General features: G+C 35.7%; 2 protein-coding genes across 2 annotated transcripts; both read right to left on the bottom strand.

Moving 5' to 3' along the window:
- Positions 1 to 41,606: 41,606 nt before the first annotated feature.
- Positions 41,607 to 50,067, bottom strand: LOC135587642 (sulfate transporter 4.1, chloroplastic-like). The gene is made up of 17 exons (XM_065079270.1): positions 49,766 to 50,067; positions 48,048 to 48,096; positions 47,742 to 47,943; positions 47,331 to 47,499; positions 47,172 to 47,237; positions 46,982 to 47,089; positions 46,781 to 46,888; positions 46,646 to 46,711; positions 46,070 to 46,130; positions 45,829 to 45,956; positions 45,092 to 45,133; positions 44,773 to 44,889; positions 43,869 to 43,920; positions 43,205 to 43,343; positions 43,025 to 43,113; positions 42,191 to 42,267; positions 41,607 to 42,112 (listed from the first exon to the last, which is right to left on the bottom strand). The coding sequence occupies exons 1-17, from the start codon at positions 50,051 to 50,053 to the stop codon at positions 41,840 to 41,842; spliced, it is 2,034 nt and encodes a 677-aa protein (XP_064935342.1). The 5' UTR covers positions 50,054 to 50,067; the 3' UTR covers positions 41,607 to 41,839.
- An 815-nt stretch (positions 50,068 to 50,882) lies between these two features.
- On the bottom strand, positions 50,883 to 52,929 carry LOC135589026 (pentatricopeptide repeat-containing protein At4g21065-like). Its single transcript, XM_065081347.1, has one exon. The coding sequence runs from the start codon at positions 52,741 to 52,743 to the stop codon at positions 50,908 to 50,910; it is 1,836 nt and encodes a 611-aa protein (XP_064937419.1). The 5' UTR covers positions 52,744 to 52,929; the 3' UTR covers positions 50,883 to 50,907.
- Positions 52,930 to 72,089: the final 19,160 nt, after the last annotated feature.

Genomic DNA, 72,089 nt, shown 5'->3' with positions numbered 1-72,089 from the left:
TTAAAACATCAAGCATGGTTTCATAAGACATTTTCAATCAAAATCAAAAAGCAATACGGAAATCAACATAATGCATATTATTGCTTCTTAAACATAAGATTAATCTTACTAGGTGTACAAGCATCATTTTGTTGTATTTTCATAAAGTATGCAATTGTCATGATCATATTTTTTTTTTTCAAAATAGGTAGAAAAAGAAGCATGATCCTTTTAACATTTTCATTATATCATTAAACATGCAATTTTAAAAAAAAATTATATAATTTTTCTAAATTAAATTAAAAATAACTCAGAAAAACATAAAGTAATTTCAAAGTCAACTAAGGGGATTTTGATTATCTCGTCATCGAAAGCTGTTAAGGTGTAGTTTGCCACATCGCCTTTGTTGGTTTGTTCTTCATCTTCAGATGAACTCGTTTTGTCCTAAGTCACTGTAAGTGCTCTCTTCTTTTTTGACAACTTTTTTTTTAGTTCATTTTTATTTTTTAATTCTTATTTAATAAACTTTTTAAGCTTCATAGTTTAGAGTTCAAAGTCCTAATCACTTGAACTTTCGCTCGAGTGGTTTTCATGTGTTCTAAGTGCCAAAACATTCCTATTCTTTAGAAGGTTGTTCTCAAGTTGTTCATGTGCATTGCACGTCATTTTATAGGTCATCAAAGACCCTATAAGTTCTTCAATCAGAAAATGGTTCAAATCTTTTGATTCTTGTATTGTCGTTATTTTCAAATCCCAATTTTTAGAAAGTGATCGTAAAACTTTATTAACAAGTTCAAAATTCGAAAAATATTTGTCAAGTGTTTTTAAACCATTAACAACATCCATAAAATAGGTGTACATATCAATAATGGTTTCGCTTGGCTTCATTCAAAATAGTTCAAAATCATGCATTAAAAGATTGACTTTAGAATCTTTTACTCTACTCGTGCTTTCTGTGTGATTTCGAGAGTGTGTCATATATCGAAAGTCATTTTACAAGTAGAAACCTGATTAAACTCAGTTTTATCCAAAATGCAAAATAGAGTGTTCAAAGCTCTAGCATTTAAGGAAAAAGTTTTCTTCTCCAAATCATTCAATTCTTTTATTGGAGTAGAAGACATTTGAAAACTATTTTTAATAATATTTCATAAATCAAGATTCAAGGAAAGCAAGAAAACTCTCATTCGAGTTTTCCAATATGTGTGGTCTATCTCATTGAATATGAGAGGACGAATGAGAGAGTGACCCTCTTGAAAGCCGAAAAGAGCCATTTCTCTTTAGGTGTTGAACCAAATGAGAAAAATGTGGCTCTGATACCAACTGTTAGGAACGAGTCAGCACTAAGAGGGGGGGGGGGGAGGAGGGGGAATTAATGCAGTGGTAACAACGCGTCGGTTCTTTAAACTTTTGTTCAATTAAAACCGATCTCAAAAAGATATTAACTTGAAACACATTCGTAAAAGTGTGCAGCTAAAGTAATGAGGAAGTATGCAGTTTGCAGTTAAAGTAAAGATCAAAATAGAAATGCAAACCGAGTTTATAATGGTTTGGTCATTATGACCTACATCCACTCCTAATTTCTCCTTCGTTGAGGCCACCGACATCCACTATCGGTCTTCCTTCAATAGACGAAGACCAACCACCTCTTTATAACTCTATTCTCCTTTTGTAGGCTCAGGAGAGAACCTTTACACTCCCACTCACTCCTCCCTAAACAGAATTCTAAACACTTAGTGTTTGAGAGGAGTTCACACAAGATTACAGTAGTGTTTTCTTTCTTTTTCACTCACAATTCTTATGTATATTAACCAGGGATGAGAGGGGTATTTATAGTCCTCAAGTTGATTCAAACTTGGAGTCTAAAATATCTTATCCCTAGTTTTCGGGGTCCTGATGGTACCACTGCCTACAGCACTAACATTGGGCGGTACCATTGTCCAGTCTAGCGGTACCACCACTTGACACTTTGCCACTGGGTGGTACCACCGCCTAGAATAGCGGTACCACTGCTTGACAATCTCTCGAGATTGTGTCTAGGCGGTACCTCCACCTAGACTAGTGGTACCATTGCCTAACACAGTCTTGGAGACTGTGCCATGATAGTGCCACATATTGGGTCACTATTTGGGCCTTTCACTTGGCCCAACATAGCCCAAAGATGGGCCCAATTGGCCCCTAATTGAGTTGGCTTAATTATATTCTAAACCAATTCAATTAGACTCTAAATTAACTCGATCTAGACATAATTGATTACAAGTGAATCCTTGTTGTCTAGCATATCATTGGTTCATCTGGTGCTTCGTCTGATCCTTCGGTGCATCATCTTCTCCTTTGATGTATTGCCCAATCGGCATATTATCTTCTTGAAACATCCGATCTTCTTGGCCTAATGACCAAATTCATGGCCCGAAGCCTTCTGTAGATACATTGGCCGTTCCTCCGGCTCGACTTCCAATCTTCTAACATGTTTGCTCTGCCCCAACATATGATTTCTCTTGCTTTAATCAATTTACCTTTTCTGATCAAAGTTAGCCCTACGTTACTCAAAACGCTTATTAGATCACAAACACATCAATTGATTTTATTATCAAAATTTGAGATTCAATAGGTACCACCGCCTATAGCACTGACATTGGGCGGTACCACCGCCCAGTCTGGCGGTATCACCGCCCAGACTGGTGGTACCACTACCTGACATAGTCTCGGAGATTGTGCCACAACGGTGGCACATGTTGGGTCATTGTTTGGGCCTTTCACTTAGCCCAATATAGTCCATACATGGGTCCAACTGGCTCCTAATTGGGTTGGCCCAATTCCAATCCTAATTATGTGCTAACTATAAAATTTAAGGCAAACACTAAGCTAAATAAGTTCGATAAGTCTAGGTTTTCTCCAGCGAGCTTATAGCGATCTTCCGGTGAACTTTCGATGATCTCTTAGTAATGTTCCAGCGGACTCCCAACAAGCTCCTGGACTTCACGATGATATCTCGAATTTTGATGATGAAGTCAATTATCATTTGTTTATCTAATCTATATGTTAAGATAAGTGTGTAGGATTAACTACGATAGCAGTAAAACATGCAGTAGGTGTTGAGCCGGAGTCAAGACCAAGATCACGTTGGGAGTTCGAGAGTTCGTCGGAAGTTCGGACATTCGTTGGAAGTTCTACGGGAACCATCCGAGAAGTCCTAGAGCTTGCCAAGGAAGCTCGTCGGAATTCACCAAGATTGTTGTGAAGTCCAGGAGCTTACCGAGAGTCCACCGGAGCATCGCCGAGGGGTCATCAGATGTTCGCCGGAAGAAGCGATTGACACACCGGAACATGAATTATAGTAATGATATCTTAAATGTCATAGTTAAAGTGTAGATTAAGCTACGATTGGGAGATGATCCCACTGACTTAATCAGGGCCAACTGGGCCCTTAATAGACCCAAATTGGGTCGAATGGAATAGCCCATTCAGACCCAAAATTCTTGGCCGGCGGTGGCACCACCTAGGAGACTTGGTCTCCCAGGAATTCTGGGCGGTAGTACTGCCCCTATCAGGCAGTGGTACCGCCTGAACTCGGTTTTCGAGCACTGCCAGGTGATAGTACCGCCTAGACTAAGCGGTAGTATCGCTCAGTGACAGATGACAGGTGGTTGTACCACCCAGTTATGGCGATGGTACCACCAAGACCCCAGAAATCCTGGAATGGACACTTTTAGGCTCTAGTTTCAAACTTATTGGGGTCTATATAAACCCCACCCTTTCTTTCATGAAAGGGCACTGAAATCTTGCTTTAATCTTGAGTCTTTGAGGCCTTAAAAGTATTGTAAAAGCTTGAGTTCTCCTCCTTCTTTCTTCTAAGTATTGAGATCATTCAAGAGAGGAGTAGAGCTTGTAAGGGTTGTTTCCTAAGCCTGTCAAAAGGAGAAAAGCTATAAAAGGGTGATTGGCCTTCGCCTATTGAAAGAAAGCCTCTAGTGGACGTTGGTGACCTCGTCGGACGAGAAAGCCGCTAGTGGATGTAGGTCACGTTGACCGAACCACTCTAAAATCTCGGTTCGCATTTACTTTGAGCATCTTTCCTTTATAGTAAACTATCTCTCCTTCTTACTATGCTTCGAATATGTCTACATTCACTTTGACGCAAAACATCTTTATACGTCTACATTCATTTTGACGTAAAACATCTTTCGAGATCGGCTTTCTATGAAGTTTTTGCGAAAGCTACGTTTTTGTGATTTATACTATTGCAAATCACCTTAGTCTTCTTTTGTATTTTCACTTAAGACTTTAAGCTCAAATTTCTTCCGAAACAAATTGAGTTGAATCAGTTTTAATCGAAACAAGGTTTTTGAAATCGTGAAAGTTTTCTGCTGTACTAATTCACACCCCCCCCCCCCAAGTGCGCTCTTGATCCTAACATGTGCAAGCTAGTAATTCTTGCTTCTCTTTTGAGTTGGGCAAGCTAGCAAGTTTTAGATATGCAAACTAGTAAGATAGCAAGTTTTACATCAAGCAAGCTAATAAATTTTGCACCATGCAAGCTAGCAAATTTTACATAATTTTAGAACATGCAAACTAGTTCTTTCTCCCCCTTTGTCATTGTCAAAAAGAAGGGAAGAAAATAATTTTATAATTTTTTTCCCTTTACAATAATTTTTAAATCATGATAAAGGTAAAATATCAATCTTATTTCAATATATTTGTGCATCATTATAATTTCAAATTAAAACTTGTACAATTTTAAAACCTTACATTTCATCCTTACTTCATGCATGATACTAAAAATAAATCATCACTATGGGCATATCATACATAATACTCAAGCATTCATGATACATCATTTTAGCAACAAATCATAGTATTGCATGCATCATTCTAAATCATAAATAATTCAAATTATGATGGTATCAAAATGTCAAATTACATTACATCATACCATGATCATAACTTCTTATTTGTATGCATCAACATAAATTCATGAGTATTTCATGCATAATTTCATATCATTATATGAAAAATATCAAGAGAATTTTGGTGATGAGATATACTTCAGAATACAAGGAATTATAAAAACCATATCATGAAATATAAGATCATGTGAATACCAAAAGACATGATTTATATAGAAAATTTTCTCTTAAACAAAATGCAAGAATCATATGAAAATAAAGAGTAAGAAATCTTGATTCATAAAAGAAAATCTCAAGTTAAGAAATCAAGAGAAGGTTCATGATGATTCAATTGGAAAAATCTCATTTAGATTCAAATCATCAAATCATCAAAATTATAAGAGATTCAAAATGACATTAATTGATTTATCAATCTCTTGAGATGCTAGCGATTTTCTTTCTCCCTTTGTCATTGTAAACAAGAATGAAGAAGGGAAGAAATGCACAACAAAACTCAAGTCATAAATTTTTAAGATGTCAAGTAGCATATCATGGTTTGTTAGGATAAGTCTCCTTTTTTTGGTGAGTAGCAAAAAGAAATAATGAGAAAATTATCTTAATTCATAGAAAGATTTCAAGTATCAAATATCAAGAAATCAAGATCATGAATTGGATTATTTTCCTCTTTAGTAAATGGTAAAGAGAAACATAAGAGATCAAATAAGAGATCTTGATTCATGAAAGATTTCATGTTATAAATCTTGAAAAATTATGATTTCGATAAAACTCTTCAAATTCATTTTCATAGTCTAAGAGATTCACAAAAGCATAATATACATAGATTCATTAATCTTTTATCAAAAAATCAATAAGATAGAGATGGAAAATATATTCCCTTTTTATGTGTTTTATTTTAAGTTGTTTGTTTCATATAAGCATGCCTTTGTCTTTTTATGCCAAATAAAAACATGCATCAACGTTTAGGATCGAAAAATAAATTTTATCATAAAACCATCAAGACCAAAAAAGTATAAAACATTAAACATCAGGCTTCTTCAAACAAGAGATTTGATTTATCATTTTAATTTCGATGATAATTCATTTTCCTTTCTATGTGTTTCATTTTATGTGATTGATTTCATATAAATATGCTCAAGTTTTTTATATGAAAACCATCCATCTTGTTTAAAACTAAAAGAGCAACTTTTATTGCGACAAATATAAAATCATCAAGCATGATATCAAAACTTGAATATTTTTATTACATCTTACATCATTATGTCATTAAAACATCAAGCATGATTTCATTTAGCATTTTCAATCAAAGTCAGAAACCATCAATTTAGATACGCATTATTTTTTCTTAAAAACATACATAGAATTAATCATTAGATTCAAATCTAACATTTTGTTGTATTTTTATGAAACATGCAATTATCATTATCATTTTCAAAATTAACTAGAAAAAGAAAAGCATGATCCCCAATTTTTTACATTTTCATTACATCATTAAGCATGTAATTTTCTAAACTAAACTAAAAATAACTCATGAAAAGCATCAAGTAATTTCAAAGTAAACTAAGAGGATTTTGATTACCTTGTCATCGAAAGCAAGTAAGGCATAGTTTGCCACCTCGCCTTTGTTGGTTTGCTCCTCATCTTCAGATGAGCTCGATTCGTCCCAGAGTGCTTCCTTTTTCTTGTGTTCATAGCAAGTAGTTGCGTTCTTTTTAAGTTTATTTTTGTTCTCTGATTCTTATTTTAAGAACTTTTTAAGCTTTATTATGAGAAGTTTAAGTTCATCATCACTTGAGCTTTTGCTCGAGTGGTCTTCTTTTGTTCTAAGTATAAAATCCCTCCTATTCTTTGGAAGGTGATTCTCAAGCTCTTCACGAGCATTGGAAGTCATCTCATAGGTTATTAACGACCCGATAAGTTCTTCAAGTAGGAAATTATTCAAATCCTTGACCTCTTGAATGAATATTACTTTAGGGTCCCAATTCTTTGGAAGGGATCTCAATATTTTATTAACGAGTTTAAAATTTAAAAAATATTTACCAAGTGCTTTTAGACTATTGATGACATCCTTAAAACGAGTGTACATGTCTCCAATAGTCTTGCTTGGTTCCATCCGAAACAACTCAAAATCATACATCAAAATATTAACTTTAGATTATTTAATCCTACTTGTGCCTTCGTGTGTTATTTCAAGAGTATGCTAAATATCGAAAGTCATTTCGTAAGTAGAAACCCGATTGAATTTATTTTTGTCTAAGGTGCAAAATAGAGCATTCATAGCTCTAGCATTTATAGAAAATATTTTCTTCTCCAAATCATTCCATTCGTTCATTGGAGTAGAAGAAGACTTTTGAAAGTTATTTTCAACGATATTCCATAAATTTAAATCCAAGGAAAGCAAGAAAACTCTCATCCGAGTTTTCCAATAACTATAGTTCGTCTCATTGAACTTGGGTGGATAAACGATAGAAAAGCCCTCTTAAAAGCCGAAAAGAGCTTTCGACAAACGTCCAAACTTTCGAAGAACTCTCAACTCCCAACGAAATCTCGTTTTTGACTCCAGGACTTCATTTTGCTTTATGCCTTGCTATCGTAGTTAATCCTGTATACTTAAAACCTATTTTGATCTAGACAATTATTACAAAGCTTGAATCAAGTGTTATCCTGCATGTCATTGGTTTATCAATGCTTCATCCAACTATTCGGCACATCGTCCTCTCTTGCGGCCTATTGCCCAATCGATCAGTTGACCTCTATAACTCTGATTTTCTTGGCATAATTTTTAATCTTCTTGGCTTGATGCCCGAAACCATGGCCCGAAACTTTCTATCGATACATCGATCAATCCTTCGATTCGACTTCCAATCTTCTGACATGTATTTTCTCCACCCCAATATGATTCTTCCTACTTTAATTATCTCTCCCTGATCGAAGCTTCCTGTGTCACTCAAAATGTAAATCAAATCATAAACACTATTAATTGGTTTTATCATCAAAATCCGAGATTCAACACTATTGGGTATTGGATCTCCATCCAATTACCCAAGCCTCTTAGATTAGTATATTTTTATCCAATAATCTTTCATTAGCTCTTATTAGATCTCATCCATAGGATCCAATAATTTAGGGGCTTATTAGATATCTAATAACATAGGGGCTCCCACGGATATCTTATACCCGATCCTCTATTCATCGCAACACTTATCATATGTGTGTGTGACCCTCTAAGCCCAATATCGAGCTGGTTGTGAGTCATACATGTTAGAACTCCTTCTGGCTTAGTTAATCATTATCTCCATAATAATTCACTCGACTTATCGATTACAGATGTACTAGGCCACTACGTCACAATCCCCAAATGATATAGGGGAATCTAATTTTTTGGACTTATCTATCCTCAATTATCATATACCTATAGTCCCTTATCCATCTAATATCCTAAATATTGCATACCGGGAATTGTGTTATCAAGCCCATACGGTTTATGCTCGAGTCTCGCTCTAATCAGATTCTTCCGAAAAACTCTTTCTCTCTCAATTCGAATGACCCTGGTCAAGGATTTGTTTGAGCAAAACACATGAGATATTCCTCTTATAACACCGAGAGCAGATAATCCTCTATCGACACTCAATAGCCCTCGTAAGATTGGCTGCCACTCCTGATGACCGACTGTAGTATATTTGGAACTTTCAGATCTATAAGTCTGATATCAAAGAGTGGAGTACTCATACAAGACATATTTAGTGTCTTAAGTCTAAGGACCAGATATACCACTAGGATGACGAAATCACTATCTAACAATGAGATACCATCCACCATCTAGTATTCCTTAAGCAAATCAATCAGTAAACACATTATCCAATGAGCACCTACACTCTATCCCTAGTGTTCCCATACGAGCAGCTATAAGACCAATCACCTCTATCATATTGATGAGTATATAGCATATTAATCTGTCTGGTTATCTTGATGTCCCTCTCATGTAACCTATGACCGAGATTATTTAGGGTTTCTATTTAAAAGTGAATCGATCTCATTATCATGATCTCATCACGATCTGATTCCTATTGCATAGATCCATGAACATCACTATATATATATATATATATATATATATATATATATATATATATATATATATATATATATATATATATATGTGTGTGTGTGTGTGTGTGTGTGTGTGTGTGTGTGTGTGTGAAAAAAATATATATATGTGTGTGTGTGAAAATATATATATATATATAAAGTGAGAAAATATCATAATAATAATGAGCAAAAAGACTACGTGTCATGTCATACGTGTCATCACTCACATGATTGACTTGCAGGGTATCTATGATTAGTTGCTTCACCCCACATTGACTCAAGTAAAGAGGAATAACTCATCATCCTCCTAACCATATCCATAAGAGTATGATTTTACCTTTCAACAATACTATTCTATTGTGGTATACTTAATAATGCATACTGTGTAACTATTATTATTAAATATTTTATTTAATAATAATGTAATCGTTCTTATTAAGATTTATAATTCATTATCATGAATTTCTTCATTTATTATGGTTTAAATGATTTTAATTTTTTATTCATTATAAATAAAAAATATTATTATTAAATTAAATATTTAATATCATTAAAATTCTTCATTATGGTCCAAACGTTATAAATTTGAATTAATTCTTGAACATTATGAGTTGGTAATAATAAATGTTCTTGATGGGAGAACATCTATATAAACAAGGATTTGGTCCCTGGGCTCAACATCTCTTTGAAGTAAAAAGGATTTCCTATACCATCTAAAACGAGAGTTCTGAGCTGAGAAGTACAAAAGTTCAAGAAGAAACTGTTGTAGAAATTCTTGATAACAATGGTTGGAGGTACGCTATTTCGTTTCTATATCAGTTTTTATTGTATTTCTATTATAATGATTTAGAAACACATTTTGGTATAAAAATTCTTACATTTGGTATTAGAGCCGACCTATCATTTGGGCATGGTGAAGGGGCTCGAGTAGGAAAGGGCTACCCGTAGACAGAGTAAAAGGACTCTTCATGGCATGGAGCCACCATTGGGCTACGCCTTACACTAGAGCTTGATCTGGGTTATGTTGGGCCTTGATGAGGCCATCAAGCCTTTTAGTGGGGGTGATTGTAACACCCTTGAACAAGATTAAGACTGGCTTATAAAGGTCTGATGAGTGTACTATTATCAACTTCAGCTTAAGCATTTTAAATAGTGATTAGGACCAAATGGAGTTATAGGCCAGTTAGCCCATCAGACTCGGGTCATTTCATTTAGTATTAGACCTGATTGACCTCTTCCTTGATATGAAAGAGTTTTCATTTTTTATACCATGAATATGACTTTATTTTGATTTCTTTTTAAACTTCTTGATATATTTTATATTAAAAATTATGAGGATATAACATTTTCAATATTTTTTGTTGGTAAAATGCTCATATTTTGTATGCATATTTGGTTATATTAATTATGCTTGTGAGTAAATTTTATACGTCCAAAATGTCTAGTGATCCATATAATTTTAATTAATTAAGAATTAGTCACAATATCCTTAATTAATTAAAATTATATATAAAGTTAAAATAAGGATCACATAAGTAATTAGACATCATATTTTGACTGATTATATTTTATATAATAATTATTATCCCATGGGATATTTTATTATATTCAATATAATTAATCAGGATAAAATATCATGTTATTTTCAAAATTTACCTATAGGGATTATGAATTGGAATATAATTTGATAGTTTTATCATAAAGACCATTTGAATCTATTTGAATTAAGAATTTAGCCCATAGGTAATTTTTATGTCATAAGATTCATATTTTTTTGGCGTGTTTCACATTAGTAAAACATACAATTTAAACTATTAAACTTCAAATTTTGACATAAGCATGTTTGATTTTATATAGTTTCTCAAACTGTTAATTTCTTTGATATTCGATGTAACATTCCCGAACTTAGGGGTGATAACTATAAGATATGGAAGAAGAGGGTTCTCCTCCATTTAGAGTGGATAGATATTGATTATACTATTAGGAAAGACGAACCACCTATAATCACTAATACCAGCACTCCAACTGAGATCACACTATATGAGCGATGGGAGCGATCCAATCGGCTTAGCGTGATGTTTATTAAAACTAAGATAACTGTTGGTATACGTGGTTCTGTTGACCAGCATGAAAATGTCCGAGACTTGCTATAAGCTATTGATGAGCAATTCGTCACTTCGGAAAAAGCACTAGCAAGTACTCTTATAATGAAATTTTCATCCCTTAGACTCACTAACATAAAGGGTGTGTGTGAGCATATAATGTAAATGCGAGATATTGCGGCTCAACTTAAGAAACTCAAGGTTAATATATCAGAATATTTCCTAATGTACTATATTCTGAACACTTTCCACATCCATACGGGCCTTTTAAGATTTCATATAATACACATAAAGACAAATGGTCAATCAATGAATTAATAACCATATGTGTTCAAGAAGAAGAGAGGCTAGTGATGGAATTAGGTGAGAGTGCATTGGTGATAACTACTCACGGGAAGAATAAAATTGACAAACATCAAGCCAATTAGAAAGCTCATTAGTAGGGAAAAGGTAAACCAATAATGGCTTGAAAAGAAAGGTAAACCAACATCATATGTGTGTTATAAATCCAATATGGTTAATGTTAATATTAACACCTATGGATTGACTCTAGATTAATAATCCATATTGCAAACTCTTTGCAGGGTATGCAAAACCTAAGGAAGCTAGTGGGAAGTGAGCAAAGCATCTTATTAGGAAATAAAATGGGCTCACATGTGGAGGCAATTAGAACATGCATTTTAACTTTAAGTAGTGGTTTTGTTTTAAAATTGGAAAAGACATTTTATGTACTAAGTTTCTCACGAAACTTAAATCTTGTTTCCAAACTCGTACCATTTAGGTATTCTTTTAATTTTAAAGACACATCATTTCATTTATTATATAAATCTGATTATGTTGGGAAAGGTATTTTGTCTGATGGTCTTTACCATATTTTATTATAAAATGATAATACTCAAAGTTCAATGCATGTTCACACTGGCATTAAGAGGTGTAATATTAATGAGGACTCTTCTATATTATGACATCAGAGATTAGGACATATCTCCATAGAGAGAATTAAGAGATTAGTTAAAGATGGGATACTTAGTACTCTTGATTTTACTAATTTTAAGACTTGTGTGGACTATATTAACGGAAAGCAGACTAATAAGTCCAAAAATGGTGCTAATAGGAGTTCAGATATATTAGAGATCATTCATACTAATATATGTTATCCAGACATGAACATACATGGTTAGAAATACTTCATCTCCTTTATAGATGATTACTCACAATATATATATATATATATATATATATATATATATATATATATACTTCATAACAAAAATGAAGCATTAGATGCCTTCAAAGTCTTTAAGGCTGAAGTTAAGAACAATGTGGTAAGCAAATTAAAATTATGAGATCAGATAGGAGTGGAGAATATTATGGTAGATATACTGAAAATGGACAAGCACCTGGTCCTTTTGCTAAGTTTCTTTAGGAACATGGGATTGTTGCCCAATACACTATGCTTGGTTCTCCAGACCAGAATGGTGTTGCAGAAAGAAGAAACTGAACATTATTAGACATGGTGTGGAGTATGCTTAGCAACTCCAATCTTCTTAAGTTCTTGTGGACTGAAGCACTAAAGACGTCTGTGTATATATTAAACCGAGTTCCAACTAAGGCTATCCAAAAGATACTATTTGAATTATGTAAAGGTTGGAAACCATGTTTGCGATATATGTGAGTTTGGGGATGTCCATCTGAAGTCAGGATATATAATCCACAAGAGAAGAAACTAGACTTGAGGACTATTAGTGGGTATTTCATTACATATATCAAAAAGTCCAAAGGTTATAGGTTCTATTATCCATCTCATACAACTAGGATTGTGGAATCAAGAAACACTAAATTTCTTGAGGATGACGTGATTAGTGGGAGCAATCATTTCAGGAACATAGTTTCTGCACATGATCATATATAATCTCAACCTTCCACATCAAATGATAGATTGGTTATAGTTTATAGCACTCTTCAAGTATAAACTAGTGCTGAACAACCAATCATTGAAATTCCATAAGTTGTTGATAGTATTCTAATATATCAAGCAGTTTAGGAATTATAATAAGCTCCTGAACAACTAGTTGAACCACAAGTTCCTCAGGGAACCATTGGTACAACATTAAGAAGATCTATTAGAAATAAAAGATCAGCAATTCCTAGTGATTATATTGTATATCTACAAGAATCTAACTATAATATTGGAGCTAAAAATGATCCTAAAACATTTTCACAAGTCATGAGTTGCAAAGAGTCAAATTTGTGGCTTGATGCAATGAAAGAAGAGATGAATTCCATGATGAGCAATGGAGTTTGGGATCTTATAGAGTTGCCTAATGAAGCAAAGGTTATTGGTTGCAAATGAGTCTTTAAAACTAAGAAAGATTTGTTAGGTAGCATTGAGAGATACAAGGCAAGATTTATTGCAAAGAGATTTACTCAAAAAGAGGAAATCGATTATACAGAGACATTTTCTCCTATATCTAAGAAAAGTTCTCTTCGTATCATTTTGGTATTAGTTGCTCATTTTAACCTTAAGTTGCAACAAATGGATGTGAAAACAATATTTCTTAATGGAGATCTAGAGGAATAGGGATATATGAAACAACCTGAAGGTTTCTCCTCTAGTGTTGGTGAACACTTGGTTTGTAAGCTTAGGAAGTCTATATATGATTTAAAACAAGCCTCCCGCCAATGGTATTTTAAATTCTATAAAGTGATTTCTTCATTTGGATTTGTTGAAAAACCCATGGATCAATACATATACAAGAAGGTCAGTGGGAGTAAAATATGTTTCCTTGTTTTATACGTAGATGATATTTTGCTTGGACCCGATAAGGGTTTGCTGCATAAGGTGAAATAATTCTTTTTTAAAAATTTTGACATGAAGGATATGGGTGAAGCATCTTATGTCATTGGAATTAAGATCCATAGAGATAAACCTCGAGGCATTTTAGGTCTATCACAAGAAACCTATATCGATAAACTTTTAGAAAGATTTCGGATGAAGGATTGTTCACCAAGTGTTGCTTCCATTGTGAAAGGTGATAGATTCAATTTGAACCAATGCCCAAAGAACAACTTTAAAAGGAAATCAATGAAAAACATCCAATATACTTCTACCGTAGGAAGCCTTATGTATGCTTAGGTCTATACTAGACCTGATATTATATTTATTGTGGGGATGCTAGGTCAATTACATAGTAATCCAAGTATAGACCACTAGAGAGCTGCAAAGAAAGTGATGAGGTATCTACAAGGAACCAAAGATTACATGCTTATGTATAGGCATAAAGACAATCTGGATGTGGTTAGTTACTCAGATTTAGACGTCGTCGGTTGTGTTGATTCTCATTAATCAACATCAGGATATATTTTTATGATGGCTGGTGGAGCTATTTCTTAGAGAAGCTCTAAGCAGACCTTGACTGCTACTTCTACCATGAAAGTTGAGTTTATCTCCTATTTTGATGCTATTTCACATGGTGTATGGCTTGAAGAGTTTTATTTCTGGGATTAGAATTATGGATTCTATTTCTAGGCTATTAAGATTTTTTTGTGATAATTCAGCTATTATCTTTATGGCTAAAAATAATAAAAGTCGAAGTCGAAGTAAACACATATATATTAAGTATTTAGCCATAAGAGAACATGTAAAAGAAAAGAAAGTGGCGATTGAGCATATTAGCACTGAATTGATGATTACTGATTCTTTGACTAAAGGCATGCCACCTCTAAAATTCAAGGATCATGTAAACAAAATGGGACTTAGTTCCACTTTGTAATTATATTGAAACTCTTATATATTATGATAATTTCTTATTCATATGCACATTATTTTGAGAATATATATTGTTACTAGACCAAGAATAAACATAAGGTTTATTCATTAAGTAATATTACAATATTAAGATTCTGAAACTAAATACATCGTAATACATGGATGATAATACTCGCTCTTATAGGACTTATCTCTATGATTCATGTATTTATTTCTTAAGAAAGTTATTCGAAAAAGATTAGTTCAAATTATTAAGCTAAACGTATAGACCAAGTAGGAGAATGTAACCGTTATTATTAAATATCTTATTTAATAATAATGTAACCATTCTCATTAAGATTCATAATTCATTATCATGAATTTCTTCATTTATTATGGTTTAAATAATTTTAGTTTTTTATCATTATAAATGAAAACCATTATTATTAAATTAAATATTTAATATCATTAAAAAATTTTATTATGGTCCAAACATTACAAATTTGAATTAATTCTTGAACATTATGAGTTGGTGATAATAAATATTTTTGATGGGAGAACATCTATATAAACGAGGATTTTGGTCCTTGGGCTCAACATCTTTTTAAAGTCAAAAGGATTTCGTATACCATCTAAAGTGATAGTTCTGAGTCAAGAAGTGTCAAAGTTCAAGAAGAAACCGTTGTAGAAATTCTTGACAACAGTGGCTAGAGGTACACTATTTCGTTTCCACATCAGTTTTTATTGTGTTTCTATTATAATGATTTAGAAACATATTTTGGTATAAAAAATTCTTACAGACTGAGCACAAATGCCCCGTTGTTTTAGGAATCTAGCAAAGGGACCAATATTCTAACTAGATTTATCATATCTGTCATAAAATTTACCACCCCTATTAGATTTGATAATTTTAATTTTTCTATCTAATTATCTCTTAACCTCATTTATGTACACTTCAAGAGTGTCAATGGCCTAAGACTTTTCATGTATTAGATAAACATAGTCATATCTAGATAGGTCATCTATAAATGTGATGAAATACCTTTCTCTACTAAAACAGGGAATGTGGAGTAGTCCGTAAATATCAATATAAATTCTCAAGGAATTCTTTACTTCTTATGACATTTTTCTTTGTATGTTTAGTTTACTTTTCCTAATGCAATCTATACAAACATTAAAATTAGTGAAGTCTAAATGTTTCAAAATATTATTCTTCACTAATCTTTTATTTTTTTTTCCTTAGAGATATGCCCCAATCGTGTATGTCATAGTGTAGAAGATCTTTAATTATTGAAATTACGTTTCAGTCCAACACTTGATTATAGGGTCAATAGTGTCTTTGTAAATTCAAGATTTAAATTAATTTTATATAAATCATCACAAATAATTTCAGAACTAATTTTTATTGAATCATAAAATATATTGAGTTTACCATTACTAAAAGAAAGATAATATCCTAACTCATCAATTCTAAATAGAGAAACTAAATTTTTAGAAATAGTAAGAATATAACATATGTTAACAAGATCCATCAGATGACCCATCTCTAGGTGTAGATGATAAGTCCCCACTATTAGGAATGAGTCGGCATTAGGGGAGGGGGTGAATTAGTGCAGCGGTAAAAATGTCGGTTATGAAAATTATTTTCATACGATTAAAACCGATCTTGGAAAGATGCTTAGATTGAAGGTGTGTTCATAAATGCATTGAAAACAGTTTGCAATTAATGTAAATTATAATAAGTAAATGCAAACCAGATTTTAGAGTGGTTCGATCATCGTGACCTACATCCACTTCATTGATTCCTCTTTCGTCAAGACCACCGGCATCCACTATCGATCTTACTTTAATAGGCAAAGATCAACCTTCTTCTTACACCCCTCTTCTCCTTTTCATAGGTTTAGGAGTCAACCTTGACAAGCACACACTCCTCCTAAACAGAATTCTAAACTTAGACTATATGAGGGGATTTCTCTAGTGATTGCAATAGTGTTTTCTCACTTTTAAATACTCTGTACTTGTGTCTTTTAACCAGGGATGAGAGGGGTACTTATAGGCTTCAAGTTGATTCAAACTTGGAGCATAAAAATATCTCATACCGGGTTTCCTAGGTCCGGGAAGTACCACCGCTTGTGTTGGGCGGTACCACCGCCATTGTTAGTCTAACACTGACACTTACATTACGCTGGGTGGTACCATCGCTCAGTTTGGTGGTACCACTACCTGGCAACTTGCTACTGAGCAATACCAACGCCCAGACTGGCTGTGACACCCCACTTAGTCCCACATCAAAAGTGGGCAATGACTATGATTAGCTTATATGGGCCTGATGAGTGTACTATGTTAATTATCACTTAAACATTTTGGTTCGTGGTTGAAGGGTATTAGAGCTGACCTAGCATTTGGGCATGGTGAGAGGGCTTGAGTAGGAAAGTGCTACTGATAAATGAAGTCAGAGGACTCGTCAGGGCAGTACCACCGCCTGATATAATCTCGAAAATTGTGCCACACCTATTAGGTCACTATTTGGTTTCTTCCGGTAAACTTCCGACGATCTCCCGACAATGTTCCAACGGACTTCCGGTAAGCTTCTTGGACTTCACAATGATCTTCTTGGTGAGTTCTGATGAGCTTCTCTAGCAAGCTCCGACTTCTCGGCCGGTTGAACTTCTAACGAATGTCCGGACTTCCGATAAACTCTCAAACTCCTAACAAAATCGCGTTCTTGACTCCGGGACTTCATTTTGCTTTATGCCTTGCTATCGTAGTTAATCCTACACATGTAAAACACACTTCGATCTAAACAATTATTACTAAGCTTGAATCATGTTGTCCAGCATGTCATTGGTCCATCAATGCTTCGTCCAATTCTTTGGCGCGTCGTCCTCTTTTGCGGCCTATTGACTAATTGGCTAGTTGACTCCGTAACTCCGATATCCTTGGTGCAATATCCACTCTTCTTGGCCTGATGCCCGAATCCATGGCCCGAAGCCTTCTATTGATATGTTGGTCGATCCTCCGGCCCGACGTCCAATCTTCTGACATGTTTTCCTCCAACCCAACATGATTCTTCCTGCTTTAATTGTCTCATCCTGATCGAAGCATCCTGCATCACTGAAAACGTAGATTAAATTATTAATACTTATCAGTTGGTTTCATCATTAAAATATGAGATTTAACAATCTCCCCCTTTTTAATGATGACAATCAATTGATGATGATGATGGAGTTAAAACAAACTCTCAGAGTTTAAACAAACTCCCCCTATCAATATGCTGTATTGATAGAAACTCTTGGATACAAAAATCCAAGTAACATGTTTTCATAAATTTATGTATAACATCATACTTCTCCCCCTTTGTCATCAACAAAAAAGAGAAGTGTAACTTTCTAGTATTTGGAAATACAAATTCAACTCATTGCATAATAAACATGATCTTCATTTTTATCATTATGCAAGCTAGCAAAAATTTAGCAAGTGCTACATCATATTAGAACATGCAAGCTATCAAGTTTTAGATATGTAAAGTAGTAAGATAGCATGTTCTACAACATATAAGCTAGCAAAATTTATCATCATTTTAGAAAGTGTAAGCTAGCAATTTTCTATCACTTTACAATATGCATAATCACCAAATCATCATTAATTTTAAAGATGTGTATGATTACAAATTTTGTAAGTTAGTATTTTTGCTTCTTAAGATAGGCAAGCTAGTGATTTTCAAGATAGCAAGCTTTATATCATGCAAGCTAACAAATTTAAAGATGTGCAAGTTGGCATATTTGCTTTTCTTTATGATGTTCAAAACTAGTAAGTTTTTGAAAAATACAAGATAGCATCATTCTTTCTTCTCTTTTAAGAAGTGCAAGCTTATCAATTTTGCTTTCTAGCAAGTTTTGCTCCCCCTTTGTCATTGTCAAATTGAAGGAAAGAATACAATGTTGTAATTCTTTTCCCTTTACATCAATTTCCAAATCATGACAAAGGTAAACAACAAAAATGAATGTCAAAATATCATATCTCATTTTTGACAAGTTTCTTCTTTTTTGTAAATAGAAAGCATGATAAGAAACGATCTTGATTCAAAAAGAAAACTCAAGCTATAATTCAAGAATTAACAAAAATCATGATTCATTTGACAAAAAGATTGTTGATTTATACATTTAAACCAACATAACTTCAACTCATCATGCATAATTTCAAAATGTAAAATCATTACTCCCATGCATGATAATAAAGCATTTGTGTTCAAAACCTTCATCATTACTCCCATGCATGATAATAAAGCATTCATGATACCAACATTAACTCAACATTTATAACCATTTATTTTCTCTTGAGATGCTAGTTATTTTCTTTCCCCTTTTGTTTCATACAAGCATGCCTTTGCTAAATAAAAACATTCATCGTCGTTTCAAAACCGAAAAAGCCACTTTTCATCATGAATAACTTCAAAGTCTCATGCATAGAATAAATCATCAAGCATGATTTCATTAAACATAAATCATCTTCAATCAAAATCATGAAATTATCAAGATACACATTAATGCTTCTTAAACTAATCTTGTTAGGTATACAAGCATTAGATTTATATCTAACATTTTATTGTATTATTACATCATTAAATCATCAAGCATGATTTCATAATGTATTCAAAATCATTTTGTTTGTTGATCATAAAACATACAATTTTCGCGATTATTTTTAAAATTACTAGCATGATCATAATTTTTGCATTTTCATTTCATTTTTAAATATGTAATTTTCAAGAAAAATAATTATTCTAAACTAAATTAAAAATAACTCATGAAAAGCATCATATAATTTTGAAATAAATTAAGGGTATTATTACTACCTCATCGTCGAAAGCCGTTAAGACGTAGTTTGCCACATCGCCTTTGTTGATTTTCTTCTCATCTTCGGAGTGTTAGGATCAAAAGTGTACTAAGGGGGGGGGGGTGAATTAGTGCAGCAGAAAACTTTTACGATTTAAAAGACTTATTGCGATTAAAGCTGATTCAATAAGAATGGTTTCAACTAAATCCTTTTCGGAAGAACTTTGAACTTGAAACCTTTCGGGAAAGAGCAAGAGAAGACTAAGATGATTTGTAGCAATACAAATCACACAAATGCAAAGCATCGATTTCGTAAAGCTTTCGTACGAGTAAAGTCAATTTCGGAAGATGTTTACGTTAAAGCGAATGTGAACGTATTTAAAGCATAGTAAGGAGGAGAGATAGTTTGCTATAAAGGAAAGATGCTCAAAGTAAATGCAAACCAAGTTTTAGAGTGGTTCGGTCAATCTTGACCTACATCTACTTTCGGCTTCCTCCTCCAATGAGGTCACCGGCGTCCACTAGAGGCCTTCCTCAATAGGCGAAGGCCAACCATCCTTTTACAGCTTTTCTCCTTTTGATGGGCTTTGGAGACAACCCTTACAAGTTTCACTCCTCTCTTGAATGATCAATACTTAGAAAGAAAGAAGGAGAACTCTAGCTCTTACAAAACTTTAAGGCCTTAAAGACTCAAGATTAAAGCAAGATTTCGGTACCCTTTCATGTAGGAAAGGGTGAGGTTTATATAGACCCCAATGAGTTTAAAAATAGAGCCTAAAAATGTCCATTCTTGGAGTTCTAGGGTCTTGGCGATATCACCGCCATAACTGGGTGGTACTATCGCTTATCATCTGTCACTGAGCAGTACCACCACTCAATCTGGGCGGTACTATCGCCTGACAATGCTCGAAGACCGAGCTCAGGCGATACCACCGCTTGACAAGGGTGGTACCACCGTTGGCAACAATACCTGTTGGCGGTACCACCACCTGATAGAGGCGGTACCACCGCCTGACACTCAGGAATTCTGGGCGGTGCCACCACCGTCCCTGGCGGTGCCACTGCCGACCAAGAATTCTAGGTCCGAATGGGTTGTTCCATTCGGCCCAATTTGGGTCTATTAAGGGCCTAGTTGACCCCTAATTAAGTTAGTGAGATCACCTCCCAATCCTAACTTAATCTACACTCTAACTATGACAATTAAGACATCATTACTGCAATTCATGTTTCAGTGCGTTAATCGCTTCTTCCGGCGAACATCCGACGAACCCTTGGCGATGCTCCGGCGGACTCCCGGCAAGCTCCTGGACTTGACGACGATCTTCTTGGTAAGTTCCGATGAGCTTCTATGGAAAGTTCCTGGACTTCTCGGATGGTTCTCGCAGAACTTCTGACGAATGTCTGGACTTCTGACGAACTCTCGAACTCCCAACGTGATCTTAGTCTTGACTCCGGCTCAACACCTGCTACATGTCTTACTGCCATCATAGTTAATCCTAACACTTATCTTAGCATATAGATTAGATAAACAAATGACAATTGACTTCATCATCAAAATTCGAGATTCAATATAGACTACTTAGAAGGACTGATCCCCGATAACCAGAACCAGAACCTGAAACACTAATTTTTTGGGGTAATCAATCTCCTCCAACTGGTCTCTTTGAGGCACCTCCCTCATCTATCGATGACAAGGGGACTCGGATGGATCAATTTGAACAATGTCAAGATCAATTTGAACAACGCCAAGATCAAATTTTGACTAAGTTGCAACAGATTCATCAACAACTCAATACCCTGTTTAGACATTTTGACTAGCCACCACCTGAATAATTAATTATGACTTTTTGCTCATGACAAAGAGGGAGAAATGGATGAAATCCCTTTCATTTATTCTACTTACTTTGATGTTGTAATCCTATGTTGTTTACCTTGATGTTGTAAATGTAAAATGCTACTTTGATGATTGCAATTCTGTGCTTTGATTTCCATGTTATCTCTTCATGACTCGAAAATGGATCTCATGTCTTGACATTATTTCTATCGATGAATACATGGTATCATCTTTAGATTTGGTAAATCATGATGTGTATGATGATAATAAGTCTAAATTATCAATTTGATATTTGAATTCAAAGGCTTTGAATTCAAGAGTATCTTTTTTCAATTATGGCATATGGATAGAGGGAGTTAAGATTAACTCCATCACCAATTGGTTGTCATCATCAAAAAGGGAGAGATTGTTGAATCTCGGATTTGATGATGAAATTAATTGGTAAATTATTTGATTTAATTCATGTGTTGAGATAAGTGTGCAGGATTAACTACGATAGCAGTAAGGCATAAACCAGATGATGGGCTAGAGTCGAAGACTCGGACGATATACCGGGAGCTTGCTAAGAGTTCATCGTGAGATCACCGGAAGTGTGCCGGAAGACTAGTCGAGAGTTGGTCGGGAGTTCGTCTGAAGCTCACCGGAAGACTCGCCGAGAAGTTCACCGGAGGATCACCAAGTGAAAAATCTACGTACCGGACCATGCTTGCCTTAATCGTAGTTAGAACAATAATTAGAGTTGATTTAGGAGGCAATCCCATCAACTCTATTAGGGGCCAACTGGGCTCGGAGCTAGGATGGTTTGGGCCGAATATAAGGCCCAACCAGGTTGCTAGACTTTGACCAACGATGGCACCGCTAGGGCCGGCGGTGGCACCGCCTGGAAGAACTAGTTTCCCGAGTGGTGTGGACGATGGTACCACCCAAACTAGGTGATGGTACTACCAGCAATTATTGCTGTCAGCGGTGGTACCGCCCCTGTTAGGCGGTGGTACCGCCAGAGCTCGATCTCCGCCCAATGTCAGACTACAGGCGGTAGTACCGCCTAGTAATGGCGATGGTACCGCCAGTACCTCGGAATACCGGGATAAGACACTTTTTGACTTCATTTTTAAAGCCATTGGGGGCTATAAATACCCCACCCTTTTCTACATGAAAGGGCACCGAAGTGTGTTTATAATCTTGAATCTTTGGGGTGTAAAAGTGCTAGAGTTTTCCTCCTCCCTCTCTTAGCTTTATAATCATTCAAGAAAGAGGAGTAAAGCTTATAAGGGTACTCTCCTAAACCCGACAAAAGGAGAAAGAGTTGTAAAAGGTGGTTAGTCTTCACCAATTGAAGGAAGGCCTTTAGTGGACATCAGTGACCTCGATAGAGGAGGAATCCGAAAGTGGATGTAGGTCACATTGACCGAACCACTCTAAATTCTGGTTTGCATTTTGTTTTGAGCAATTTACTTAAACTGCAAATCATTTCATAACAAATTGCTTCTCTTGCTCATCTTGCTGTCACTACGCTTACGCTCTCAAACGTTTCAAGTTGCTATCTTTCCAAATTGGTTTTCATTGAACGTACAAAATATTTTACGAAATCAAAGAATTTTTCGCTGCACTAATTCGGCTAGTTGACCTCCGCAACTCCGATTTCCTTAACATAATTTCTGCTCTTCTTGGCCCGATGCCCGAACCTATGGCTTGAAGTCTTCTGCCAAGATATTTCATAAAATTGGATGAGGTGTCGATGAACCAATGACATGCCGAATTATATGTGATTAACTTTATAATAATTATCTAGATCGAAGTAGATTTTGAGCGTAATTGGATTGGAATTGGGCCAACTCAATTAGGGTCCAATTGGGCCCAAGGTTGGAATGTGTTGGGCCAAGTAAACGGCTCAAATAGTGACCAAACTGGTGGAACCATTGGTGACATAGTCTCCAAGACCATGTCAGGCGATAGTATCACCCGGACTCAGTCTTTGAGACTGTCAGGCGATGGTACAGCCCAAACACTGTCTCCTAAGCGGTGGTACTACCATACTAGGTGGTGGTATCACCCAGTGTCAGTGCTATAGGTGGTGGTACCACCAGGACCCAGGAAACCTTGGATGAGACCTTTTTTGCTCTAATTTTGAAGTCATTTGGGGTCTATAAATACCTCAGCTATTCTTGCATGGATTAGCAAGAATTTGTTAGGATCAAGAGTGCACTAAGAGGGGGGGGGGGGGGGGGGGTGAATTAGTGCAATGGAAAACTTATACAATTTCAGAATACTTATTTCGATTAAAGTCAATTTAACAAGAAAGTTTTTGACTCAATCCTTTTTAGAAGAACTTTGAACTTGAAAGCTTTTAAGAAAAGACTAAGGTGATTTGTAGTAATGTAAATCACACAAATGAAAGACGTTAGTTTCATAAAGTCTTCGTACGATTAAAGCTGATCTCGGAAGATGTTTACATCAAAATGTATGTAGACGTAGTTAAAGCACAATAAGGAGGAGAGGCAGTTTGCTATAAAGGAAAGTTGTTTAAAGTAAATGCAAACCGAGTTTTTAGAGTAGTTCAATCAACGTGACCTACATCCACTATCGGCTTCCTCCTCTAATGAGGTCACTAGCGTCCACTAGAAGCCTTCCTTTAATAGGTGAAGGCCAACCACCCTTTTCCATCTTTTCTCCTTTTGCCGGGCTTAGGAGACAACACTTATAAGTTTCACTCCTCTCTTGAATGATCTCAACACTTAAAAAGAAGGAGGAGAACTCTAGCTTTTATAACACTTTAAGGCCTCAATGACTCAAGATTAAATCAAGTTTTCATGCCCTTTCATGTAGGAAAGGGTGGGGTTTTTATATGCCCCAATGAGTTTTAAAATGGAGCCTAAAAGTGTCCAATCCCCGATTTCCGAGGTCCTAGCGGTACCACCACCATTACTGAGTGGTACTACTGCTTGTCATTTGACACTGGGCAGTACTACCGCTTGATAGTGCTCGAAGACCGAGCTCTGGTGATACCACCGCCTGACAGGGGTGGTACCACCGTTGGCAGCAATAACTACCGACGGTACCACCACTTGACAAGGGCGGTACCACCGCCCAGAATTCTTGGGAGACCGAGTCTCCCAAGCGGTGCCACCACCGGCCAACAATTCAAGGGCCAAATGGGCTATTCCATTCGGCCCAATTTGGGTCTGTTAAGGGCTCAATTGGCCCCTAATTAAGTTAGTGGGATTATCTCTCAATCCTAACTTAATCCATACTCTAACTACAACAATTAAGACATGATTACTATAATTTGTGTTCCGGTATGTCAATCGCTTCTTCCGGTGAGCTTCCGATGAACTCTCAACGATGCTCCGGCAGACTCCCGGCAAGCTCCTGGACTTTGCGACGATCTTCTTGGTGAGTTCCGACGAGCTTCTATGGCAAGCTCCTGGACTTCTCGGTTGGTTCCTGCAGAACTTTCGACGAACATCCGGACTTCCGATGAACTCTCGTACGCCCAATGTGATCTTGATCTTAACTCCGGCACAACACCTGCTGCATGTCTTACTATCATTGTAGTTAATCCTACACACTTTTCTCAATATATAGATTAGATCAACAAATGATAATTAATTTCATCATCAAAATCTGAGATTCAACAATCTCCTCCTTTTGATAATGACAATTAATTGATGACGGAGTTAACCTTAACTCCCCCTATCTATATGCCATACTTGAGAAAAATCATTCTTGAATTCAAAGCCTTTGAATTCAAGAGACATATTGATAAGTTAAGTTCATTTAAACTTATCAATATACCCATCATGATTCCTATCTTGATGTAATATTCTGAAAATGATGTCAAGGCATGACATCCATTTTCAAGTCTTATATTTCAAATATGAATGATAGCAATCATAGCAATTCATTATATAACAAGAACAAGATATCAACTTGTAAAATTACAAGTTAAGCTCTAGATATCTTATCATAATGTAAACATTTCAAGTGTAAGATCGCATATATTTATCATCAATTTATCACATTTTGGTATAATTTCTCCCCCTTTGTCATCAACAAAAAGGAGAACGATTCAACAATATATGCAAGTGTGGTAAAAAAAAAAAAATTATATCATATTTTAATTTTGTAAAGAAATTTATTTCAATCATATTTCAAGCATTCATGACACGGTATCATTCAAAAGTTCTTACATTAAAGAGATAGCTTTCATTACTTCTTTCCTTTTATTTATCATCAAAGCTTTGCATGAAGGAGGAAAGTAAGAAGGAAAAGCCATTGAGACCCAACTTTAAATGAAGTAAAAAATGATAAGAGAGTTTCATTAAATCATGCTTCATTTTTCATAAAGATCTAGATATATATATATATATATATATATATATATATATATATATATATATATATATATATATATATATATATATATATATGTGTGTGTGTGTGTGTGTGTGTGTGTGTGTGAAATTAAATCCTTGCAAGTGTTCATCTAAAAAAAATTCTTCCTTCGTTAAGAAGGAATTTATATGAAAGAATCATTATATCAAATCCATTTCTCAATCTAAGAATTTACAAAAGATGAATCCATGAGAGATGCATTTGTCAATTAATCCCATGTATCAAAAATCATTTAGTGATGGAGCACAGATATGAAATAAACTTGATATGGCATAGACTCATGAAAGCTTCATTCAAGAAATACATTAAGTTCGAAAGAGAAATACAACAAAATTATGCATTCGAACAATGTTTTGTTATAGCTTTTCAATCACAATCATTGAAGGTAAAATCATTAGTGCTTTGTAGTGCTCAAAGATTAAGAATCCAATGTATGATTAAGACTTCTCAAATTACAATAATAAAAGTATAACATGCTCATCATCATGGAAACTTTTAGCATCAAGGCACATAATTTCCAACATCAAAGTAAACATGTTATTGAGGCACACAATCTTATCATCATGTAAAATTCATGTCATAAAATTTTCAACACGGAATCTAAGTGAGTGATCAAAGAATCAAGAAAGTCCAAAAATAAAATTTAACAAATTCATGCATTTGGACAAATCAACATTCCTAATTTCGTAAATGCTCACTAAATAATACATCAAGTCATAGATACCAATAGTTAAGCATATCAAGGACTTGCGATCATCAAAATAAGTAGCATAAAAAGTTTACAACATTAAGGTAACAACATCATATTACAACATGACAAGAAGGAATTGTGTCCATTTTTTCTAAATACATACATATGCTCATTCAGATGGTAGAAAGTTAAAATGTCTAAACAATGTATCAAACTATCGATGAATCTGCTGCAGCTCAGATAGGATTTGATCTTGGAATTGTTCAAGTTGATCTTATCTTTGTTCAAAGCGATCCATCCAAATCCCTATATCTTCGATAGATGAAGAAGGTGCTTGCTATACTAGAGGTGATTCCTCAAAGGGACTAGTTGGAGGAGATAGATTACCCCTAAAGATTGGTGTTTCCAATTCTAGTTCAGGTTGAGGGGGATCGGTCCTTCTAGGCAGTCTAACCCATATATCATTTCTAAATGTACATCTCATCCATCGAAGTAGATTTTTATTTATGATACTAAATCTATCTAGCTTTATAACTTCTTCATCGGGTGGAATTGCAATATCATAGGCATAGAGTATTTTAGTGATTATACCACCATATGGAAGCATCATGTCCTTTTTAGATATTTCTATCATATTTTGTTGGATAAGGTAACAAAAATAATTGTTATATCCTTTTATGATCCAATACATGGTACCTAGTTCCATTTGGCTTACTTCATCATGATGGTATTATTTCGGGAGAATGATACTAATCAAGATGTGATGAAGTATTTTGGTGCTTAATGGTAATAAATGATCACAGCTTTTTGGAAGTATCATTAAGTTGGGATTGTCAAAAATTGTTCCTAAGGCATCAATATAAGTGGTCTCAATTGTTTCATCATCCCATTGTCCTCTAAAATAACATCCTTTTTTCATCGGGATGCCTATGATGTCACAAATAGATCTATTTGTAATGGATATATGATGTCCTAATATATAGGTTGATACCCTTTTCTTCATCTACATGTAGACTATTGTAAAACAACCTAACAAGTCTAGGATAGATAGGTTCACTTATTTGTAAGATTGGGAGTAGGTCTAGATTTGCAAACCATTGAATAGGTTCTAAATCACTTAGTTCATATAAATCAAGATATTTTCCCTTATGAACATGTCTAGATTCTATGGATATAAATTTTAGGGCGTGTTGATTAGAATCGAAAAGTGTGAAATTATAGTTTTATTCTAATCTCCTCTTCCCTTTGTCCCTAGAAGATAATGAGCAAGAGTAGATAATACAAAAGAGAAATCAAAGCCTTTTAGAGAATACCTTAGTTGAGATCTTCAAGAAGATATAGGATTGATCATTGATCTTGCAGGAAATAGGGATTATTAGGCAACTAAAGGGAGAGAATGATGTTAAAAGGGGGTTTGGAGCTGCCAGGGAGAGTGGAAAATGAGTTGGGGTCAGTTCTACCGTCGGCCTTAGCTCGGTTTTATAAGGGGGTAGATTGCAGGCAATGGCACCATTGGCTGGGCGATGCAACCGCCTGCCACCCATGACAGCTAGCGGTGCTATCGCTAGTTGGGCGGTGCCACCGCCTATAAGCAGTGAGCACTACTTACAAGGGTGTGTGGGCTGATGTGGGTGATTTCAACTTGAAGGGAGTTTTGTTTGTGGAGCACACAACCTTAATTACATAATCATATAAAAATTCACATCATAAGAGGAGAAGATTCATACGTTCATGATCGATCTTGTAAAATACATACTATACCCAAATGTTATATAGAGCTCATATGTTTTCAATATGTTCATGACTCATCATGCAAGCATCGTAAGCCTCGCAAGTTCATGATTTACATCATACAAAATTTGTATGCAAACTTGGCTTGCAAGCCATAAGTTCATGATCTTGTAAGATATAGTTGGATCCGGAAAAATTGAGGAAGGAATGTATCCAATAAATTTGAAAATCCGGAGGATGTGTGAAAGGGAATTCATGCATAAGAGTTTACAAGTTTCAAAATTTGAGGGATCAAACTTAAGTGTTTATCACACAAGATTGCATCATTAACGTATGGAATATAAGTATCATTTTGTAATTGACAGTTTTAATTCTATTGATCCTCTTTTTGTTATTTTGGCTAGAGAGCGTTATGAGTCATTTTGGATCTCTGGTTATAAACCTTAAGCACCTAAAAAGCAAGATATCATCTCTTACTCCTAGCTTGTGATGGTATAAGTTTCTAAAAAAGATGATGATTTTTAGGTACCCATTTGACCTTGGGTGCCTCAAAAACCGATCTAAATTGCTTATCATGCTGCATGGAATTCTTTACGGTTCCTTTAGGAACCCAAATCAATTTGTTTGGACTATAATTTTTAAATGGACAATAATGAGCTTTATGTCCATATTTGTAACAAAAGTTACATTTGTTTTGGGGTAAAATATGCAAGATAGGGCCTTCAACAAAGGTGGTTGGATTTTGGTGAGAGCTACTCACAAATCCGATTCCACTTCTTTTATGAACGTGACCCTTATTGGTAAGGATCAAGTTCAAGGACTTGCTACCAATCTTAAATTTCTTTAAGGTATCCTTGAGTAGTAAGTTTTCCTTTTGAAGTATTTCTAAATCATGACATTTCGTACATGGAACTAAACTATCATTATGCTCAATTTTTAATTTATCGAAATTACTAACAAGAGAATCATGCTCCTTTTTTAACAATTTATATTTTTTACTAATTATTTTGCATTCATCAAATAAATCATGAAAAATATTTAATAATTAATTAAATGATAAATTTGCATCAATTGAACTTGATACCTCTTCTCCAATGGCCATTAGTGCATAGTGAGCAACTTGTTCGGTGTTTGGCTCCTTTTCTTCGGATGCGCTTGAGTCATCCCATGTTGCTTTGAGCGCCTTCTTCTTTGGTGTTCTCTTCTTGGCTTAGGGACATTCACTTTTGTAGTGTCCCAGCTTCTTGCATTCGTAGCAAATTACTTGATCTTTCTTGGGTTCAAATTTATTTATAGTGTTATTTTTAAATTTATTTCTTTTAATATTTTTTTTAAATTTTCTTGTTAAAAGTGCCAAGTCATCGTTAAAGTCCTCATCACTAAAGTTTTCTCTCAAGTGGTCTTCTTATGTTCTCAGTATCATATCCTTACTATTCTTTGAAAGAGTGTCCTTAGTGACCCAATTAATAGGTCATTAGCTTTGCAAGTCATTTCATAGGTCATTAGTGACCCAATTAATTCTTCAAGAGGAAAGTTATTTAAATCTTTAGCCTCTTGAATGGCCATGACTTTAGTGTCCCAACTCTTTAGAAGGGATCTTAAAACTTTATTAACAAGCTTAGAATCTGAAAACCCTTTACCGAGTCCTTTTAGACCATTGATGACATCCATAAAATGGGTGTATATGTCTTCAATGGTCTCACTCGGTTTCATTCGAAATAATTATAAGAATATACTAAAAGGTTGATTTTTGACTCTTTCACTCTACTAGTGCCTTCATGAGTCACTTCGAGTGTGTGCCAAATATCAAAAACCGTTTCACAAATCGAAATTCGATTGAACTCGTTTTTATCTAGTGCTTAAAATAAGACATTCATAGCCTTGACATTTAAAGTGAAAGTCTTCTTCTCCAACTCATTCCAATCGGTCATTGGAAGAGAAGACTTTTGAAAACCATTTTCAATAATGTTCCAAAGCTCGAAATCAATAGAAATTAAGAAGATTCTCATTCGAGTTTTCCAATAGGTGTAATCCATCCCATTGAACATGGGCGGACGTGTAATTAAGTGATCCTCTTGGTTGTCGACAAATGTCATCTCTCTTGGGTTTTAAACCAACTGAGAGTGAACCTTGCTCTGATACCAATTGTTAGTATCAAGAGCGCACTAAGAGGGGGGGTGAATTAGTACAATAGAAAACTTTTACGATTTTAGAAAATTTATTTCGATTAAAGCCGATTCAACAAGAAAGGTTTTAACTCAATCCTTTTCGGAAGAACTTTGAACTTGAAAGCTTTGAAGAAAAGGCTAAGGATATTTGCAATAATGTAAATCACACAAATGAAAGACGTTGGTTTCGTAAAGTCTTCATACGATTAAAGTCGATCTCGGAAGATGTTTACGTCAAAGCATATGTAGACATAGTTAAAGCATAGTAAGGAGGAGAGGCAGTTTGCTATAAACGAAAGTTGCTTAAAGTAAATGCAAATCGAGTTTTTAGAGTGGTTCGGTCAACATGACCTACATTCACTATCGGCTTCCTCCTCTGACGAGGTCACTAGCGTCCACTAAAGGCCTTTCTTTAATAGGTGAAGGCCAACCACCCTTTTATAGCTTTTCTCCTTTTGCCGGGCTTAGGAGACAACCCTTACAAGTTTCACTCCTCTCTTGAATGATCTCAACACTTAGAAAGAAGGAGGAGAACTCTAGCTTTTACAACACTTTAAGGCCTCAATGACTCAAGATTAAATCAAGTTTTCATGCCCTTTCATGTAGGAAAGGGTGGGGTCTTTATAAGCCCCAATTAGTTTGAAAATGGAGCCTAAAAGTGTCCAATCCTGGATTTTCGGGGTCCTAGCGGTACCACTGCCATTATTGGGCAGTACTACCATCTATCATCTGACAATGGGTTGTACAATCGCTCAGTCTAAGCGATACTACCGCTTGACAACACTCGAAGACCAAGTTTTGACAGTACCACCGCCTGAAAGGGGCGGTACCACCGCTGGTGGCAATAAGTTTTAGTGGTACCACCACCTGACAAGGGCGATACCACCGCCCAGAATTCCTGGGAGACCGAGTCTCCTAGGCAGTGCCACCGTCAGCCAAGAATCAGGGGTCGAATGGGCTATTCCATTCGGCCTAATTTGGGTCTGTTAAGGGCCTAGTTAGCCCCTAATTAAGTTAGTGAGATTACCTCCCAATTCTCACTTAATCTATACTCTAACTATGATAATTAAGACATGATTACTATAATTTGTGTTTTTATACGTCAATCGCTTCTTCCGGCGAGCTTCCAGCGAACATCTGATGAACTCTTGGCGATGCTCCGGTAGACTCCCAGTAAGTGTTAGGATCAGAGCGGCACTAAGAGGGGGGGTGAATTAGTGCAATGATAAAGTACGATAAACTTTTGACGATTTAAACACTTTCGGAAACTTCGTACGATAAAAGCAACATTTCGTTTGAAACTGTTTCAATTGCGTTTTAACTTGAAGGGATACGTAAGAATGAGACAAAGAAGTAGAGCATCAAAGTGAAGATGGTTTGCAGTAATATAAATGACAATAAGATAAACGCAAACCAATTTATAGTGGTTCGGTCATGCGACCTACATCCACTTGCGAAGCCTTCTTCGATGAGGCTCCCAACTTCCACTAGCAAATCACTTTGAAGGGGAAGGACAAATACCCCTCTTACAACCTTTTACAAGTGGTTCACTCTCTTACAAATTTTCAAAGAGAAAGAAGGAGGTGAACACTCAAGCAATTGAAAACAAAAATTTGCTAAAGACTTTGCTAAGACTTTTATCTCAATCTATTGCTTCTCAAAAGGTTGTATTCTTTGCTGAGAATTGAGGGGTATTTATAAGCCCCAAGAGGATTCAAATTTGGGCTCCAAATTTTGAATTCTCTTGGGTTTCCAAGGCTAGCGGTGCCACCGCCTATCACCGCACGACCTCTCGAGTTCTGGGTGGTGCCACCACTCAGTCCAACAGTGCCACCGCTCAGTTCTCGGGTTCTGGGCAGTGCCACCGCCTAATCTAGCGGTGCCACCCCCTACACCATTTCAGCTCACTGGTTGGGCTTCAAACTTGGCCCAAACCAGTCCAAACTCGGGCCTAATTGGCCCCTACTTGGGTTACAGGATTAACACTTAATCCTAACCCTGATTAACATGCTAACTACGAATTTAAAGACATTTCCTAAGCTATTACAAAGTCCGCAAGTCAAGACTTCTTCCGGCGAGCTTCCGGTGAACTTCCGGCGGTCTTCCGATAAACTCTCGGAAACCATTCTGCGGACTCCTAGCAAGCTCCTAGACTTCACGATTTGATCTTGGCGAGTTCCGATGAGCTTCTTCAGTAAGCTACGATCATTCTTGGTGAGCTCCGTGAACTTCCAACGAACCTTCCGGCGAGCTTCCGAAAAACCCTTCGGCAAGCTCCCCACTCATTCTCGGCTAGTTCCGGCAGCATTCCTGATGAACCTTCGGACTTCCGTCGAGCTCTCAAACTCACAACAAATCCTTCGCACTTGACTCTGATACTTTGTTTCGCTTTATGTCTTCGTCGGTATCGTAGTTAATCTTGCACACACAAGCCAAAACTCTACTCCGATCTAGACAATTATTACAATGCGAATTGACATTCTGTTGCCCGGCACGTCATTGGTTGGCGCTTCGTCCGATTCTTCAATGCATCGTACTCTCTTGCGGCCTATTGCCCAATCAGTGGTTGACCCCCGCAACCCCGATATCCTTGGTGCAATTCCGCTCTTGGCCCGATGCCCGACGTCCGAAGCCTTCTGCCATCCAATATCCTAACATGATCTCCTCCGGCGCAACGTCAATTAATCCTGCGTTAACTGTCTAATCCTGATCGAGTAGACCTACATCACTCTAAACGTAGATTAAATCATAAACACATATCAAGTGGTTTCATCATCAAAATACGAGATTCAATAATCTCCCCCTTTTTTATGATGACAACCGCTTGTTGACGGAGTTAACCTTAACTCCTGGAGTTTAAACAAACTCCCCCTATCAATATGGCTTATTGATAGAAACTCTTGGATTCAAGAATCTAAGCAATATGTCATCATAAACCTATGCATAACATGTCATATCATCATAATTCTCCCCCTTTGTCATCAACAAAAAGGAGAAGTTCCTACTCTTATGTGTTTAGAGATAAAAAGTTCCATACATTGCATGAAAAACATAGTATCAAATTTTATCGTCATGCAATCTAGCAATTAAAGATGTGTAAGTTTAGCATATTTGCTTTTCTTGAGATAACAACTAATTGCTTCTCTTTAGACTACAAGCTAGCAATTTTCATAATATGCAAGTTGCAAGCTAGCAAATTTTTGCTTCCTTTGCAATGTTTGAGCTAGCAATTTTGCTTCCGTAACAAGTTAGCATGTTTTGTATTTTGAGATGGCAAGATAGCACATTTGCTTTTTTTAAGATAGCAACTCTTTTGAGATAGTGATCTTAGCAAATTTTACATCATGCAAGGTAGTAAATTTTTGTGATGTTCAAGATAGTAAGTTCTTTCTTCTCTTTTGAGAAGTGTTATTTTCGCTTCCTTTACAAAGTGCAAGCTAGCAAAGTATTTGAAAAAGTGATCAAGTTTTGCAACATACAAGCTAGCAAAAATTTCGAAAGCAAATACAAGATAGCTTTCTTGTTGAAGTGTGTAAGCTATCGATTCTTGCTTCCTATTGTAATGTGCAGGTTGCAAGTCTTGCTTCTTGAGATAGGCAAGATAGTGATGTTCAAGAAGACAACTTTTGCTTCTTGAAATAAGTAAGTTAGCAATCTTTGCTACTTAAGATAGGCAAGCTAGCAACCAAGTTTTTGCATCTTCTTGACTTGTGTAAGCTAGCTATCTCCCCTTTTGTCATTGTCAAAAAGAAGGAAAGATCCTTTACATCAATTATGACAAAGGTAAGTATCAATCTTATTTGTGCATCATCATATTTTCAAATTAGAATATGCACATTTTCAAAAACCTTATATTCATTCATGCACGATATTGAATAAATCGATCAACATTATGAGGATATCATACATGATATTAAAATTTTTAACTATTTGTCAACATTTTGATCATGATACCAAACATTCATCATTTAGAGTATTCATGATACAAAACATTAAATCAATATTTATAATACATCATTTTAGCAATAACTCATAGTATTTTAAATCATGATTTACATCATATGTAATACATCACATCATAATTAGAAAGCACAAGTATTGCATACATCATTGCAAATCATAAATGTTTCATTTCATGATGGTATCAATTTGTCAAATTATATCCTACCATGCATGATCAAAACTTCTCCCCATTTGTCTTTCATGCATAATTTCACTTCATCACATTAGGAGTATCAAGAGGAATTAATTGGGTGATGAGATAAATATTTCACAAATACATGGAATTATATAAAAAATCATATCATAAGTGTTTCATACATTCATATCATCACATGAAGGAATATAAACAAAAATTAGTGATGAGATATTACTTCATGAATACAATAAAATTCATATAACATATCATGGTTTATTAGAATTAGTCTTCCTTTTGGTGAATGGCAAAAAGAATAGTAGGAGAGCAAGATCTCAATTCATGCACATCAAATATTCAATCATCAAAATCATGATTCATCTAGAAAATTCTCCTCTTTAAATATTCAAAGAGAGAATCATGATGAACATTCTTGGTTTACATAAAGTTTCAAAACATAATTATCAAGATCATGAATACTAAAAGACTATGAAACATTTCGACAAATCTCCTTTTAAATAGAAAACATTCTTGATTCATAAAGGATTTTATGTTATAAATTTCAAGAGATCAAGATCGTGATTTTGATAAAAATTTATTCAAATTTAAATCATCAAAATCATTATCAAAATCCAAGAGATTCACAAAGATGATACAAATGGATTCATCAAAATCAATAAGATTGAGCAAAATAATTTTCAAGAATGTTTTCCTCTTTTCGATTGTTTCAAAACATATGATTTTGTTTCATTTATGCCAAATAAAAATATGTATCATGTTTAAAACCGAAAGAGTAAGAATTATTTCAACAAAGATCAATAAAGTGCTTTCATTATGGTAAAAATCAATAATCCATAAATCATAAGATTCATCATGCATAATTTCGAAATTTATTAAGCATGATCAATATGTATGACACTAAAACATGGTTTCAAAATGTTTAATATGTTTATTATACAATTTCATCATTATGCATCATTATATATAACTTTACAATGTCATGCATAAAATCATCAAATCATAGTATTAAAATATTAATATTTTCATTACAACTTTATGCATCATTAAGTATACAATTGTCAAGCATGACACTTCACTATTTTATATAAGCATGCCTATTTTATTTATGTCAAATCAAAACATACATCATTTTTTTAAAGCCACTTTTATGTCAAATCAAAAAATGCATCATTAAGCATGATCATTATGCATTACTTCAAATCAAACATGATTTCATTTATTTTTAAAATATTTATCATAATAGAGCATATAAGCCTAAGAAACTATTAAACATAAAGCATATTCATCAATGATGGTTTCATTGAGTATAAAGTATTTTCAATCAAAATCATTTGTTATTTGTTGTAGTCATACATTTTTCTTTTTAGGTGAATCTATCTTTTCATGCTTAGTTTGCATACAAAAGTCGTGTATCATTTTCGAAAGCAACTTTCATCATGGTATAAATTGATAATTCATAAATCGTAAAAGATCATTATGGAAATCATCAATAATCAATAAACTATAAATTACCCAAAACTCATCATCATCATGCATAGCTTCAAAAAATAAATTTATTAGGCATGATATCATATTTCATAAGGCATTTTTAATCAAAATCATTTTGTTTATCATAAGCATACAATTTTCATGATTATTTTCAAAATTACTAGAATGATAAGCATGATTTCTAATTTTTTTTATTTTCATGTAATTTTTAAGAAAATTAATCCTAAACTAAATTAAAAATAACTCATGAAAACTATTATGTAATTTCAAAATAATTCAAGAGAGTTGAGTTACTTACCTTGTAGTCGAAGCTCGTCAAAGCCTAATTCGTCGTTTCACCTTTGGAAATTTTTTATTCATCCTTGGTTGCCTTCCTCTTCTTTGGCCTCTTCCTCCATTCAGGTTCATTGTTTATTTTAGATTTTTGTTTAATAAACTTATTAAGATTTAGTATTCGAAGTTCAAGTTCATCATTGTCCTCATCACTTGAGTCATTGCTCAAGTGGTATTTATTTATCCGAAGTTCCAAATCCTTCCTGTTCTTTGGAAGGTGATTTTGTTCATCATGTGCATTGTGCACCATTTCATATGTCATCAACGAACCAATTAGTTCTTCAAGTGGAAAAATATTTAAATCTTTTGTTTCTTGTATTGCGATTATTTTAGGATCCCACCTTTTTGGAAGGGATCTTAAGATCTTGCTTATGAGATTAAAATTCGAAAATGATTTACTAAGAACTCTTAGATTATTGACGACATCCGTGAAACGGGTGTACATGTTGCCTATAGTCTCGCTTGGTTGCATTCGAAAAAGCTCAAAATCATGCAATAAAATGTTAACTTTCGAGTCTTTGACTCTACTAGTTCCCTCGTGCGTAATTTCAAGTGTTCGCCAAATATCAAAAGCCGTTTCAAATGTAAAAATCCGATTGAACTCATTTTTGTCCAAAGCGCAAAATAAGACATTCATAGCCTTTGCGTTTAAAGAAAATATCTTCTTCTCCAAATCATTCCAATGGTTCATTGGAAGAGAAGACATTTCAAATCCATTTTCAACTATATGCCATAAATTCAAATCCAAAGAAAGTAAGAAAACTCTCATTCGAGTTTTCCAATAAGTGTAGTCTGTCCCATTGAAAAAGAGAGGACGAATGAGAGAGTGACTCTCTTGAAAGCCGTAAAGAGCCATTTCTATTTGGGTGTTAAACCAAAGTAGAAAACCGTGGCTCTAATACTAATTGTTAGGATCAGAGCGGCACTAAGAGAGGGGGTGAATTAGTGCAGCGGTAAAGTACGATAAACTTTTGACGATTTAAACACTTTCGAAAACTTCGTACGATAAAAGCAACGTTTCGTTTGAAACCGTTTCGATTGCATTTTAACTTGAAGGGATACGTAAGAAGGAGACAAAGAAGTAGAGCATCAAAGTGAAGATGGTTTGTAGTAATATAAATGATAATAAGATAAACGTAAATAAATTTATAATGGTTCGGTCATGCGACCTAATCCACTTGCGAAGCCTTCTTCGATGAGGCTCCCAACTTCCACTAGCAAATCACTTTGAAGGGGAAGGACAAATACCCCTCTTACAACCTTTTACAAGTGGTTCACTCTCTTACAAATTTTCAAAGAGAAAGAAGGAGGTGAACACTCAAACAATTGAAAACAAAAACTTGCTAAAGACTTTGCTAAGACTTTTATCTCAATCTCTTGCTTCTCAAAAGGTTGTATTCTCTACTGAGAATTGAGGGGTATTTATAGGCCCCAAGAGGATTCAAATTTGGGCTCCAAATTTTGAATTCTCTTGGGTTTCTAAGGCTAGCGATGCCACCGCCTATCACCGCCCGACCTCTCGGGTTCTGGGCGGTGCCACCGCTCAGTTCTTAGGTTTTGGGCGGTGCCACCGCCTACACTATTTCAGCTCACTGGTTGGGCTTCAAACTTGGCCCAAACCAGTCCGAACTCGGGCCTAATTGGCCCCTACTTGGGTTATAGGATTAACACTTAATCCTAATCTTAATTAACGTGCTAACTATGAATTTAAAGACATTTCCTAAGCTATTACAAAGTCCGCAAGTCAAGACTTCTTCCGGCGAGCTTCCGGTGAACTTCCGACGGTCTTTCGATAAACTCTCGGAAACCATTCTGCGGACTCTCGGCAAGCTCCTAGACTTCACGATTTGATCTTGGCGAGTTCCGACGAGCTTCTTCAGTAAGCTAGGATCATTCTCGGTGAGCTCCGTGAACTTCCAAGGAACCTTCCGGCGAGCTTCCGAAAAACCCTTCGGCAAGCTCCCTACTCATTTTCGGCTAGTTCCGGTAGCATTCTCGACGAACCTTCGGACTTCCGTCGAACTCTCAAACTCGCAACAAATCCTTTGCGCTTGACTTTGACACTTTGTTTCACTTTATGTCTTCGTCGTTATCATAGTTAATCCTGCACACACAAGCCAAAACTCTACTCCAATCTAGATAATTATTACAACGCAAATTGACATTCTATTGCCCGACATGTCATTGGTTGGCGCTTTGTCCGATTCTTCAGCGCATCGTCCTCTTTTGCGGCCTATTGCCCAATCGGCGGTTGACCTCCACAACCCCGATATCCTTGGTGCAATTCCGCTCTTGGCCTGATGCCCGACGTCCGAAGCCTTCTGCCATCCAATATCCTAACATGATCTCCTCCGGCGCAACGTCAATTCCTCCTGCGTTAACTGTCTAATCCTGATCGAGTAGACTTGCATCACTCCAAATGTAGATTAAATCATAAACACATATCAAGTGGTTTCATCATCAAAATACGAGATTCAAAAGTAAGCTCATGGACTTTGTGATGATCTTCTTGACAAGTTCCGATGAGCTTCTATAGCAAGCTCTTGGACTTCTCGATTGGTTCCCCTAGAACTTTCGTCGAACGTTCGGACTTCCGACGAACTCTTGTACTCCCAATGTGATCTTGATCTTGACTCCAGCACAACACTTGCTGCATGTCTTACTGTTATCGTAGTTAATCCTGTATACTTTTCTCAACATATAGATTAGATCAACAAATGATAATTAACTTCATCATCAAAATCCGAGATTCAACAAATTGAACACGAAATTGAGTTAAAAAAGGGGAAAAGAAAAATTAAAAAAAATAAAAAAACTCTCATAATTTAGGATTACTTCTTCCTAGTATTTAAAAGTTTGTTTGAAGGGAAAAGTAAGGTCTAAAAAAAGAGAGGCTTGTAAGGGTTATCTCCTAAACCCGTGAAAATGAGAAACAGTGTAAAAGGGTAGTTGATCTTTGCTCATTAAAGGAAAATTGGTAGTGGAAGCCAGTGGCTTTAAGTGAAGAGAAATCAGGAGTAGATGTAAGTCACAACGATTAAACCACTATAAAAATTTTATTTGTATTTCTATATTGCTCTTTACTTTCATTGCAAATTGCTTTACTTTCACTACGCTTCCGTACGCTTTCAAGCTAAATATATTTCATATTTTTGGATATCGATTTTTATCGTACAAAAATTTCAGAACTAATATAATTTTTACCGCTATATTCATTCATCCTCCTAACAGGATAATTTTTACCGCTATATTAATTCACCCTCCCCCCTCTTCGTGTCGACTTGATCCTAACAGGATTTATTCAAATTCTAATTATGTTAAACCGTCTTGATTTGTATTTAGTGATTATTTCATGCTTACCGGTTTGATTCCAATCTAGTCTCTCTTTTTTTTCATTTGAGGCTTTTTTTTGTTATCTTATCCTTTCAAATTGTGTGGTTAAATAATTAAAATTATCACATGTGTGATACTCATGATAATCATATTGAAAAAGGCATAGAAGTGTTCATATTGAAGAATGTATAAAAATGTTCATATTATGCATCCAATTTTTTTTTTTTTTATTGTCAACCTAACGATTTGTCTAATTGTGAGCTCATGCCTTCTTCTATTTTTTTTATCCTGAAGAGCGAAGAAAAGAGAATGTAGAAAAAGTGTTAAAGAATGAAAAAAATGTAAATATCTTTTCTATCTTTTTATGTAGGTGATATGACATGAGTAACAAGACTATGTAGTGTCTTGGTATGGTTTTAAATTATTAAAAATTGATATGTCATGGAAAAAATTATTAAAAATTGATAGTTTTCGTTGATAGATAGTCTTATCACTAATGTTGTTTTTACTGATAGTCTGTGGATAATATACTTTATAATTAATATTGTTTTCATCTAAATAAGTATTAGTAACAAATTCAAGTAATCGTCAGTAAATTTTTAATATAAATTTTAGTGACATATCAGTTCATCATCGAATTATTATCATTTTTTTAAAAAAAAATAATCAACAATCAGTGACGGATCTAAGTTATCTTTAAAAATTTTTGTCATGACATTTGGTGATTCATTATCAAATATTATCACAGAAATTATTTAGTCAATTTATTTATTTATTTCGAATTACGAAATTTGAATGTATTAATCACAAAAATAAGTCATCACTATAATCTATAATTTAGTGACAAGTGGGTCACTTAAAACTTTTTAGCCATGCAACCCAACCGACGGAAGCTGGTGATAGCTCACATCATGATAATTTTCTAACTTTCGGTGATAACTTTAGCACGAATGGTTGTTTTTCTTGTAGTGGAGGTATTAACATTTAACAAAAGTATATCATCCCATTTGGGGAAAAAAAAATCAACACCTTCTTTCTTGCAGTACTAAAAAAAAAAAAGGAATTAATTTGGGCATTGTACCAAAAGTCTTGCGATAGATTAGAAAACATATTATCGGTTGAAGAAACAAAAGAAGATGAAGGGATAAAAGAAACAAAAGAGACCAAAGATTCAGATGAAAGAATGGTACATCCATAGAGCAGATGTCTTTTTTTGTTTTTCTTTTTTCATTAATAACTATTGTTGTCTATGAAGCATGTGTAATTGTGAATTTTTTAAAAACCATAGTTAAACATTCAAGCTAAAATATTTTTTTTTTTTTTTTTTTGACAATAGTATATACTGAGAGAAAGATAATTTATGAAGTTGACGTAAACCACTATTAGAATAATAGTGGTGATCAAAAGACAGTGCCAAGGACTAAAAATACGAGCAAATAAGATGTGGATAGTATAATATAGAAGCCTGTACACTAAAAGAAATAAAGTAAATAAAAAAACACTCTCAAACACAAGCAAAGAAGATGTGGATAGTATATAGAAGCCTGCCTATACACTAAAAGAAATAAAATAAATAAATAAAAACTCTCAAACACAAGCAGAGAAGATGTGGATAGTATATAGAAGCCTTCCTGTACATTAAAAGAAATAAAGTAAATAAAAAAAACCCTCTCCAATGACAGTTTATAGTTGGCAACCGAAAACGATAGCACCAGTGCTAGTTTCTCCCTCTTGTTCACCTCTGAAAATATTGAGAGTTAACATCGTAACATATCAACCTTTGTTTACATGAAGCAAATGACATTTATCAACAAATAGTAACAATCGATTAATTTTCACTATGTTTACATAAAACCCATAAAGAGTATAACAACGTAAAATATATTTTCTTTTACTGTCATAGCACGAGAAGAAATATTACATCCAGAAAGATATGAAACCAGAATCTCACATAGGAATGTCTCGTAAGCAGTTTAATATGTTGGAAGGGCTTCAATTTTCCTTTTAATAAACCAATCATAAGGCATTTGTTAGAAGAGCATCGCAAAACATGTAGTCAAGTCTCCTCCTCCTGGGGCAAGAGGTACTCCCACTCAACAGCAGATTCATCCTCTTGTTTCCATAGCTTTTGCACAAGATCAGGTTGACTAGTTTGAGTAGCATCTCTTCTTCCTCCTGGTGATGTTCCCATTAAGTTGGGCGCTTGCTGAATACATGCTTTGACAGCATCATGCACACTCACGAAGAACCAGCTTTTGCCAATCAGCTCAATGAGATGTGATCTCGCGAGAGTCATCAGAACCTTTTGGTTTGGATTCGAAATGGCAATCTGCAGGCATTCAGTGCATCGGTTATACCACTGTATCATTTGAGGAATAGAAGAATACTATGTTTAAAGAATACCGACCTGCACCTCATGCAGTTTGTATTCTTGATGCAAATCTTTGAGAGCTTCTACGGCGCTGGAGTCTATATATGGGACAGCTGCAGCAATGCAAGTGTAAGCAGATGTACCAAGGAAGTTTTGTTTACCGGTATGACTCTGATGAAACAACAATCCCAGTATTTGATCTTTGTTGTCTTGGATGGAACTATACCTCTCTTTCCCTCTTTCCTCTCTTCTTCATTTGATGCTATGAGCTCTTATATCAGTACTTACATACCAAGTAATTATGAGCTTGTTTGCAGCGAAGACAGTCAACAAGACTTAAGTATATGATGATCCAAAATTTCAAATCTTTAGGCGATGTAGGATTCATTTGACTGGAAATTTTTGACACGATGAACTCCACACCTCACCTAGCCTCTGATCTCAGTTATTTCAACCTCATGAGGAACATCACACACATAAAATTTTGTAACGACAATGCATCCTTAGATGTTTGGAGCAGTGTAATTCCGTGCACTCTCATAGGATAATATGACATGAAGATCTAAAAGTGGTCAGGGAGAAGTCTTTTTCGGGACAATTTGGAAATGTCAGAGACTTTTATTCACTGTGAAGAGTAATATTCATTGTTCGTAAAGGAACTTCAAGTCTCAGAAGACTTTAGGTGAAGAGCATTATCCAGTGTTTGGATTGGAGATTTACTAGTGGAATGAAGATATTGTAGGACTGACAAAACCATCTCTTATCGATATCTAACTCATGTGATTGACAATTGAAACATCAAATTAGAGATATCAACTTTTTCTGCCAAAAGAAGACTTAGGGCTCCTCGTGAAAAGTTTGTGGACTTACATGCCATCTCAATGATCACAAAATGTATTCTTGAAGCTTGTGGTTCCCACTTTCTGTTCTTCGAGATAACGAGCTCGAATTCTCTGAGCCTGCAAACGGATTATCATGGATATTGCAGTTAACGTGGAAAATTTTGTGAGAAAACAACTTTTGCTCTATAAAAGTAGTTTATGTCATCACCTGTCCTTGAGGTAGCTGATATTTGCAAAATAAATGGGTGCTTCAATTCGAATGACGACAATCCCTCGATACAGACATGCTTCTGGGTATTGGTCGATGTTTCTGTATATGGTAGTTCCAGGAAGCCGACCTAAGATAGCTGCAAGTACTTGACATGATTACATCACTGGAATATATCCATGATATTATGTTGATGATATAATATTGCAACTAGTTCAAGTAGAGTAGTAGGAAAGAATAATGTTTTGCATGATTACTATTCTGCTCGCAGCAGCCATTAATCTGTGAAATAAGTGAGCACCTTTTACAGATTCAGATTTAAAAGTCATAGAAGAAATGATTATGGTTAATAATGTGGTTCGATTCTCCAAGAGTATTAACAAAAGAGACTGAAGTAAAATGTATAATTTCATCTTTATACTGCCATATCCATACAGGATTTGAAATAGTTTTTGCTGACAACAGCTTGTGAAAAGAACTTCAAAAGTAACATTAATTCTATTTGGGTGGCAATTACAGAGAAAATGGTGAACTCAAATGATTTCTAAACATGAGAAAATGTGACAATCCAATGTCGAGTTACTTTATTGTTGTTGTTAGATGTACAAGTGAAATTTTACGGAAAGTTTTAAGCTTACTCACTGATCAATCGAAGCATACTAACCGATACAAGGATTCGCGGATTCATGAATGACAAATGCAAGGGATGAGAACACCTGCAGTATGTAAAAGATAATCATAATCATAGTTGCAAATCCTTGTCTTATAACTCACAAAGCACTTTTAATTTTCAGAAACAACTAATCCATTATGCATGGAAGATCAGAACCCTGGAATGTTAAGGATTCCAACTCATGCCATGCACAGAGATTTTTCCGGTTGAGGGCTCGGTTGTTCTTTGAATTGAATTTAGCAGTCATATTATAGAAGAAAGTAAACAACATCAAATATCACCTAGAGACTGTCTACTACATCTTTACATCATCCTCGTTCAACAAAAATTCCTTTACCATAGTGTCCTTATATAATTATTTTGCATGTTATTATTATTTAAAAATATTAAATTAAAGTTTATACTTGAGAAAGGGTTGGTTTTGAGTGACCTAATAAACTTAGGGGCAAGAACATGATTTTTTTTGTTAATACATATGCCCATTTCAGTTTTCATCATCTTCTTTCTAGATTATTGAAGCATATCGTATTATCGCCTTTCGAGTTTCATTTCCAACAGTTTCTATTACCCTAAGAATAAGAAAATCAATAAAGTTGCTTTATAATAAAGCATCTTTTTCTTTTCGTTTGTCAAAAATAGGCAACGCATACGAAAGGCTTCAATTATGTAGGCAAATAATTTTCTTGTCGTTGACTACATCTATTGGTAGTGATCAGATAATTTTCTTTTATGTTCTTTGTCAAGAAAAGCTTCATTAGATTGACAAAATAGCACCAAAAATGTGTGTAATGTATCAAGAGATTTGTACAACCCATAAGAATTATTAGTGTGGTTTTCATGGTTTGTGAAGAAAACCATAACATAAGGCAGTCGAAAGCTGCAGGTAAAATCTTACCCCAACAAGCACACCAATCTCGGTGCCAAGAAACAACGTGGCTAAACAGGTGAGCATCCAAAGGAGGAAGTCTTTCTTGTCTACTTGCCACAAGAACATGGCTTTCTCGTAATCCACCTAAAAATAAAACGGAACATATAAATTAGAGTGCAAAACAACTGTGCTGTTAAATCCTTATAGATTTATCATGGAATTATCACTAAATGTTCAAGCATTTTATGATGTCCAACCACAAGATTCACAAATTATTTATGTAACTCACTAAGCGTACAAATTATCAATGCCAAGCTGCAAAACCTTATTGTACGTTTGGACTTACAAGACTTATTCCAACAGAAACCACAATGGCAGCCAATGCACACTGAAAAGAAACACAGCCGAAGGAATGTCAGCAGAGCAGAAACATGCAAAATTGTCAATAACACTGAAAAAGAATGTGCAACAATTAGAAAATGAAAATTTCGTAAAAGTCATTAACATGATAGATATGAATAAAGAAAAGAGTCAAAAAGTGATAAAGAGCTCTCTCTGCCAGGTAAAGATGATGTCTTTCCTCAGATAAAGCAGGACTGATACAAGTTCTAAGCTAAAGTTTCATATTATATATATATATATATATATATATATATATATATATATATATATATATATATATATATATATATATATTCAGAACCGATAAATTTATCTTATTCTGTCAGTCAAATCCATTTCAACATATAAATATATTTAATACTAGTCAATTTGTTCTTTTCTTTCCTACCGTCATCCCTTGGATCGTAGAACATCTCTTGGATTCCATTTCTTCTCATTTCTTCTACGGTCTGTAACCATGGACAAGTTTGATGGATCCTATAACCTTACCTATACAATGATCTCCCATTACTATGTTGGATGAGTTCTCTTTGTGGTTTATGTGCTCGAATAAGCTTAGTGGATCTTGTATCCTGCCTTTGATCTACGATAACTTTATGATGTTACGTAGCTTGTGTTGCAGATCTCTGTATTCCTTCCAAGAAAAAGTTGTGTTCTCTTTGAAATTAAGATCAAAGTTACCTGAGGTATATCTCTGAACCAGGGTGTTAGAAAAAGAAGTGCACAACCAATTGTAAGACCTGTTATGATTCCAGATAATCCAGTCTGTGCTCCACTCTCATTATTTACAGCTGATCTGGAAAAGGAACCTTGAAAAAACATTTCAATGATCATAAGAGAGAGAAACAATTTCTATCAGTGAAAACGGGGAAATTATATTCATTAGTGCCAGCGATACGATGAACAAAATTAAAAGAGTCACCTGTTGCAGGATATGCGGAGAAAAATGAACCGCAGATATTTGCCATGCCAAGACCAAATAGCTGCAGAAGGAATATAAAGAGCTTTTATCCTTTTTAAGAAGTGAAACAACAAGTTTGTATATCAGCCTCGCTTCAACTTTTTGCATCGAAATCATATTGTGTGATAAAGATGCAGTGTTTTATTGATGAATGCAAATTCCAAGTGTATACTAAGATGATCAGAAGCTGAAAAGATGCTGCAGATCTACTAAGAATTTATCTCCACACCAATGTTTTGGACAATGAATGCCAAGGAGAAGAACCTTTGTTCAAAATCGTAAACGATACATCTCGTTATCAAACGGTTCAAGTTGTTCTACGGCAATGAAAGGAAGGGATAAAAATTACATTGCAGCACATCTTGTAATAATTAACAGTTTCCTATAGTTAGTAACGCCTACGTGGCAATTATGGAAAACCAGAAGAATATTTATTTATAGGTACTTTTGTGTTCTAAATGCCAAAAATATGTATGTAACAAGTATTGGTAGATAATGAGAGCTGCAGAAAACAAACAGAAGGGCTCCTCAATATACTTCTTGATTAGGGTCCAACTCATAACCATTCTTTGCTGCCAAAGCTTTCGCAATCCCCACAGATTCCTAAAAATTGGAAACTCTTGGTGATCAAAAGAATTAAGAGTGACAGAGAATGACAAGAAGATATCGTACCAAAATGGCCACACCAGTGATCAGAAATGCGGTTGAAATGAGTGATTTCAGATGCTGAAATTCTCTAGGAATATGAAAAGTCGGCAAGCCTTGAGGTATTTCACCTACCTAAGAACGATGACAACATACCAAATGCTATAAAAAATGGTTAATGAAGAAGAAACCGAATGATCTCATCAAGATCGGGGAGAGATGCGCCACCACAGAAATCGAAGGTGGATGGAAGGATTTCACAAAAGCTGTGCCGAGAACGACTGCCGTGAGTGGCCCTGATGATCTGAGGAATTTCAAGTTCTTTTTCGTTTTGCCCTGCAAAATTTGAGTGAGATGAGACATCAATCTTTTTTACTTCAACGCAAAATGGGATTGGGGAGAGTGTCCGAGTACCTACCAAGTGCTTCATGAGAGTGATCAAGGTGAGAATGACAGATCCCATCAGAAATGGGGACCAGGAGAACTGCACACAAACAAGCATTAAACAGGAATGAAACGAAAAGCCAGCGTTCCTCGGAAGAATAGTAACTGCAGTGATCGGAAGATGAACGATTACATCACTGGCTCCAGCGATGATACTTTCTGTCAATGGAAAGATTCTGCTGCTCTGAACGATGTCGTACCCCAGGAAGTATTTTGCTTGGGACAAAGCAATTATAATGGCTGAGGAAGAAATAAAGCCGGAGATCACAGAGTGGCTGATGAATCGAAGTAGCCAACCGAGTCTGCAGCAGCAACATAACAAACGGTGAGAGTAACGTTTCCGACGTATGATTTCAACACAAGTCGTCAACAAATAAATTGCACATCGAACCGAGAGTTAGAAATAAAGCCCAAACAAAAGCAAGGTTATTCCATTACCTAATATGTAAATAATAATAGATTATTAGTGTCAAAGCGTATATATTACTTGCTAAAATAAAATACTGTTGTTTCATGTGAAGAAATAAAAAAAAGAGTCAGAAACCTGAGAAGCCCCAACAGGCATTCCAACACTCCAACCATGAACGCCAGTAAGATGGCAAGCTCCGTGTACAGTTCATCCGAGGGATCCACAATGCCACCCAAGACGTTGGACACGAGGAGCGACACCAACGTTACGGGACCAATTGCCAGCTGACGAGACGAGCCGAACACGGCGTAAACAAATATGGGAACGAAGCCGGAATCTGTGGACACGAGCTGTTAACGTTAGATGCTGCTGCTGCTGCTGCTGCTGCCACGGCGGAAGGAGAGAGAGAGAGAGAGAGAGGAGAGAGTTGTGGACGCTCACATAGCCCGTAAATCGGATGCAGACCAGCCAACTTAGCGTACGACATCGCCTGCCCATTTTGACATCGTCAGTTTACTTCTCCGTCCGATTGATTCATATTTATATTTTAGGAAATGCATATGACATTAAGCGTATAACCATGCCATGTTTTAAACTCGAATATCTATCGTGTGCCTAAACGCTAACATGCTGTGCCGATAAACATATCATATCATATGTGCCGATAAACTCGAATATCTATCCTTCATCGGTAACCCGCTGAGATCAATTTTTTTTTTTTTTTTTTCGCCTTGGATTTTGATATCCTTCTTTTCGACGATTCTTTAGAAAAGGAGGCACGCATTTTAGTTTTCATTTTGACGACTTTTTTTTTTAGAAAAGGCACGATTCTTTAGAAAAAAAACACTAGTCACCTTTTTTCCTCCTTTCCGAATCTAATCTTCCCTTTAATCGAACCAGATCAAACCATTTAGACCCATGCTTTTTATGTGGGTTCAAAGTGGATATTACGCTCTGGCAGTTAATCGAAATAAATAATGCTCAAATGGATATTTGGATTGGTAAAAATAAAAAATAAGAATAATAAATTAAAATAAAAAAAAAACATATCAAGTATAATAACGTAAATACTACTCGTAAATTATTATGTAAAAACAATAATATTCAAGACTAAAGCAATAAACTATTACATGTTAATCAAGACCATATAATAATGCATGAATAAATAATAATATTTTCACTAATATTTTAATAAAATAAAATTAAATGATTTAACATATCAAAAGATAATTAATTATATGCACCATAACAATTTACTTCATACTTAAGTCCTCATTTCCGTATTTTAATATATTTTAAATTAATAAAAATATTAACAAGAACTCAAATTAAATAAAAAAAATCATGAAACATATAATATAAGAAAATATCTATAAAATGGTTTTTATTTATTTAAGTCATCTGGTCGAACTGTTTTCAAATATATTACATTGGTTTCGTAGAATGTGGATCCAAAATTGGTATTGAATTTCGGGTCAATCAACCACTTGTGGATTCTAATAACACTGGTATTGAATTATTTTTTTAAACAAAAAATAATAATACAATTATATTTTTTTATAAAAAAATGTTTAACAAATTATTTTAAAAAATATTGATATTTTCTATGTTAATTTTAAAAAAAAAAATTTGAGTTTTTTAATGATATTTCAATTAATTTTGACACACTTCGATTTAAATTATGTTAAAATAGTGAAAGATTAAAAGTTTACGTATGAAATGAATTTATATTCTAAGACGGATACCAGCAAATAAGGTGTATATTAATTATTGCTTTAACTTTTTACTATTTTTAAGTTTCTAATTTTTTAATAATATAATATAATATAATATAATATAATTGATTGAAATATTATTATTTTATGATTTGACATAGCACCGTGATCCCACCTGTTTTGAATTTTAAATTTGTTTTATATTTTATTATTTCGTATGTTTTTTTTTTTATAATCTTAATCATTGATAAGCTTTTGCTTTTGTTTTTGTTTTTTTAGTTTCGAATATTTAAGCAAAGAATTAATAGAGAACTAAAAGAGAAATTGAAATATAATGACATCCTAACTTGATAAATAGGATATCGATCAAAATGCATCAATGAGCATGGTAGTCGTCCCTGTAACACTCGACATACTCGTTCAAAAGATGGATGATGATTTCACCTGAGGCACGAGCATGACACCGACGGTGACCCCAGCCGTGAGGTCCAACTCCAGATAGTCGCCGGAACGATACCTACAGATCCACCGTGTGCAGGGGAGCAACATCTCTAGCCACTCCGTGGCCGTCATGGCCTTCAGGCTGGACCACCACCGCGACACCGGAGGGGCCGAGGAGGAATGCAGTGACGGCCATGGCCGCTCCGACCGGACCTCCCAAGCCGCCATGTCCATGCCGACGACACCGTCGGCGAGATCCAGATTACTGGAGGTGGCATACGTTATCTCCATCAGTCGCTCCTGCACCCGACTCCCGTCAGCTGCAACCACGCTTGTTATAATACTACTTACTAGTTGGGGAGATGATGCTTCTTCGTATACTACGACGCATCGTGTACGCATCAATTTACCCAAGTACAAACATGCTTTCAACATGGCGTCTGATCCACTTGATCTTGTCCAATAATGCTATTAGTTTATGCTAAAAAGCTTACCAATAGACACCAATGATTTCTGTATCGACGGCTTTGATTTGGCCTTTGCATTGATCCGGAAAAAGAAAGAGGTAGAACAAGTTATTGGGGAGTGGCATAATTTATCGATTACTTTCTGTGGTACTGTCGTGGCCTAAATTAATGCGTCGCACGGAGTCACCACAAGTATCCAATAAATTAAATCACAAGTCTACGATCGGACGGACGTATCGTTAAAATCCATTAAACACCAAATGTGTACCCAAGTTAGTTAATAAATCATCTCAAATAAAATATATCATGCCGAATCTTAATTGAATTTACCTGACATCAACACAAGAGAATAAAACAAAAAAAAAGGAAGATTTGACTCGATAGTAAAATGCCAAGAAGAATTAAGTTCGTCCGGTATTACCGTTGCATCTGATCAATCACTTAGTCATTGATCCTCACGCGCATCTATCTCATCACGATCGGCCACATTTCATCGTATACCTCAGCCAGCATCGACAACAATTATGAAAATCTTTTTAAAATCTATATCAAATATAGGCAAATTAATCAAACAGTGAAAGAGCATTAACTGATTAGCTTCACCAACTTTTTAACAAATTGACTCTCACCAAAACGAAACAAAACAAAAAAAATCTGAAACATGTAAAAAGCTTTCGATCACCAGAAATCCTTGCATGAACATGCACCATTTTCGAAACAATGGAAACGATTCCTGTCCCTCACTACAATCTCTCTATCATATACCTTGGAGATAAACTTAAAAGCAGCATGGCAATCCCCACAGACACGCAAGTTCTTCACAATCCTAATACGTGTTCCGGGAGGGGTCTTCAACAAGACAAAAGCAACGGCTAACTTCTCACTGTGCCAATGCAGTGCGTCCTCCTTGTCCTCTTCATCAATGTCGAGCAGCACCTCCGTCTTCCTAGGAACATAACCTGCTAACTTTATTTTCCTCCCTATCTCCTCCAACATCTCATGAACTCCCCTGTATTGCAATTGCGACTCATCTCCGGCAATGAACTCGTATATCTCACCGTTCAGCTCCACCAAACTACATCCCGGTACCTTTCTGATCCCACGCTCGCTCATGGCTCTCCTAGTCTCCCATTTCTTTTGCCATTGTCTTCTCAAAGCGTACAAGTTCGACAAAACCACATAGGTTGAATCCTGCACCGGATCCTCCTCAAGTAGGTGCTTGGCGATCCTCTCACCAAGCTCCAGCCTGCCATGCACACGACAAGCACCGATGAGCATCCTCCAGATCACCGGGCTCGGCTCCATCGGCATTGTTCTGACAAACTCCAGTGCTCGTTCAACCATACCCACTCTACTGAACAGATCAACCATACATCCATAATGCTCGATCTGAGGCTCGATGCCCAAGTCACTCTTCATAGAATCGAAATAGTGGCGGCCCTCGTCGACCATGCCGGAATGACAACAAGCAGTGAGCACACTGATAAATGCCACACCGTCAGGAACCACCCCGGCACCCTTCATCATCTCAAAGACTCGAACTGCTTCCTTGCCACGCCCGTGGAAGGCGAGGCCATCGATCACGGACGTCCACGACACGATGCTCTTCGCATGCATCTGCTCGAAGAGAGCCACCGCCCCATCGACGTCCCCACACTTGGCAAGAGCGTCCAGTAGTGCGTTGCACAAAGGTAAAGCCTTTGGAATGTTTTCCCTTTCGACATACGACCCGAGCCATCTCACGAGTTCGAGCGCCCCTAGGTCAGCACAAGCAGAGAGCACCAATATGACCGTGATCTCGTCGGGTTGGATGCCTCTGCCCTGCATCTCACGAAAGAGAGCCACAGCTTTGTCGGAGAAGCCCGACCGGACGTAGCCCCCGATCATCGCACTCCACGTGACAGGACTTGTCTTGGGCATTCTATCAAACAATTCCCGGGCAAAATCGAGACTGCTGGGAGCTCCCGAGTACATATGGATGAGTGTGTTCTGGACGTACTGATCAGAGCTATACCCATATTTCACAACACATGCGTGGACTTGGGCTCCGACGCTAGTAGGTTCCGGCAGGCTGGCACAGGCCTTGAGGAGGAAGGGGAAGGTGAACTTGTTGGGGAGCAACCTGCAGCGGAGCATGGCGGAGAAATAAGAAATGGCCAACCGTCTTTCTCCAAGGCGGTCGGACTGGGCATGGGAACGGATGACGGTGTTGAATAGGAAGGCGTCGTAGAGGTGAGTGGAGGCATGGGGGGAGAAGAGGAGGGACGTGGCGACCTCGAGGGCGTCAAGGGAGGAGGAAGCGGCAGCAAATTTGGTGAGGACGAGGGGGTTGGATTGGAGGCCGGATTTGATGATGAAGGCGGTGGTTTGTAGGAGGTGTCGTAGGGAGATGCAGGCTTGGAGGAGCGCAAGGCAGGTTTGCTCTGCTGCTCTGCCTCTGCTGGGCGTGCTGGGAAGGGTATGGGAGACGAAATGAAGGGAGCCTTTCAAATGTTTCTTAGAGGGTGGCATCATTTTCGTGTGATGATCATCCTACTTTCAGACAATAGTGCACTGTTTGTGCTATTTGTGCATCTTTGGCATGGCCTGCGCTCAATCTATCACATTTAGGTTCTTAACAAGATTGATTGAGTTGAGAATTGAACTCAAATCTCTCAATCTGGGCAGTCACAAGCGAAAGAGGTAGCAGCATAAGGTCCATTTTCTTCTAGGTTAGACTTCCAAAAGCAACACTTGCCCAGAAACGAGTAATTTAAGGTCCATTTTCTTCTAGGTTAGACTTCCAAAAGCAACACTTGCCCAGAAACGAGTAATTTAGATGATGATAGGATATAAAGAGAAATAAATTTTTGTATATAAATAAATACTAGTAGAACATTAAGATATATGTGAAAAACCTCTCCGAAGGGTAAAAATTATGGGACAAGTTAGAGATAATTCACTATAAAAATAATAAATATACAAATCTAAATCTCTTATCCAAAATCCTAACAATAATCACAAGAGAATAATTGGAATACAAGGATCGTGTCACTATGCACAAAATTCTAAATCCTTTCTAATTCTCCCCAAGTAATCACAGTAAGAATCTACTGTAGATTTGATCTAACCTGAGATGAAAATACTATTGGATGATTGAGAACAGTCTCTCTGCGTTGTCCTTATTTTCTTCCCTTTCTTTTTCTTTGGATTTTTATCTTTTTCTCCTCATTTTTGCTACTGCAAAAGATCTCATATACTGCCCGCATTGCTGCTTTATTTATATACTAAAAAACATAGCCCCCGCACCTCTTTAACTTTGATTTAGAGTTAGATCAAAGGGGTGGGCTGTGGGCTGATAAAGCCCACCTTGGGTTGAACAAATGGGCTGTCAGCCCAACAATATCCCCCTTCAGCCCATAAGGGAGGTTGTCCTAAGACTTCTCAGTATGAAGCCATGTCGATCAGTTGTTGGCATATCTCCTGTCTTTCTTTTGGTAAGGTTTTTGTCAACATGTCTACTCAGTTGTCATCTATGTGAAATTTCTGAAGCTACAACTATTTTTCTTTAAATACATTTCGAATCCAATGGTTTTTGACATCTATATGTTTTGACTTGGAATGAAACATTGGGTTCTTGCACAAATGGATGACACTCTGACTGTCACAATGCACCACATAGTTTTCCTGTTTTAGCCCCATTCCTTGTATCTTTCATCCATAATATTTCTTTGTAAACCTCTGTAGCAGCAATATATTCTACCTCTGTGGTGGAGAGAGCAATACACCTTTGCAATCTGGATTGCCATGACATAGCTCTCTTTATAAAAGTAAGTACATAACCTGATGTGGACTTCCTCGTATCTATATCTCTTGTCATATCTGCATCTGTGTAATCTGTCAACACATGTGGTCCACCTTCAAAGCTTAAACAAACTTTAGAGCTCCCTCTGAGATATCTAAAAATCCACTTCACTACTGTCTAGCGCTCTTTGCTTGGATTTGTAAGAAATCTGTTAGTAACACCAACTGCATATGCGATGTCCGGCCTCATACATACCATTGCATACATTAAACTTCCAACTACTGCAGCATAAGGAACCTTTTGCATTTTCTCCTTCTCCTCCAAATCACCATGAAGGAAAGCTGTCTTCATATCTAACTGCTCAACCTCCAAGTCCTGGCTAGCAGCAACACAAATAGAAGACATTTGAACAACATGAGAAAAAATCTCTTCAAAGTCAATATCTTTCTTTTGACCAAAGCCTTTCACAACCAATCTAGCTTTGTACTTTAGTTGAGAACAATATTCTTGAGTTTTTAACTTAAAAACACACTTGTTCTTCAAGGCCTTCATTCTATTTGGTAGTAGTATCAAATCATAAGTATGATTCTTCTAAAGAGCATTCATCTCTTCCTACGTAGTAACTAACCGCTTCTCTTTCTACTCACTTTCAATTGCTTCCTAGTAACTCTCTAGTTCACCTGCATCAGTAAGCATCACATACTCATATGTAGAGTATATTTTGGAAGGTTAACGTTGTCTAGAAGATCTTCTCAACTGAGGTTCTACGGGAAGTTACTCTCCAACTTCTTCTTACTCAACATGTCCTGTAAGTAGATCAATATCAGGCTCTATACCATCTTCCTGCACATCTCCCCCATCACCCTGATATACTAGAGGAGTAACTGGATCACAATCTATTAATCCTTCTATAGAAGTCTTGGTTGGTGCATTCTTCTTCAAATCATCAAAGGTTCGATCCTCAAAGAAGACTATATCTTTGCTTCTAAACACCTTCTATTTTTTTGGATCTCAAAGCTTGTAACCAAAATGATCATATGAGTAGCCAAGAAAAATACATTATTTAGTCTTACCATCTAACTTGGACCTCTAATTGTTTAGAATATGTGCAAATGCACAACAACCAAACACTCTTAAATGCTTGTAGAAAATATTTTTTCCTAACCATACATGCTCTGCAAAATCACCATCTAGGGCAATATATGGTGACATGTTGATCACATCAACTGCAGTTCTCAAAGCCTCATCCCAAAACCTTTTAGGTAGCTTGGCCTATGAAAGCATGCATCTGATCTTTTCGATAATGGTGTGGTTCATTCTCTCTGCAATAGCATTATGCTGAGGTATACCAAGAACTGTCATCTTATGTTAGATACTATGTGACCTGCAATAATCATTAAATAATCCTGTGTACTCATCACCATTATCTGATCTTATGCATTTCAATTATCTTTTTGTCTCCCTTTCAACTCTGGCATGAAACTCTTTGAAGACATTAATAACCTGATCTTTGGTCTTCAAAACATAGGCCCAAACTTTTCTAGAAAAATTATCTATAAAAGTGACAAAATAAAGTACACTACTTATACCAGGAACATCAACAAATCCAGTAGGAGTTTTTGTCCTCAAAGGACCACATACATTTGTATAAACATAGTCTAAGACATGTATTTTTCTAGATATAGCAAAACTAACAAATGAAACTCTGTGTTGTTTACCAGCCAAGCAATCAATACAAGGGTTCAGATGTGTACCTATGAGGTTTGACAATACCTCTCTCTTGGAAAAAGCTTGCAACCCCTTCTCTCTCAGAAGGAGAAAAAATATCATCGAGATAAAATCAAATAATCATCACATTGCACTATAGTTGTGATATTATCTTTTAACTATGTAGACTCAACTTATTTTCCATTTTTCTTGCTCTTCTTAGGTTGCTTGTATTGGTTCTTGTAATGTCCTTTCTCACCACAGTTATAGCAAACAATATCTTTTCTTGATCTTGACTTGCTTCTACCCATGCGTGAACTGCTTCTAGACTTTGACCTTCCTCTGTTCTTTGAGATAAATGCCTATGAATCATTCTGAGACATTGTTAAATTCTTTCGTCTCAACTCCTCATTCAATAAACTGCTTGTTACTTAACTCATAGTCATAACACTATCAGGTGCAGAATTACTGAGGGAAACCACCAGTGTCTCCCAACTTTTTGGTAATGAACTGAGAAGTAACAATGTCTACAACTCATCATCAAGAGATATTTTAATAGAGGATAACTGGTTAGTAATACTTTATATTTCATTCAAATACTCGGCAATAGAAGCGCTCTCTTTATATTTTAGGTTCACAAGTTTTCTAATCAAAAAAGCTTTGTTGCCAACTATTTTTTTTTCATAAGGACTTTCTAACTTTTTCCAAAGAGAATATATAGAAATTTCAATAGAAATATAGTGAAAGACACTATCATCAAGCCATTGTCAAATAAATCCAACTGTTTTTCAATCTAACCTCTTTCACTCATCATCTGTCATAGTTGTGGGTTTTGCACTATCCCTTGCAAAGGTCTATACAAATCTTTGCAATATAAGATATCTTCTATTCTTGGTTTCTATATCATCCAATTATTTCCATTCAAACTAATAATGCGAGAAATACTATTGGCCTCCATGTTCAAATACAAAAATTAAATCACCACAACCCTGATACTAATTGATGCGATATAAAGAGAAATAAACTTTTGTATATAAACAAATACTAGCAGGTCATAACACATAGCAGAATTAAATGGAATCATAATAAAATAGAACACTAAGATATACGTGGAAAACCCCTCCAATGTGAAGGATAAAAACCACAAGGCAAACTAGAGATAATCTACTATAAGAATAATGAATATACAAATCTCAATCTCTTACCCAAAACCCTAGCAGCGATCATAAGAGAATAACTAGGATACAAGGATCACATCACTGTACATAAAATTCTAAATCCTCCCTAATTCTCCCCAAGTAATCACAGTAATAATTTATTGTAAATTTGATCTAACTTGATATAAAAATACTGCTGGATGATTGAGAATAGTCTCTCTGCATTATTCTTATTTTCTTCCTTTTCTTTCTCCTTGGATTTTTATCTTTTTCTCTTCCTTTTTACTGTTGTAAAAGATCTCATATGATACCCTCGTTACTGTCTTATTTATATACTAAAAAACATAGCTCTCATACCCTTTTAATTTTGATCTAAGATTAAATGGACTGTCAGCCGAACAGTTGAACGAAGGCAATAGTTGAAATAAAGAGAGTCGCATGTCGTTGCATTTTGTCCTCCTCGTGCGTCTCTTAAAGAATGCTTTCAATGTGGCTGTCTTATCTCCAACGGTGGTTATTGTAGCTTCAAGGATCGATTGGTTTTGTGCTTCCGTGGTCCGATGGTATGGTCGATCGATTGAGATCACACCATCCGCGGTGGACTTCGAGTATTGATCGCAAAACGGGGCCCATGGAGCAACGAAGAAGTGTGGTCAGCTTAATTGATATAAGGGGTCTAATGTGATCATTTTTTATCATCAAGTGTCATTTATATGATCTATTTTATTGTTTTAATACTATCACGTCTGAAAGAAGAAGAAAGAAGAAAGTAGCTCCAGCATCTTTCATTATTGAAAAAAAAAGCTAAGTTTTAATGTTTAATCTAGGATTATAAGTTTGGAATAAAATCATTTTATATAATGTTTGTTTTTGTAAGCTCTGTTAGTATAAAAAATATTGAATTGAAGGAACATTTCCATTAAATTTTATGCTAATATGATGTACCCATTCGGTACCTCGCTATCTTTAAATTGGTTTGAATAAAAAAAAAGTTTATATTAATAGAAGAATAATGATAGAAGATGAACATTAATATTAAATAATAATTTTATATTTCTTACATGTTTTAATCTTCCATCATAAATTTTAGTCCAGTGCATGATCGAAGAAAATTTCATCCTCAAATCCTATATAAATACACACTACCTCAATAAATGATATTATTTTCTTTCACAATAAATTCTTTAATTCTTTATAGTATCAAAACTTTTTTTGCTTCCCTCTTTCTCGCTCTCCTATTGATCTATTGGTAATTACTATTTTTCTTTCTTATCCTCCGTATTGTTATTTTACAACTCTTGATTTTATACTTTTTGCTTTTGGACTCTTCTCACACTAAATATGAAGATGTACTACTCTTCCCTATTGATCTCTTAACAAATATATTCTACTTTGTTGATCTAACTTGCCTCTTTTAGTGATCGACATGCTTCTTCGGCAATCCTCTATCGCTATTTAGTTCTGCTTAGTGCCTACTACCCAACATCTTCACTAGTGTCCTTGTCCCCTTCTCGTCAACCACCAAACTACTAGCACCTTAGACCCACGATCAATCTCTCGATGATAGTCTATTGTTTTCTGCCATCCTCTTGACTATGCTATTAAAACTTGCAATTGAGAGGACTCAGGAGAGAAAGAAGAAGATCACCCTCTTTTACATATCTCATATCATATCCTCCCTTATGCACCTTTTAGATTTGATCCTCTTTATCATATCATATCCTTTCATATGCATTTCTCAATTATGATCTTCTCTAATAAATCATAACTTCACTATTTGTGCATCAAAATTAGATTATTAATTAGTTCTGGAATTTCTTTATTCGATCACAACATCTTCTTAGCATATCTTCCTCATCTACATTTAATACTCTAATTATTATTTCTTCAAGAAACAATAGTTTAACTCAACCTACAAAACTTATATTTATTAATGCAGTAATCATAATCTCCTTCACTCTCCAAAGGTGACAACTATGTATTTTGATGAGCACAATTCACCAATCTCCTATGTAGATATGATCTATTAGACTACATCGATAGATTTCTTAATTGTCCATCAGAAAAGATCCAAATATCAAAAGTACTCATCTCAATACAATAAAAAATTCAATGGAAAGGATAATCAAAGCAACAAAAACTTCAATAAAAGACCAAATAAGATGCGTTTTGGATACACAAAATCATCATCTTCTATTATATTATCAACTCTCTAACCATAGTGACAACTTTATGTTGGGAAATCTTGGGGGCGACATTATATGCGCAACGGAGGAATAGAAAATAAAATCTCAAATTCCTAAATATATGTTCATCGCCATGCGAAGATTGGTGCACAAAATCCGTGAAACTTAAAACTGTGTATATAATAGATTGTGTTGTTATCTAGGGAGATCGTATATCCCTGAATCCTTACAGATCTCTAGGAGAGGGTGAAGGAGGTCAAGCACACACTCCTCTCGAGCGGTGATCCACACAGCAGGGCTGCAATGATACCCCTTAAAACTCCAAGCTTGCTCAGAGGTAAAGAGGGGGAGGAGAATAAGAGAGGCAAGCAAAGGCTCTAGCCTATGAACCACTAAATTCTTTTTATTTATAGAGGCCCCCTATAAACTTAACCCTAATGGATTCTCTCTTATTGGGTATTGGATCTTTATCCAACTACCCAAGCCTCTTAGATTAGTGGATCTCTATCCAATAATCTCTTATGAACTCTTGTTAGATCTCATCCATAAGATCCAATAATTTATGGGCTTATTGGATATCCAATAAAATAGGGGCATCGACGGATATCTCATATTTGAACCTCTACTCATTGCAATGCCTACCATATTTGTGTGACCCTCTAGGGCTAATATCGAGCTAGCCGTGAGTCATACCTATCAGAACTCCTTCTGACTCAGTGAATTATTATCTCCATAATAATTCACTCGACTCATCGATTACGGACGTACTAGGCCACTACGTCGTAGTCCCCAAACGATACAGGGGAATCTAATCCATTAGACTTATCTGTCCTTAGTTATTATGTACCTATAGTTCCTCATCCATCTAATATCCCAAAGACCGTATACTAGGCATGGTGCTGTTAGACCTATATGGTTTCTACTCGAGTCTTGCTCTAATCAGATTCTCTCAGAGAACTCTTTCTCTCTCAATTCGAATAACCTTGGCCAGGAATTTATTTGAGCAAGAATACATGGGACATTCCTCTTATGACATCGAGAGTGGATGATCCTTTATTGACACTCAATAGCCCTCGTAAGATTGACTACCACTCCCAAAGATCGACGACTGTGCTAGATCTGGGACATCCAAACCTATAAGTCCGGTATCAAAAAGTGGAGCACTCATACAAGACATCCTTGGTATCTCAAGTCTAAGGACCAGATACACCATTGGGACTACGAAATCGCTATCTAATAATAAGGCATCATCAACCATCCAGCATTCCTTAAGCGGATCAATCAGTGAACTCATTCCTCAATGAGCACTTGTATTGTATCCCTAGTGTCCCTACACGAGCAGCTATGAGACCAACTGCATCCATCGTATGGACGGGTATACAACACACCAATCTGTCCTGTTATCTCGATATCCTACTCGAGTGGATTATTTAGGATCTATGTTTAAAGGCGAATCAGTCTCATTATTATGATCTCATCACGATCTGATTCCTATTACATAGATACAAGGACATCAATATATATATATATATATATATATATATATATATATATATATATATATATATATATATATATATATATATATATATATATATATATATATATATATATGTGTGTGTGTGTGTGTGTGTGTGTGTATAATAGTCAATATAAAGTAATAAAATACTAAAATATAATAAGCAAAAAGACTACTTGTCAAGTCACACATGCTATCACTCACGTGATTGGCTGGCTGGGCACATATGACTAGCAATATCCCACTTGACCTAAAGTCAATCACATATGTGTCTGATCTCCATCAGACTCCTGTGACGCTCAAAGACAATCTGAGACAACGACTTTGTTAGTGGATCTGTAATATTATCTTCCAATGAAACTCTTTCCACTCTTACATCTTCTCGGGTCACAATCTCTCTGATTAGGAGGAACCTCCTTAGAACACTTCTAATGAGACCTGGGTTCATTCACTTGAGCAATCACCCCATTGTTGTTACAATATAAGGAAATCGGCTCTTGACTACTTAGCACGACTCTCAGATCTGTGATGAACTTCTTCGCCCAGACTCCCTCATTTGCTGCCTATACTGTAGTAATATACTCCGCCTCTGTGGTCAAGTTAGCAGTAGTATCTTGCTTGGAACTCTTCCAGCATACTACTCCTCTATTCAGGGTATACACATACCGCAAATTCGACTTGCTATCATCGATATCAGACTGAAAACTTGGGTCCGTGTAGCCTTCAACCCTGAAGCTACTACCTCCATATACTAGTAAAAGATCCTTAATCTTTCTTAAATACTTAAGGATACACTATTTTGCTTTCGAGTGCTCCAACCTTAGATCCGCCTAATACCTACTCGTGACACTTAGAGCATGCACTATATCAGACCTGGTACATAGCATGACATACATGATAGACCCTATTACTGATGTATATGGTATCCTATCCATGTTTATCCTTTCTTTATGAGTCTTTGGAGACATACTCCTAGAAAGCGATATCTCATGTCTCATCGGTATGAGACTTCTTTTGAAATTTTTCATGTCAAACATTTTGACAATAGTGTTGATCAGGATGTCATCCACATTAACACTAAAAAGGTGATAGCGCTCCCACTTACCTTTTTGTTTTTTTATACACAAGACTCATCTTCAATCTTAACAAAGTTATAAGATCTGATTGCCTCATCAAATTTTAGGTTTTAACTTCGAGAAGCTTGCTTTAGTCCATAAATGGATCTAAGCAACCTGCATATCTTATCTGGGCAGTTTTTAGACATGAATCCATCGAGTTGTATCATATACACCTCCTCCTAAAGGTTCCCATTGAGGAATATGATTTTCACATTCATCTGCCAGATCTCATAATCATAGTGTACTGTAATAGTTAATAGAATTCAGATAGATTTTAGCATTGCTACGGGCCAGAAGGTTTCATCATAATCAACACCTAACCTTTGACGATACCCCTTAGCTACTAGCTTTGCTTTATAGGTCTTTACCTTTCTATCTACTCATCTTTTTCTTAAAAATCCATTTGTAACTAATGGGTACAATACCCTCGGGCGCATCAACTAGGTTCCAAACCTTGTTGGAGTACATGGAATCCATCTCAGAATTCATGGCTTCCTGCCACTTCCCGAAGTCTATACTCATAATAGCCTCCTCGTAGGTCTAAGGATCAATATCCTTAACATCCTCTCCTCTAATATGTCTTATATATCTCTCGGGAGGATGAGATACTCTGTCGGACCTACGTAAAGTTGGAACTTGTGTATTAGGTACTTGAACGGACTCGGGTTATAGAGTGGTGCTTGAGCTAGGTTCTCCAACCTCGCTCAACTCTATCGTGCTCCTACTGTTTCCACCAAGAATGTGTTCCTTCTCAAAGAACATCGCTCTCTTAGCTACAAAGAACTTTTGGTCCTTAAGATGATAGAAATAATACCCATAAGTTTTCTTGGGATATCCCACGAAGTTACACTACTCTGTCCTTGATTCAAACTTATCGGAGTTATGTCTTTTAACATGGGCATAGCATCCCCAAATCTTAATAACCTTAAGATCAGGCTTCTTCCCTTTCCAAATCTCATATGGTGTCAACACCACCGACTTAGTTGGAACTCTATTCAGAAGGTAAGCTACGGTCTCTAGGGTATATTCCCAAAATGAGATAGATAGGTTAGCGAAACTCATCATGGACCGTACTATGACAAATAGTGTATGATTCCTCTTTTCAGATACACTATTGAGTTGAGGTGTATAAGGAGGTGTCCATTGGGATAGAATCCTATAGTCCTTGAGGAACTAGATAAACTCTATACTTAAGTACTTACATCCTCGATCTGATCGAAGAGTCTTGATACTCTTTTTAGTCTAGTTCTCCACTTCATTCTTATACTATCTGAATTTCTCAAAGGCTTCGAACTTATACTTCATTAAGTACACATATCTATACCTTGAGAAATCATCAGTAAAGGTAATGAAGTAGGAGTATCCACCAATGGCATGAGTTGACATAGGTCCACATACATCACTATGTATGAGTTACAATAGCTCAGTGACTCTCTCTCCAATTCCACTAAATAGAGAGTTGGTCAGTTTTCCACGAAGTCAAGGCTCGCAAGTTGCATATGACTCATAGTCAAATGGATCTAGATATCCATCCTTTAGCAACTTTTGAATCCTTCCCTCATGGATGTGACCTAGCCTATAATGCCATAGGTATGCACTATTCATCTCATCTTGTTTCCTCTTAGACATACTTACATTCATGATATGTGGAGTAGTTTCTAGCATAAACAAACCATTATGCAATATTCCTCTTGCCAATCTCCTCGACTTTGCCAGAATTTATAATAAATTATAAATATGATAAGCAATACTCGTATCCAATACCAATACACTATCATAAAACTCTGACAATTGGATATTGATCATGAATGTACCTGAAGCTTCTCCAAACTTCTGTTTTGCTCTCTCTGCAAGGTACTCTTTGCAGTTCCTCTTTCAGTGCCCATCTTTGCCATAGTGGAAGCATTGGTCTTTGTCCTTTGCTAGGTCTTTCTTAGCAACCTTTGCTTTACTTGGTCTGCCCTTGCCCTTGCCCTTGCCCTTTTTAAGGGACTTTTCTGCTTTTGTATTCTTTCTGGTCTCACCAGTGTAGAGAACTGGCTTCTTCTTTTTGATAGTGCTCTCTGCCTCCCTCAACATATTGAGGAGCTCTAGGAGAGTCACCTCAAGTTTGTTTATATTAAAATTCATTATGAACTGTGAAAAGAAATCTGGTAGGGACTAAAGCATAATGTCCACACACACAAGTTATCTTCTAGGAGCATTCCTAGACCTGTGAGTTTCTCTATCCACTCAATCATCTTTAGGACATGGTTCTGAACCGATGTCCCCTCAGTCATCCTAGTGCGAAAGAGGCTATTAGATATCTCATATCGATGAGTCCTTCCATGTTCCTCAAATTAGACATATAGAAGAATGGATCTGGCATCCATCTTTTCATGCTATCTCTGTAACTCAGGAGACATGGAGCCCAACATGTAACACTAAGCAAGAGTGGAGTCATTAATATACTTCACGTAGCGAGCAATCTCATTCTCGCTTGCCCCTTCCTTGGGCGTAGGCATCATTGTATCAAGGACATATGCAATTTTCTCCGCCATGAGAACAATTCTCAAGTTGCGGACTAATTCGTATAATTTGAACCAGTGAGGTGGTTGACATCAAGTATGCCATGTAAGATATTTGAAAGCGATATTTTTTGAAAATAAAGGTGCAGCATAAATAAAAAATATGCAGATTTTACAGAAAATAAATAATCAAGGTATGAACTTCTATCTTAATATGCTCCCACTATTTTGCTAGTGAGTCATGCAACACCCTCAACACGTGAAATGAAAGTCTCTGGCAAACTTCTAGTGGGGATCAAGATCCAATCAGCATCTTAGTGTAACCTCGAGGGACTCGACCAATCACACTAAGCCCAAAAGGTAGGCAACTCTTGTCGATCACAACTCCTTGTGATTCCCGTCCTGTTCGGCCTCCAAATCACCATGGTCTTGAGGGACTCGACCAACCATGATGTTCGGTTAAGTCAACACTATCGTTACAAAATGAGTTTGATTCGATAATATACTCTCGAGGGACTTGACCAAGCATACAATGTCCTTAGGTTACTGGTGATATCTCTATGTTGTAGGCAAGATAACGAATCATGATATGGGTGAGCCTTAAGGAACACGACCAATTCAACCTACACCGGGAATTGGTCCCTACCTATAACGATGGAAGGCCACGTGAGTCAATCTAATTGTCTCATGTTTACTAACTTAATATTATCGAGAGAGGGGTTTGAAGTCTAAAATAGGAGGTAGTGGGGGTGTAAAGGTTCTCTCCTAAAAAAGGAGAATAGAGTTGTAAGAAGGAGGTTAGACTTCACCTATTAAAGGAAGACCGTTAGTGGATACCGATGGCCTCGACGGAAGAGGAATCGAGAGTGGATGTAGGTCACGACGATCAAACCACTATAAAACTCTATTTACATTTATATTTAAGCAATTTACCTTTACTGCAAACTACTTACTATTAGGAAAAGAGTCGGCACTAAGAGAGGGGTGAATTAGTGCAGCGATAAAAATTACGTTGGTTCAAAAAACTTTGTTACGATTAAATCCATTTCTGATTAAAAATCATTTCGTAAAGGTATTAACTTTAAAAGCATACAAAAGAGCATAGTGGATGTAAAGCAAGTAAAGTGGTTTATAGTACAGTAAATTGCATAAGAGAAATACAAACTAGATTTTTATAGTGGTTCGGTCATCGTGACCTACATCCACTTCGTCGATTCCTCTTCCATCGAGGCCACCGGCATCCACTATCGGTCTTCTTTTAATGGGCGAAGATTAACTACCCTTTTACACCCCTATTCTCCTTTTTACAAGTTTAGGAAACAACCTTTTACAATCCTCTTTTACAAGGTATCCCTCTCATACCTCCCTTAGAACTCTCTCTAAGCTTTGGGAGGAGGGAACTCAATTTTCTAAGGTTTACAACTTTAGAAGTACAGGGTTTTACTCAATATTTCTTGTTTATCTATACAGGAATAGCTAGGGTATTTATAGGCCCCAAATGGATTTAAATTTGGAGCTCAAAATTCAAACCCTTAAAATTTCAGGATACGAGCGGTACCACCGCCTACAGCCTGACACTGGGCGGTACCACCTCCTACAGCCTGACACTGGGTGGTACCACCTTCCAAAAAGTCTCGGAGATTAAGTTTGAGTGGTACCATCGCCCAGACTAGTGGTATCACCACCTGACAGTCTCGGAGACTATGCCACGACGGTTTCACTTGTTTGGTCACCGTTTGGGCCTTTCTCTTGGCCCAACATAGCCCAAACTTGGCCCAACTGTCCCCTAATTAGGTTGGCCCAATTATAATCCCTATTGTGTGCTAACTATAAATTTTAAGACATTTACTAAGCTAAATAAAGTCCGTAAGTCTACGTTTCTTCTAGCGATCTTCCGATGAACTTCCGACGATCTCTCGGCAATGTTCTAGCAGACTCCTGGCAAGTTCCTAGACTTCATGATGATCTTCTTGACGAGTTCTAATGAGCTTCTTTGGCAAGCTTTAGGACTTCTTGGTCAATTCCGATAGAACTTCCGACGAACGTCCGGACATCCGATGAACTCTCGAACTCACGAAATCGCGTTCTTAACTCTGAGACTTCATTTTGCTTTATTCCTTGCTATCATAGTTAATCCTGCACATGTAAAAATATACTTCGATCTAGACAATTATTACTAAGCAAGAATCATATAGTCCGACATGTCATTGGTCCATCGATGCTTCGTCCGATTCTTCGACGCATCGTCCTCTCTTGTGGCCTATTACCCAATCGATCAGTTGACCTCCGCAACTCGATATCCTTGGCATAATTTCCACTCTTCTTAGCCGGATGCTCGAATCCATGGTTTGAAGCCTTCTATCGATATGTCATTCGATCCTCCGGCTAGACGTCCAATCTTCTGACATGTTCCATCGGCCCAACATGATTCTTCTACTTTAATTGTCTCATCCTAATCGAAGCATCCTGCGTCACTCAAATGCAAATCAATTCATAAACACTTATCAATTGGTTTCATCATCAAAATCCGAGATTCAATAATCTCCCCCTTTTTTATGATGACAACCAATTGATGATGGAGTTGAAACAAACTCCCGGAGTTTAAACAAACTCCCCCTATTAATATGTCATATTGATAGAGACTCTTGGATTCAAAAATCCAAACAACATGTTATTATAAACTTATGCATAATATCATACTTCTCCTCCTTTGTCATCAACCAAAAGGAGAAGTGCAACTAGCAAGTGTTTTTAGACATCCAAGTTCAAATCATTGCATAATAAATCTCAAGTTTTATCATCATTATAAGCTAGCAAAAATTTTGAGTTTTATATCATGTAAGGCAAGCTAACAAGTTTGCCTCTTTTCATGATGTGCATGCTAGAAATCCTTTCTCCCCCTTTGTCATTAGCAAAAAGAAAGGAATAACAAAACAATAGTGCAATTCATTAATTTTCAAATTATGATAAAAATAAAGTGTCATTCTTATTTCAATGTCATAATTGAGATAAACCTTGAATTTAAATTTAATTCAAGTCAATTTTAATCATGATTCTCATACATGATATGCAATACATCATAATAAAATCATAAGTATTGCATGTTGTTGAATCTCGGATTTTGATGATAAAATAAATTAATGGGTTAATTGATCTAATCCATATTATTGAGTTAAGTGTGCAGGATTAACTATGATAACTAGAAAACATAAAGCAAGAATACCAGAGTCAAGTTCGATGGACGTTTAAGAGTCCGAAGAATCGTCGGAGATGCTGCCGGAACTAACCGAGAAGAAATCAGGAACTTGTTAAAATTTTTGGAAGTTCGCCGAAGAGATCGTCGGAGGTTCGCGGAGATCACCAAGAAGGCTCAGCTACTCATTGAAGTTGTCACAAGATCGGGAGCCTACTGGGAGTCCGTCGGAAGAAATCCGAGGGCATATCGGAAGTCCGCTGGAAGTTCGTCGGAAAGCTCGCTGGAACAAGACTCGACGGTCGCGGTTGAAAACTTGCTTGGGATGTTTTTAGTTATGTAGTTCACATGTAATTAGGATTAGGATTAAAAGATAATCCTATATCCTGGTTAGGGGCCAATTGGGCCCAAAATTAGACTTGGTTTGGGCTGAACTTAAAGCCCAACCAGTGAACCGAAGGGTCTGGCGGTGGCACCGCCCAACACCCGAGAGCCAAGCGGTGGCACCGCCCAACACCCGAGAGCCAGGTGGTGGCACTGCTTGGCTGGGCGGTGGCACCGCCAGCATCGGGAACCAAAGAGAATTCAAATTTTGGAACCCAAATTTGAATCCTCTTGAGGCCTATAAATACCCCTCAATTCTTAGCTGAGATTACAACTTTTTAAGTAGCAATAGATTGAGAAAAAAGTCTTAGAAAAGTCTTAGCAAGTCTTGTTTTCAATTTGCTAGAGTGTTCACCTCCTTCTTTCTTGCTGAAAATTTGTAAGAGTGTGAACCGCTTGTAAAAGGTTGTAAGAGGGGTATTTGTCCTTTCCCTTCAAGAGATTTGCTAGTGGAAGGTGGGAGCCTCATCGAAGAGGGCCTCGCAAGTGGATATAGGTCATTTGACCGAACCACTTTAAAATTGGCGTGATCTCTAGTTTGCATTTTCTTATTACTATTTACATTACTGCAAACCTTCTTACATGCTTTATTTCCTCATTACCTTTGCTGCACACCTTTACGAACATGCGTTCAAGTTAAGCTTTTCATGTTCGGTTTTTATCGTACGAAAGATTTGTCGAAACCAACGTTTTAATCCGCTGCACTAATTCACCCCCCCCCCCTCTTAATGCTGCTCCGATCCTAACACATGCATCATTTTTGAATTAGCTAGTAACTTTGCTTCCTAGAAAGTTTTTTCTCCTTGCAATTTGTGAGCTAGCAAATTTTACACATGAAAGTTGGCAAAATTTTTTACATCTTTTGGGATGAGCAAGCTTTTTACTTCTTCTTGAAGTATGCAAGCTAGCAAAATTTCTCCCCCTTTGTCATTGTCCAAAAAGAAGGGAAGAAAATAATTTTGTAATTCTTTTTTTCTTTACAATAATTTTTAAATCATGACAAAGGTAAATAACAAAGATGAAAAATAAGTCATGAATGTCAAAACAATTTTTTTATCATGAATATTTCATCGTTGCATGCATCAATATCATAAGTTGAAGTATTGCATGCATAATACCAAATCACCATTCATAATTACATCAATATTCTAATCATTATTTCAATCATCAAAAAATCAAGTCATAAATGTCAAAATCATAGTATTGCATGCATTTATATCATTACATGAAGAATATCAAGAAGAACTTAGTGATGAGATATACTTCATGAATACAAGGAATTTTACATAGTAATCATATCATGAGAGATAAAATATCAAAGATCATGAAGACAAATTGTGAGTATCAAGAGACATATTATGATTCTTTTTGGATAACTCAAATAGCGAAAAGAAAGAATCATAGTAGACAATCTTGATTTATAAAAAGAATTTTCAAGTTATAATTCTGAGAAATCAAGAGAAACCATGATTCATTTTAACAAATCTCCTCTTAAATAAATAACGAAAAGAATTCTTAGAAGATCATGATATAGATAAAATTCATTCAATCTTATAGGAGAACAAGATATTAATTCATGCATATAAAATCTCTTAATTCATTATGAATCATAAAAATTGCAATTCCAAAAAATCATGATTCATTTAGAAAATTTTCTTCTTTTGTAAACGATAAGAAGAAACATGAGAGTTCAAAGATCAAGATCTTGATTCATAAACGATTTCAAGTTATAAATCATGAGAAATCAATATCATGATTTCAATAAAATCCATTAAATTTAAATCATTTTCATAATCTATGAGATTCACAAACGCATAATATACATGGATTCATTAATGAAAAATCAAAATCAATTTCATGGTTCAAAAAATTCATAACATAGGAATTGAGAAATTTTCAAGAAATGTATTCCCCTTTTATTTCATACAGGCATGCCTTTGCTAAATAAAAACATTCATCACCGTTTTAAAACCAAAAAATTAAATTTCATCACGACAAGGATCAACAAGTCATAAATCACAAAAATCATCATGCATAATTTTGAAATATAAACTCATTAAGCATGATCATTATGCATCATTACTTTGGGCATGATACCAAAACATAGTTTCAAGTTTTCAAGATATAACATGCATAATTTCAAACTATAAACTCATTAAGCATGATATCAAATCTCTTAACATTTTCATTAAGACATTAAGTATGGCTTCATTGAACATAATGTTGAATGCTTCTTAAAGATATCTAATCTTCTTTAGTTTCAATTTGTATGATTGACTTTATATTAGCATGGCCAAATATTTGTTCTTATATCAAAACCATGCATCATGTTTAAAATCGAAAACCAAGGACATGATTCATCACAAAAATCATCAAGCCTTCCATACAAAAGCTATCATGTATAACTTCAAAATCTCATGCATAGAATAAAGTCATCAAGCATTATACCAAAACTTTTATTAAAAACAATAAACATGATTTCATTGAGTGTTTTCAATCAAAGTCGAAAATCAATACGGAAATCAATATGATACACATTATTATTTTTTTAAACAAAAGATTTGATTTATCATTTGATTTTTCTTTTTATGTGTTTCATTTTATGTGATTGATTTTATATAAGTATGCTCAATTTTTTCATATGAAAACCATCCAACAAAACTCGAAAAGCAATACAAAATCATCACAATACACATAATTGTTTATACCATATAAGAAATTAATCACTAGATTTAATTCTAACATTTTATTGTATTTTCATAAAATATGTAATTGTCATTATCATTTTCAAAATTACTAGAAAGATAAGCATGATCCTAAAACTTTGAACATTTTCATGCAAAAAAATATATATATATAATTTTTCTAAACTAAATTAAAAATAACTTATGAAAAGCATCATGTAATTTCAAAATAAATTAAAGGAGTTTCATTTAAGTTGTTTACCTTATTGTCGAAAACTATTAAGGCATAGTTTGTCACCTCGCCTTTGTTGGATTGTCCTTCATCTTCGGATGAGCTCGTTTCGTCTAAGATTGCTTCCTTCTTTTTGCATTCATAGCAAGTAGTTATATTCTTTTTAAATTTATTTTTATTCTTTAATTTTTTGTTTCATGAACTTTTTAAATTTCAATTTGAGAAGTTCAAGTTCACCATTACTTAAGCTTATGCTCGAGTGGTCTTCGATTGTTCTAAGTCCAAAATCCTTTCTATTATTTAGAATGTGGTTTTCAAGTTCTTCACGTGCATTGCACATCATTTCATAGGTCATCAAAGACCCTATAAGTTCTTCAATTGGTAAATGGTTCAAGTTTTTTTATTTTTGAATAGCCATTACTTTTGAATCTCAACTCTTATTAAGAGAACGTAAAATTTTGTTTACAAGTTCAGAATCCAAAAAACTTCTACCAAGTGTTTTTAAACCATTAACGATATCCGTAAAACTGGTGTACATGTCAACAATGGTTTCATTTGGCTTCATTCGAAAAAGTTTAAAATCATGCATTAAAAAGTTGATTTTCGAATCTTTAACTTTGCTAGTGCCTTCATGTGTGAGTTCGAGAGCGTGCCATATATCGAAAGTCGTTTCGCAAGTAAAAACCCGATTAAACTCAGTTTTATCTAAAGCGCAAAATAGAGCGTTCATAGCTCTAGCATTTAAGGAAAAAAAAGCTTCTTCTCCAAATCATTACAATGGTTCATTGAAAGAGAAGACTTTTGAAAACCTCTTTCGACAATATTCCATAAGTTCAAATCAAAAGAAAGCAAGAAAACTCTTATTCGAGTTTTCCAATATATGTAGTCCGTCCCATTGAACATGGGAGGATGAATGAGAGAATGACCCACTTGAAAGTCAAAAATAACTATTTCACTTGGGTGTTAAACTAAATGAGAAATACGAGGCTCTGATACCAATTGTTAGGAAAAGAGTCGGCACTAAGAGGGGGGTGAATTAGTGCAACGGTAAAAATTACGTCGGTTCTAAAAACTTTGTTGCGATTAAATCCATTTTCGATGAAAAACCGTTTCGTAAAGGTATTAACTTTGAAAGTGTATGGAATAGCATAGTGGATGTAAAGCAAGTAAAGTAGTTTGCGGTAAAGTAAATTGCATAAGAGAAATACAAACCATATTTTTATAGTAGTTCGGTCGTCGTGACCTATATCTATTTCATCGATTCCTCTTCTATTGAGGCCATCGACATCCACTATTAGTCTTCTTTCAATGGGCGAAGACTAACTACCCTTTTATATCCCTCTTCTCCTTTTCACAAGTTTAGGAGACAACCTTTTATAACCCTCTTTT

The sequence above is a fragment of the Musa acuminata genome, chromosome BXJ1-8 (genome assembly GCF_036884655.1).
Source record: "Musa acuminata AAA Group cultivar baxijiao chromosome BXJ1-8, Cavendish_Baxijiao_AAA, whole genome shotgun sequence".
Lineage (NCBI taxonomy): Eukaryota > Viridiplantae > Streptophyta > Magnoliopsida > Zingiberales > Musaceae > Musa > Musa acuminata.
The sequence above is the reverse complement of the archived record's forward strand: the minus strand, read 5'-3'. Positions and strand labels throughout refer to the sequence as shown.

Coding starts and splice junctions, on each gene's coding strand:
- LOC135587642 (XM_065079270.1), bottom strand. CDS start 50,053: ATGGAGATAACGTATGCCACCTCCAGTAATCTGGATCTCGCCGACGGT. Junction 47,944..48,047: donor GCATCCGATTTACGGGCTAT/GTGAGCGTCCAC, acceptor TCGTGTCCACAG/ATTCCGGCTTCGTTCCCATA. Junction 43,114..43,204: donor ATCAGCTACCTCAAGGACAG/GTGATGACATAA, acceptor ATCCGTTTGCAG/GCTCAGAGAATTCGAGCTCG.
- LOC135589026 (XM_065081347.1), bottom strand. CDS start 52,743: ATGATGCCACCCTCTAAGAAACATTTGAAAGGCTCCCTTCATTTCGTC.